This window comes from Vigna radiata, chromosome 7 (genome assembly GCF_000741045.1).
Source record: "Vigna radiata var. radiata cultivar VC1973A chromosome 7, Vradiata_ver6, whole genome shotgun sequence".
NCBI lineage: Eukaryota > Viridiplantae > Streptophyta > Magnoliopsida > Fabales > Fabaceae > Vigna > Vigna radiata.
In genome coordinates, this window is record NC_028357.1 from 1863020 (window position 1) to 1935108 (window position 72089).

The window sequence follows — 72089 nt, forward strand, 5'->3', positions numbered from 1 at the left end:
TGACCGTCGTTGAGGAAGAGAAGAAGATGAGCGAGACTGGGCTGGCTTCAGTGTTTCTGGGCCTCTCAAGAAGACACAAATGAAAATGAAAACGGGTTTGGGTTGCCCATTATGTTGGATCGGGCTGCAACGCGTTCGCGGATTCAATCACCTACGCCGAACCCATGATTTTTAAGACGGGCTGACGCCAGCCCGTGCGACCAGAACCGTTTGACACCCCTAATACCCAATTTTACTGTCCCAGTTCTACTAGATTTACATGTTATGTTTATCTTAGGAAAAAAAATCTATATATCTATGATCTTAAAAAACAAACAGACCATCTTCTTAAAGCAAAATTATATTTATTCAAACCCAACATTACTTTTCTTCTTTTTATTCTTCCGCTTTTCAGAAGTTATCTCACCCAACGTTAAAATAGTCTCACATTTTATTTCCTTTATTTTTTTACAGATAGAGAGAGAATAGATGACATTTCTTTTTTTGTTTTGGCCACACACATATTTTGAAATCAACATTTTTAAAAAATGTTGTCTTTGATAATTTTTAAACGACACTTATGAAACAGTGTTATGACATATTGTCTTATAAAATTATTTTATTGTCTTCTTATATTTCTTTCAAGTTTTATTGTCCAGGCATTTTACCTCTCTTTGAGCATGTGTTAGTGTGAATACCCATCTTTGCCATTGTATCAATTACTTTTGAGCATAATAAATTGTAATTTTATAAAGAAAATTCAGACACAATTCTCTCTTGAAAGTCAGGCTAGAGAATCTAAGAGATTCGTCTCTACCCACCTTCCAAGCATACTCATCCATTTCTCATATTTCATTTTTCCATTTGTGCTTCAACATTCTCTCCTCCACGTTACACATCTTCAGCCACGTCTTCTATTTGTATGCGCATCAGTAGCACGCATCCCTTGCCACATCTCTATTGAGAACCCATAAACCCATGTTGGTATCTCTATTGAGAACACAACCCATCACCAATGCACTTTATTGTCATATTTCACTCATACAACACGTTAACACTTCCTACTCTTATTTACATTCTTAACCTAGTCAACCCACAGCTACCCTCCAAAGATTCACGATATGCACTTATCCCTTATTACAAAACCACATGCATTATAATCCTTCAACCCGTGCATTCATATTCTGGGAATAACATCCGAAACCATTGTTTTTCCTTAGCAACCCACAACCATCCAATTGGGTATACTATCTATCCACACCGTTTCTCAAGATTAACAAGTTTCAAAGGAATGCAGCATGCACTATCTCGAGTTGTTCTGGAATGTAGCTTAGGGTTGCTTCTTATTTCGCACACAAGCCGTTGAAGGCTGTGCGTTCTTCCTTCCCCGCTGTCGTCGTCGTTGAGGATACCTAGCTAGTGGCTCCCCCGCGCCCCCGGGTCTTGTCGGATTCCCTCTAGTACCCACAATGATACATCGATGCGGTTCCCCACCGGTCTCAGTCTGACAGTGGTGGCGACGGCGTGATGAATGCGTTGAGTTATTTAATGAATATTCTCACTTCGAAGGTCTACGACATAGCAATTGAGTCATGTATGCAATTGGCACCAAAGCTTTCGAGGAAACTCAGGGTTAAGGTTTGGCTCAAGAGAGAGGATTTACAACCTGTTTTCTCATTTAAGATTCATGGAGCTTATAATATGATGGCAAAGCTTCCTAGAGAGTTGTTGGAAAAGGGAGTTATCTGCTCTAAGGTGATTGTTATTTGAAGAAGGTTAATCCAAAGGTGAGGATTATTGAGATGGAACCCTCTGATGCAAATGCAATGATGTTGTCATTCCATCATGATCAGAGAAGGATTTTGGACCAAGTTGGAGGATTTGCATATGGCGTTCTCTCTCTACATTTAATTCTTCAAACAGCCATTTACGTTTCTTTCTCTGCATTTACTCAGGTTTTGTCACGGTGACATCTACACCGTTATGTTTTTAACCACGTGAGCGAAAAAGACATGATTGAACATTTTTTAATGAAATATGAGGTCTTAGTGAACTGTTTTAAAAGATAGGATCACTTTGAACTAAATCCCTGAAAATAAGAACCAAATGATGTATTAAATCATTTTTAAATCACACTTCTAAAGTCGTTGTCTTTTATTGTCTTTGCAACACTTTTATACGTGTTTATTGTGTTGTGTTGTCTAAAGTATAAAATAGTATAATGTGATATAATAAGGAAAATAATTATTTGTGGCTTGGATATCTATTAGAGAATAAAAAAGATGGAAATTTAACAAATCATTCTTTATTAACTTGTTTAAAACTATATAAAAGCTTTTGAAATTTGCATACTTGTTCATTGGTATAGTCTCTCTCTAACAATCATGCTTGATGACCTCAAAGTAGGAACTTAATTTAATATATAAAGAAAAAGACATGACAAAAGCTATGTATGTGACAATTATTAGACATGACTGAACATAAAGAATATTTAACAATAGGAGATGTATAAGTCAAATTAAAGTTGAAAATTCTTTAAATACTTAAGTGGTTATGTTGGTCTAGTGCTTATGCAAGTAAACTAAGGGAGATTATGGTTAATGTGATATTATTTTCCGCCCTTGTTATCCATCTCACAGGATCTCATCCTTCAAACATGGGCAGTTATATTCTTCTCGTCCATCCCTGCTGATTCCCTTTTATTTCTTCCTCTGATTCTTCGTCAATCTCATCCATTTTTCCCACTCTATCTCCATTCACAAATCCTTTACTTCCTTCAAAATCTCTTTCCAAATTTTTCATTCTTCGCATCAATTCCTCCATCATTTCACTGAGTCTTTAAAAGTTGGCTCTGGGCTCCTCTCTCATCTCCTTCATTGTCCTCTCCAACATGCTCATTCTAGCCTCCATGACTCTCTCTCTCTCTCTTGATGTTTTTGGATTCGAAAGATCGAATTAGTGTTAGGTTTCTTGGTGTCAAGAAACTTGGATACTATCTTAGAATAAATAATAAAATCAGATTTATGAATCCTGTGAGGAAACAATTTTATTACATGAAAATACACTAAAAACAATCAACAGCAATAAAGGGAATAACATAGGACAGTCCCGGTTTAGAAATAAAACACTCAGCCTCACCAAAATACACCCTCACCTCCTTCAAAGACAAACAAAACATAACTAACAAAAAAACTATCAACAGGCAAGGAAAAACTACACCTAATTGCTATGAAACTCCTCTTAACTACCCGTAACCACTTCTTACTAACTTCTATGTTTTATTTTTCCTAACGTAAACCTTCATACACCTATCAAAACATGTCCTAATTGAAAATGCTAAGAGTTTCAAGGCCATTGTTAGTGAAATTAATAACAGTAGTAGCATATGGAGGTGGTATAACATTGAGCTGATTTTTTTTTATAAGAAATCTTAAGTACATAAAATCAAAGGTAAGATAAATATTTCAAGTTTTAGAATGTGGTGTGATTTAGTTTTTTCCGTCTGTCCTACAACTATTGCTACATGCATGCATTCATACTCACTGTAGTTTAATTACCTCTTTCTGGATTTGATAAAGTTCCAACAATCCTTTTAATGACATGAATATTGAATAAGTCCAAATTCAAGGTCCTTAAATTAAGCTCTTGAAAAAAGAAGATAATATAACACCCTGGAACATTTCATAGAAATGGTTTTAAAGCTAGTCTTAGTCTTTTAGTAGATATTATTTTTAGGTGCAGTTATTTGTTACACTATCCTATCCATGCAAAGCTGAGGGAGGATTTGGAATCCATTTCCATATTTGTGTGTGGATTATGGATTGTATAATACTCCTGAGTCCTGACTCCATGGATAATTTACACTTTTCCTCGAAGAAACCATGAGTGGAGGAAGTAAAAGCCCGTGTTTTATTTGATTATTCTCCTGTTACTTATTTTAATTCACGCTCTGATTCTGAAAACATTTTGCAATTTCTATACACAAATAATGAAAATAATAATAGCAGAAAAATCACCATAAAGTGGGGGTTAAACAGTTTAACCTAAACAATTGTCAGTAAAAAAATTATCAGATAACAAATTAATTAAATATCATTTCAAATTACTCTTAAAAGTAATTATAAAATCAAAGACAGTACAATTCAAAATTAGTGAACAAAAAATAAGGTTTATAATGTTAACACATTCTATTTAAATTCTTACAATTCTAGATAAATGATAAAGTATCATTTTTATAAAAATACTTCAATAAATGTCCTTTGCATATTAACTTCGGTAGCGAAAATATGGCACTGGCATAGTAAAAAGCATACAAGATTTATAAATTGTGCTTATAATATTTTTTACTATTACTTCTAAAATGGTATTAGTGTAGCCAATAACCCTAGTCATTTGATGAATTGTATCATAATCAGGATTTTGATGTTAAACAATTTCCCCTTTGCTCTTCGAACCCCTTTTCCACAAGGACAAATTATCTATCTGATTTGATTTCTTTGACCACAACAGCAGAAACATATAACAGAAAAAACAGAACTTCATAAATTAAATGTTGAAGAACAAAGTAAGAGGTTTTCATAGTAATTTCAAAACAGCTACATTTACACTAAGACATTACTTGAAAGTTAATTACAAAACGCAATCAACTTGCCTCTTGTTGAAATGATGCTTGTATAGTGTAACCATCATCCCTTAACACGCTTCTCCTTCCTCTTGGTCTCCAAGAGTGAAGCAAGAACAGCACATTTCTTCCGGATTTCTTTATATTCCTTCTCCAAGTCCACAACCTATATTACATCAGCAACACTAACAATTAAAACACAACGACTAATTAGAACACAATAATTAAACTTTGTAATCTGTCACTACTATTACCGTCTTTTTCAGTTGTGTCTCCTTTAGCCTGTACTCCTCACACCTACAGAGAAGGGTTTTAGTGAAATTCTATTCGACAATAAAACGAGTAAACAAGAAGCCCGGGCACACCACGGTATGCATACACACCAAAGTGGTTGCCATGTTAACCTTGCATTTGCAAAATTTTTGAAAAAGTGCCTATGTCATGTCATGTCACAGGTATTAATAATTAATTATTTGGAGAGTACATATTATACTAACTTTACAATATCGTGATGAAGTAGAAAATAATGAATTAGTGAGAAATTTCCGGTATAAGATTGTAGGATATAAATATATGATAAGAACTATGGAAGAACCAAACTACAAAAGCTAACTATTGTTGTGGGACAGTACAAAGCATTATACACCCAATACTAGAATCTCAGTCTTCCAGTGTAGGACTCCAAGTTCCGTACATGCATTTAGATCCTAACATCATACCACGTCCAGCGGGCTAGTTGTGACCTGACGTCACCACCAGCACTGCTTGTTTGCAACTGAAACATGGTGGAAAGCTGTAATAACAATTGGAAAAAACCTTGCGAGATCCACACCACAAGCTAGCTATTGTAGTTGGATAGCCCAAGATTTTACACACCAACAAGTAGAATCCCATACTTTCAATGTCGGACCAAGTCCCATACCCTTAAATGGATCCTAAACATTATCTAACCCAACAAAGTATTTTATCAGAATTGTGTATTGCCAGACTACGAAATTAGGAAATGTAAACCATTGCCAATCCTAACCCACAAACATACAAAATGATAGAAGAGAATAATACATGTAGGGTAGTTAAGACTACATCCAAAACGGAAAATATAGAGATATAATAGAGCCAAGCAACTCAAAAAATTACACACCCTTGTCACAGTAGGTGAAGTAACAGAAGTAAAAATGCGTTTGGTTGATGTACAACAAACGGATAAGAGAAAATGGTTGATCAAGCAGTACATAGAAGGAACAAGTATAGCCATTGAAAAAGTATAACCAAGGATGAAAATGATAATTTTTTATTGTCTTCACCCTTGAAGAAAATAAAAAAAAATTAAAAATTACCTCTCATAAAGTTTTATGTTTTCTGCACAGATTTCATCAACAGATACAGACTGTATAGTTCCCATCATTTTACCCTGTGAGAAAAAATACATGTTCGTGAACAACAAAATCTTGCATACTTGCAAAAAAATAAAATAGAAAAAAAATTGTTCAATGGGTGCATATAAACAAATGTAGTTTTTTACACAAATCCTTAATTTTCAATCAATTATTTTATAGATTTATGTCTTCATTTCATACTGTAATAAATCTTTTCAGAATAAGATTTGTATAAAATATTAAATCATGATCAGATCATAGGTAATATGTTATTTACTGATTCCTGATTTTCTGCCACATTGTGGTATAATGGTTTCCTCTATGGAACTATCACTGTCCATATAAATTAGTGACTGTATTATTAAAACATAATTAGAGAAATAAAAGATATTCTTCTCCATTCCAATATGGTATCAAAGCTTTGACTCTAAACCTTGCTTTCTCACGTTGTGAAAATGGCAAAGATCAGTATCGATTCATATCCTTCAACAACTGCAATGTCTTTGGTAACTCTAAACCAATCAAGACCCAAAGGACTTCTAATAGAGAGAAAATACATTCCAAACCACCACTGAAGATACCAAATTGCCACATCTATGAATGGGACAATTCATTTCACAATGGAACATTGCCGATTCTTGCAAGTTGCACTACTATCCCAAGATATAGGCAGGAGAGCCGAATCATAAATGAAAAGTTTGATTTCTAGTGAAACAATTGTTGAGGGGAAGATTGTCGTAGGATGCAACAACTGTCCCATGGCGTAGGCCAAGTGAGCGAACTTACAATTGAATTGTGGTACTTGGACTGTTTACACTCTCTAGTAAAAAGAGTTGCACTTTAACTATCAACTATAATTTTTAGTCTAGTGATAAACATTTGATCCAACAAAAGATTGGATCAAATGTTTATTCGTTTTACTCCTATAAAAAAGGGATACAAGTGCTTTCATTTGATTTCAAAGTTGGATGCTAACATTTTTGTTTCAAAATCCTCTTAAGAGTCATCATAAAAGTTGGATTCTGCACTGTCTCCAAAACTTTTTATATCAGAAAGTGATCGTATTTAAACAATTGAAAATGAAAACAAGTGCTATCCAAGTCGTCACTGTGAAGAAACAATGGTACTTGATACATAACCTTTTAATATCATTTACTCAAGCAAAAAAATATTACAAAATTATGAATCCAAAAATCAGAACTTGCATCGCATAGAGTTCGAGGAACCTGAAGTTAAAAATTTCAAGAACAATACAAACTGCTCATTCAAATAATAAGTTTGTTCGTGAATCTCATAAAGATTATGAAATAGTGGAAAAGATGAGGAGAAATCTCCCTTGTATATCTTTGCATACACATAGGGTATTTTATTTATAATGTAAAATATGGACTAAAACCCTAAATAAAAGATGGGCTGAGCCCAATTAATATAAACACACAACTTAATATCTAACACTCCCTCTCAAGCTGTAGCATATAAATCATATGTTCCAAGCTTGTTACAAAGATAGTCAATTTTAGGTCCTCGCAAGGACTTAGTGAATATGTCAGCTAACTGGTTACTTGAGTTAACGAACTCAGTCTTGATTTCTCCGGATATGATTTTTTTTCTAATAAAATTGCAATCAACTTCAATGTGCTTAGTTCTCTCATGGAAGACAGAGTTAGAGCTAATATGAAGAGCATCTTGATTATCACATATAAGTGTCATGTGAGTGACATCTCCAAATTTAAATTCACTAAGTAATTGTTTAAACCACACAAGCTCACAAGTAGCTAATGCCATAGCTCTATATTCTGCTTCTGCGCTGGACCTAGCCACAACACTTTGCTTCTTACTTTTCCAAGATATCAGGTTGCCACCAATAGAGATACAATATCCAGAAGTAGACCTCCTATCAGAAGGGGAACCAACCCAATCAACATCTGAATAGCAAACGATTTTTGTATCATTGTTAGGACCATATAGCAAACCTTTTCCAAGTGATCCTTTAATATACTTCAGTATGCGAATAACTGCATCCCAATAGTCTTCACATGGGGAGTTAAGGAATTGACTCACCATGCTAACTGCAAAGGAAATGTCAGGACGCGTAACAGTAAGATAGTTTAATTTACCAACTAGTCTTTTGTACCGTTCAGGATCTGAGAAAGGCTCCCCCTAATTTGGTAGGAGTTTGGTATTAGGACTCATAGGTGTCTCAATAGATTTAGAGTTCATTAACCCTGTTTCCTCCAAGATGTCTAACACATACTTCCTCTGAGATATGACAATACCAGTATTGGATTGTGCTAATTCAATACCCAAAAAGTACCAGAGTTTGCCAAGATCTTTGGTTTGAAAATGGTGACAAAGGTGCTGTTTCATCTGAGAGATGCCAAGATAGTCGCTTCCTGTGAGAACAATGTCATCGACATACACTATTAAGTAGATACATCCAACACTTGAGTGGCAATAAAACACTGAATGATTTGCTTCACTACGAGACATACCAAATTGTTGAACAACACAGCTGAATTTACCAAACCAGGCCCGAGGAGACTGTTTTAGGCCATATAAGGATTTGCGAAGACGACATACCAATCCAGATGACTCCCCCTGAGCAACAAAGCCGGAAGATTGCTCCATATAAATTTCTTCATGCAAATCACCATTAAGGAAAGCATTTTTTACATCAAGTTGGTAAAGAGGCCATTGTTGAAGAGCGGCCATGGCAATGAATAGGCGAACAGAGGTCATTTTCGCCATTGGAAAAACAGTATCACCATAATCCAAACCAAAAATTTGTGTTTAGCCTTTGGCAACCAGTCGAGCCTTCAAACGATCAATTGTACCATCAGGGCCAACTTTGATAGCATACACCCACCTGCAACCAACAACAGACTTTCCAAATGGTAATTGGACAAGCTCCCAAGTTTTTGGTCAATTGTACCATCAGGACAAATTTCTGTAAAGCACTTAATTCATCCAGCATGGCTTGACGCCAACCAGGATGAGTTAAGACATCACCCACAGACTTGGGAATTGACACAAAAGAAATGGATGAGAGACATGTGTAAAAAGATGGAGATAATCTGTGGTAACTAAGAACAGTATAATGGAGGGAAGGGTTACGAGTAGAGCGTATACATTTACAGAGGGCAATAAACAGGTCAGACTCATTTGTTAGAGCCGGAGAAGACACAGGAGACGGCACAGGAGGTGAGTCATGAGGGAGACGATTGTGGCCACTATAAACCTGAAGGAGTGGAGTTGAAAGATGACCCTGTGGAGAATGAGAGTCTAAAGGAGGAGAAGGATCACAAAAAATAGGAATATCAACGTAGCAGGTGGAGGTACAGAACTAGAAGATAGATGTGAAAAATAAAACGAAGATTCATCAAAAGTGACATCAGCGAAGATAAAATGACGATGGAGGGAAGGAGAAAAACACTTATAGCCCTTTTGTGACCGTGGAAATCCTACGAAGACACATTTGTGAGATCTAGGAGATAACTTATCAAGACCAAGACTAAAATCATGAACAAAACATGTAGACCCAAAAACTCTAAGAGGTAATGGATGTAAAGGGTCATGAGGAAATAAGACAGAATGAGGGATTTTGTTATCTAGGACAGAAGACGACATGCGGTTTATAAGATAACATGCAGTGAGAACTGCATCACCCCAAAAATGCGAGGGTACTTGGCCATGGATTAGAAGTTTACGAGTTGTTTCAATAAGGTGTCTATCTTACGCTCAGCCACCCCATTTTGTTGAGGAGTATAAGCACATAAGGTCTAGTGAAGAATGCCATGAGAAGCCATAAAATGTTTAAACGGTTGAGAAAGGTATTCACAGCCATTATCACTGCGTAAAGTTTGAATAGAAACCCCAAACTGTGTTTTTATTTCATTGAAAAATGATTGGAAAATAGAAAACAACTCAGACCGATTCTTCATTAAAAACAACCAAGTACATCTGGAATACTCATCAATAAAAGTAACAAAATACTGAAATCCTAAAATGGACTTAACACGACTAGGTCCCCAAATATCAAAATGAACTAATGAAAAAGGGGACGACGCTCGTTGTGAAACACTACGAGGAAAGGAACTACGAGTATGCTTTTCCTAACTGCTGTAGTTTGGCAAGACTAGGATGACCTAACTGAGCATGAAGAAGGGATGGTGACTCCATGATTATGCCAGCATGTGGAGAAGGGCGTAGAAGATAGAGGCCATGAGACTCACATCCTGTGCCAATCATGTGTTTCGAACTCTGGTCCTGCAAACAAACAAAATTTTTGGTAAATGAAATAACACAATTAAAGGAACGAGTTAAACGACTTATGGACAATAAGTTGAAGGGAGACCCAGGGACATAAAGTACATGATCAATAAATATGGACGGAAAAATATGAACAGTACCAATACCATGAGATGAGACTCTAGACCCATCAGTTATCGTTACCGAGGGTAAATTATCCGGACATGACAAGGAAGAAAACAAGGACTTGTTACCAGTTATATGATTGGTGGTGCCTGAGTCAAGGACCCAAGATCCGAGGGAGTGAGTCAGACCAACAAAAGGTGTACCTGTGCGTGCAACAGATGCAGATATAATGGAACTAGAGTGTTGACGATCCTCATACTATCTGAGAAATTCATTGAAGACTGCAGGGTTGTCTACAGTATTTGATGAAGTAGGATGGTCTGCAGATGGTGATCGGGGAGGTCGAGGAGGTGGATCAGAATTAGCCATTGCTATAGATCGAGGAGGACATCCATGAAGCGCATAACATGTATCAATTCTGTGGCCTAGCTTGCCACAGTGGTCACATTTTGGTCGTCCTTTACCAGGTTTGCGAGACTGACTTCGATCATCACGTTGGGCAGCCATAACTGAGGAATAATCAATATGAGATGTCTCAATGACTGGTTTGCTCGGAATACACAAAAGAGCAAAACAAGTAGAAGTAAAGCTGGGTATGACAGGAGAACCCAAAATCTGATCACGAACATAGGAGGAATCATCAGAGAGTCCGTATAATGCCAACAACATGAAGAACTTTGATCGTTGTTCCAGTTCTTCAGCAGGAGTGGAAGCAAGAGGTAATAGCTCATTAAAATCGTGAAGGAGGGCATGAACTTTACCCAAATATTCTGCCATGGGACCAGGACTGTGCGGACTAATAACAGTGAATAGGTCCTGACAAACACCATAAAGACACTGGGTGTCATTTGTGTATAATAGCTTCGCTTGTGCCCATACTTCTGAACATGTTTCATATGATCGAAACATTTGTTTCAAAGAGGAGTGAATGGTGGACTTTATGAAGATGCATAACTGGGCATCAATTTTCATCCAGCAAGAAGTGTCATCTATGGTAGCACTAGTCACATTTTTAGTAAGGTGATTTACATACCCCTGACTCTTCAACCAAAGTTTGATGTCGGAAGCCTGTGTTGCATAATTCGTGCCATCTAACTTGTCAATGGACAAGTGTACATTCACATAATTGGTGTATATTGGGGAATTTGGTGTACATTGGGGAATCAGAAGATGAGGCACCAACAAAAGATGAGGCACCAGCAAAAGAAGATGAGGCACCAACAGAGGTGTTTGTAGACGAGGAAGACGCCATGAAGAGGGAGAAACCCTAAAAATCCAACGTGCTCCGATTGCAACGACCACAGATCAAGAGGGCGAGGAGGCGATTACGACAGTTCTGGTCGGCGGCGGAACCCTCTTACGACGCGCCGACACGCGCAACGGGAAGCGGCGGATCTGGCGACTTTGGTGACGACACGTGGAGGCGCATGAGTGGTCCGTTCGCTGCGATCTTTGCACCACGGTGGTTGCCCAGCCGAGACGATTCGGATGGAGTGGTCGCCGGTCGATTCTGGAACTTCTGCAGCGCGGCTGCGGCGGCGATGATGAGTACCGGAGATAGGCTGGAATAGAACCTAAGCTCTAGATACCATATGATATAGTGGAAAAGATGAGGAGAAATCTCCCTCGTGTATCTTTGCATACACATAGGGTATTTTATTTAGGTTTAATACATCATTTGATCCCTACTTTTATGGGTTTGGTTCAAAATGATCCTACCTTTTAAAAAAGTTCGGTAAGGTCCCATATTTCGTTAAAATATGTTCATTCTGGTCTTTTTCGCTGAAGCCGTTAAAAACTAAACGGTGCTAATGCCACCATGGCCAAACGTGAATGAGCTGGAAACTTTTATAAATACATGTCGTTACACTGTGTAAATATTTAAAAAAAATTAAGATGACGTAAGGTCATCATTTCCCTCTAACTTTTCTTTCTTTTTATTTTCCTCACCACCTACGTCAAACCTGTGTCGTTTTCTCTTTCTCTCTCACAGCGCAGAGCTGTATATTGTAGTAGCAGCATCTGCAAAACTTGACCGTGAAAAAGAGTTACACCAATTTTTATAATACAACCAAAAGTCAAGTCCTGAACCCCTCTTTTTTCTCTGTCATCAGAAGAACAGCCACAACCAGAATAAGAAGAACAAGTCATCTGAAATTAAGTTTTAATAAGAATTTCATAATTTCCTTTTTTTTATGAACCAGGCATGGGAACAATATGATGGGGATAGAATGTTGGTTCGATACAAAAACCTCAACACTTAGCAGTGGCCGGTGGCCCTAGAAATAGAGGTGTAGAAGGTAGTGGCTTTCACGACAACGAGAGAAAATCAGAGGTTGGAGATGGAATGGGCAGCTGGAAACCTTAATTACATCATGGTCAATTGATGAAAATACCTAAATTTAAAACAAAATCAAATTAAACCCTAACCCCCAAATTCACAGATCAAATATCCCAAGCAGACGGCAGTCTTTTGTGAGACTCCTCTCACCTTCGAAAACCTGAATGGAGACAGTGGTCTGCTGGTCCTGGTAGGTGGTAAACACCTGAGATTTCTTTGTTGGGATAAAAATGTTTTTGGGAATCAACTTTGTCATTACTCTACCAATAGTTTCAATTCCAAGGGTAAGGGAAGCCACATCCAGGAGAAGGATATCTTTGATTTCTTCACCCCCTCTCTGCTCAAAATGCTTTCTTGCATTACAGCACCATAGGCAACTGCTTCAACCCAAAAATGGCATAAGGTATTTTACTTTAACCTATTTTTTGTCATTTTATTTTTTCTTAAATATTTACACATTAAAATGACTTCACAACGCCACGTAAGCATCGAAGTAAACAGGTAATTGATGTTTCGCCATGCTAGCATATGCACCGTTATGATTTTAACGGCGTCCGCAAAAGGGACGATATTGAACAATTTTTAATGAAATATGGGACCTTATTAAACTTTTTTCAAAGGTGGGATCATTGTGAACCAAACCCCCAAAAGAAGGGACCAAATGATGTATTAAACCTTTTATTTATAATGTAAGATATGGGCTAAAACCCTAAATACAAGATGGGCTGAGCCCAATTAACATAAACACACAACTTAATATCTAATAAAGACGATGACTCCATCCTTCTCATTACTATTAGAAAAAACACAAGGACATATAGCAAACATCCTTTGTCTAACTTTCATGTAGAAAATTCCCAATAACATTTTATATGACTTATCTTAAAAGAGGAAAACTCTTGCGAAAAATCAAATTGGGATTGATCTTTGTAGAAATGGTAAAGGGGGAAAAATGGTAGGGAACATAGGGGTGTTCGTAATCAAGTACAACTCAGAAAGAAAACTTGGATGACAAAAGGTTATACCCAATCTTATGCATCAACTATTCAAAGATGTTTGCCCTTATAGTTAATCTCAAAATTTTAGTGTACTAATGTCTTTAGATACCAATATTGAAAGACACCAACTAGAAGTTATAAATGCATTTCTCAGTAGACAGAATTGGAAGTTTAAAAGAAAAATAATGTTGGAATATGAAATGAATATCTTTGATTCTTATCCTATTTTATTTTAATTGTTGTAATCTGGGATAATATCTATAGAATCTTCCTAATTAGAGGAAATAGATACATAATATTTTATTTTATTTTATTTTTCCCTAGGTTTCCTAGTTTCCCTATTTCCCTTTTTTAGGAGAACTAGATTATTACAAATAGAAGGTTTGAGAATGTATTTTTCATGCTTTGAGAATATTAATAAGTCTCATTTTCAACAGAAACAGGAAAGTTGGGATGTAGAACCTCAATTGTTCCTATAAAACAGAATCACAGAATTGGAAGTGAAGAAAGTGCTCCTGTAGAGAAGGCCCAATATCAGAGATTGGTGGGAAAATTGATTTATCTATCACACACAAGACCAGACATTGCTTATCCAGTTAGTGTAGTGAGCTAATTTATGCATGATCCAAGAAAGAGACATATGCACGCAGTTGACAAAATTCTCCAATACTTGAAGTCAAGTCCAGGAAAGGGGCTATTATTCAAAAAGGAAGACACATTGAATATGAAAATATATACTGATGCTGACTATGCAGATTCTATTACTGATAGAAAATCTACTTCTGGGTATTGTGTATTTCTTGGAGATAGTTTGGTAACATGGAGAAGCAAAAAGCAAGATAGAGTATCTCGTTCTAGTGCAGAAGCTGAATTTCGAGCCCTTGCTCAAGGAATGTGTGAAGGACTCTGGATGAAAATCATCTTGGATGATCTTAAGGTCAAAGTGGAGCACCCGGTGCAACTTCACTGTCACAATAAGTCTGCTATGAGCATAGCCCATAATCCAGTACAGCATGACAGAACCAAACACATTGAAATTGACAGACATTTCATCAAAGATAATCTTGACAGAGGCTTTGTGATTACAACTCATGTTCCTACAGAACTTCAAATAGCAGATNTTTTNACNAAAGGGCTTCCTCCGGGTAGATTTCAAGATCTTGTAGGCAAGTTGGGATAATATCTGTAGAACCTTCCTAATTAGAGGAAATAGATACATATTTTATTTTATTTTATTTTTCCCTAGGTTTCCTAGTTTCCCTATTTCTCTTTTTTAGGAGAACTAGATTATTACAAATAGAAGGTTTGAGAATGTATTTTTCATGCTTTGAGAATAATAATAAGTCTCATTTTCAACTTTAATATTGAATTTGCCACAAGTAACGTAAAAATTCCAAATGTTGGATGTAACTCTGTCCAAAGGTGGAGATGGAAGAGTCAAGTCAGTAGTAATTTTGAAAGAATTATATGGATCCACTCAAGGTCAACTTGCAGACATACTCATAAAAGGACTTAGCAGCAGTAATTTTGAAAGAATTATATCCAAGCGGAGAATGGAAAACACTTATTCACCAACTTGAGGGGGAGTATCAAAATGTATTGTAGGAAATTTTAGATATTATTCCCATGTATTTATTTTATATTTATTTTCTATCTTTAGTTAGTTTGTTATTATTTCTTATTTGTATTTTGGACTTATCCCATATTTCTTCTATTATAAATAAAGAACCCTATGTGTGTATTCAACACATTAGAGATTAATCTCATATATAGTTTTCACTATATTCAACTTGGTATTAAAGCAAGTTGTCTGAGTCTCTTCCTACTCTGTCTTTCTTGCCGCCAGTGGTTGGTGGCCTTAAAAATCTCATCTTTTCTGAAATACCTCAATGAGTAATCATGTCTTTGTCAGGCTCAAGATTAGGCCTGTAGTGCCTGACCTGGCCCTTTATCAGTATTTCCAACAAGTTTCTTTGGTCTTGTATCATCTGTCAAGTGTCGTTGTCCGCCACCGCCCATCGTTGTTCACCGTCGGCCGTCATTCACCACCAGCCACCGTCCACCGCCGGCCGTCGTCCTCCGCTAGCCACCGTTTGTTGTCGTCTTCGTCAGCATAGTTTAGTTTGACCGACGACCAGCAGATCTAGATCGCCTCCTAGAGCAGCGACCATCCTTGTCGGTGCCAAAGACTAGTTCTCATCCATGCGCCGCCACGAGCACCACATCTGTCAAGTCTCCATTGTCGGCCTCTGTATGCTGCTGGCCACCATCACAGTTTCGACCGGTGACCAGCGGATCTAGATTGTCTCCTTGAGCGACAACCAAACCCGTCGAAGTCAAGACTAGATTCCTCTCAACGTGCCGCCACACGCCACCTTTTTCCAGCTACGCTCGGACGCGTGTTTGTCATGCGCCGCCTTCTTGGTGTCGGAATCACACCGCACCGCGCCAGATCTCTATCTGTCCCTCCATGGCAGCATCTTCGTCTTCTTTCCTTCTCACTAGATTCGCCACAAGCTTCCGCCTCGGGTCGATGACGATCCAGCTCGGCCCCAGATTCTCCTCCAGGTGTGCCAGCCATAAATTCCACCCATTGCACCTCACGTTTCCACTTCGCCGCATTGGCGAGGGAGTAGTGGCAATGGCCAAGCAAGTCGTGTAGTTGTTGTTCAAGCCTCTTTTGAAGGGCTTTTTGCACCAACAATGGTTTCGGTGACTGTGACTCAAACGTAGGGTTTGGATCCTAAGTCCTTTTCTTCCTACTCAAATATAGAATTGTTCACAATAAGCTCGTAGATGACTCTGGAAAGCCATATTTTTTTTCTCAACAGTGATGTTCAGCAGACTGTTCTTGACGCCACTACGTCACTTCTTTCTTCAATCGTTGATCGTTGTTGGTCACTTTCTTCTTGAGCTAGAGTCTAGTTTGTTTAGCCAATAGTTCTTGTGATACAGTGCTAAGTATCACCATTTAGGAGTAGTCAGCAGAACATTTGGACCTGTCTTTGGCATTTTAATGTCATCATAAGTCCCAATCTTTGTTCCTCGAATCTTTCATCCTTACATTGCTCGATTCCTAGCAGTGTTTTGGTTTCTGCCATCACCACGCTCTTTCTTCTCTTTTCTTATGTGCCACAATTATTAAAAGAAAAAAAAAGTGCCTATTCAGCATTGTTCCTTGATTATTTTTGTTTGATTTGTTCTAGCTCTTTGTTAATGGTAACTAGCTCGCTCTAATGACCTTAGTCTCCTTCAATGATGTGTGTTTAGCTTTGTATGTTGTAGCAGCTATGATGCTCTTGTTGGGTGTCATTTATTTACAAGTCTCCAAGGACAGTCGACGGTTAACACCAAGAAATTTCAACATCAAAGTCATGGGTTGAAGGTTTCACGGGGAGTCTATTTGTTGCGAGATTCAAAATCTTAGTCAACAATTTCACCAACCCTAGTCAGATTTGTTTTTGGGTGCTTTGATGAATAAATGAGACTATTATGATCTTCCACTTTCACGATTTGTCATCGGCGCACCATCATTTCCACAGAGATCATGCCAGTAAAGGAAGTGAGTTGAAATATTGCAATACTAATGATTGGGTGACTGATATTTTAACAAAGCCTCTGTTAGTGATTTTATGTTTGCTAGTTACTGAGTTGATAGCAAACTACTTCTAAATATATGTGACTAACAAGTGAAGTGAGAAATAAAAATTTCTATCTAGTACCATATCTCTCATCTTATTCTTTCTTCTTTCCTTCTCTGTTCTTGTGAGTAACTCACTCATTCTATGTCTATGTTCTATTAAAAACAAATAACAGGTATATATCAACCCAAATACAGTAGCAAGTATGATTTCAGGCTGCATACATCAGATAAATACAGTCTTCTGCAGATAATGTCAACAACTTACAACTTGCTCGTGACTTAAATCTTGCACGCCAGTCACATCAAGATCAACAATTGTTTGATTTAATGTCAGGGTGTTTCGATGCTCAGGTACCACACCAGTTAACTGTTTGTCAGAGGGCAATTCATTCTGTGGATTAGTAGAATGCTCAGCTGATTTTCGTATCTGGGCTTCTTTTACAACATTTTGTGATCTGAAATCTAGGGGCTGATATCCAATCAAATGACAGTGGCCTTTCCTGTTTACTCCAGAAAAAAAAAATTGAATAAATCAAATATTGTCAACCCCGTAATGTTGATATTTTGGAAAAGATGTATGACAAAGCTCTAATTAGCTTTTCATTTGAAATAAAAATTACTAGTAATTGCATAAAAATAACACAGCAGAGGATAATGGTTCTGCCGTACTATGATTCTCATTCTAGTAAGTTTTGAGTGCGTCCGTGCTTGAAACTTGCAGCCAATAAGTATAAACAAGGATCTACAACTGCAAATATAATCTACTTTCATGGCCAACTTAAACCAGCACATTCTTTTAATGCACGGGGCCCGTTGTGAAGCAAAAGTAGCTAACCACAATTACAATGTGTATAGCTTCTGGCAACAGTTATTTACTTCCAAGGAAATTACAACTTGAACAAATAGTAAAACCTAAAGGAACATTAACAGAAAATCAAAACTAAAGCATCAACTGCAATCATTTTGTTCAAAGAAAGCTATATTAGCTTGCTAGCTAACACGTGAACAATCATTAAATATACTACATATTAAAGAAGAGAAACCCATATATAGAAGAAAACTGTTCACAATAAACTATGCTATCGAGAGACAAACCAGTAATCCATTGTCATTTGTTTCAGCTTGTTTTCCAACCGAATGAACAGCACTGATCTCTCAAAATCCTGCTTGTCATGCGCTGGTTCTATAAAATTGGCTTCAAGAACTCCTAAATATGTGCCAGTAAATTAAAAAACCTAGGAATTTTGGAGTAAGCACATGCAGAGATATCTCGACAGTGGAGAAGGAAAAAAACATACCAACAACACAGCTCCCTTTTGGTGAACCATCGCCAACAACTTTCCAGAAGGGCTACACCACAAAAAAGTTAATCATGTCAGGATTAGAATTGAGACCAATAATAATATATTCCCAATGAAATTTCTATTGCAGTTGTACTGCTACCAATTGGCATTCTACATGTCAAATTAATTTTTTTAGAGTGGTGGAGGAGAGGAGATCATAGAGATGAACACATCAAGCTTGCGACATGATTTCATGTTTTACATAATGACATAATATACAAAACACTAGCCTTATTTCCATCTTTTTATTAATACTCAATCATATTGCATAATACTAACTAAAAAAGAAATACAGAAACTAATCCTAGCACAACATAAAATACTCTAAATTGTTATAAAATATAAGGGATATAATTACATTTATCTCCATTGAGGTTGGTGCCAAATACCTTTTACACCCTTTGACAGATATATAAAAAATACAGAAAAGTAACAAAAGGGGATCCTTGCATTATTTCTTGAACTAAAAACCAACATAGACAAAGTCGTTTTGATTGCCAAATCCCAGCCCAAAAAACTGTTTTTTGCTACCCAAAAACCAGCCCCTCAAAAGATCACGTAATACTACCCTTATACTCCCTACTCTATCTTCATAACGTAAAAGATTCCTACATTCCCTCCCCCTTTTGAATCTTCCTAATATGCCCTTCCAATTCTTTGTTTGTATCAACACCTTTCCCCTTTAAAATTCACCTTATCCTCAGGGTGAAGTTCAGGAAATGTGTCCATCATCTTACTCAGTGATTCCCATGAATTCTCACAATATGGCATGTTTTTCCACTTTACTAACACAACTAGGAAATTTTTTATTAAATGCCAACCAAATTGGACCAAAAATTGTCAGCTAGGTACTATGGTCCCTTTAAAGTGTCCGACAAGTGGTACCAATGGCTTTTGGATTACAGCTACCCAACTCAGCACACATTCACCCAGTATTCCACGTGTCCCCATTAAAGATAACCGTGGGAACTCAGCAGGTGGAGAAAGAGTTCCCAGAGGACTTTGCAGGGAAGATCTGCAATTTGTTTTCCCCACAAGGTGTTAGAGAGGAGGACGAATCAGCAGCAAGGGGAAGCAGAGCAGCAGGTTCTCATTGAATGGCAGGGACCAGAGGCAGCCACATGGGAGAATGTGGTGACCATACGGGATAAATTTCCAGATTTTAACCTTGAAGACAAGGTTGTTCAGGCTGTGGCATGTAATGATAGGACTATGAACGTCTATGTTAGGAGGAAGGTGGTTAAAAATAAAACATAGGTGGTTAGGTGGTTTGGGTGGTTGTAGTCTTCATAGTGGGAAGACTATATATAGGTAAGGGATGTCTTTCAGAGGGGATGTCTTTTAGAGGGGACGTTTTGTAAATTGAAGAGGCTAGACAAGAGTAGTGACATCCTGTGTGAAGAGAGACAATTTCCCTCGGTTGTAATTGTGTATTGTGTTTGTGTTGGAATAATAAGATTGTTTTCCAGTGCTGAGATTGTCAACACGGGTGGTTGTCAATGGAAAACTGAACGTTTTCGGCTTCTTGTCACCAAGAAATCTAACAAAATGTGTATGAAGGACTTTTTTTGCTACAAATAGGACACAGTGGATGATTTTGTTCAAGAAGGAATTACTTGCTAGGACAGCCAATGTCATTCAGAAGAAGCTGTTGTGTTTTGTGATAATCATTTATCTTGATTAAATAACTTGACTTGTTTAGATAGGTTAAGTAGTCTGTCCTAAAGAGTTGTCTTGGTTATTAGCAAAAACTATCTTGATATAGCCTTTTCCTTGTAAACTCTTGGTATTCTTAATGTAATTTTCTTCTATAAAAAGCATGGATCGGATAAGAGATAATCAACCTCATGCCCTTTTCATCATCTTTTCAATCTTAAGTGGTTTCTTTCTAGGCTTGAAATCAAATATTAAAAGTAGGGCCACAACACATTATCCTGAAGATGTAACTCAGGGTATTAGGTTATGGAAGCGGAGCTACAGATGCAACTAGGGGGAAGAGCACAAGGACACAGAATCAGGAGCATCAAATAGAATAATTTTGGCGGAGGCTCAGTCTTCAAAACTTACATCCCTTTAAATAGTCAATCATGGGAGAAACCTAGTAATAAATAAATAATGGGGTGTAAACCAGCATTAATAGATCTGTGACAGCACCAGAAACTGGTCCACTAATGTGGAACAGCAACACAATAGCAGAAATAGGGTTAAACCTTATGCCATATCAGGAGTGTCTCCAAAAAGAGAGGAAGGTTGAAGCTTTCAGTGTGATCTACCATTTAGATCTACTCATAAATGCCAAGAAAAAAATTGTGGGTATCAATTTGAATACTATTCAACACTTTTCACATATTCAACCACTAAATAATCAAAGTTTATTCAGGAAAAAAAGCTAAAATAGAAAATCAGATTCCATGCACATGGAAATTCAATATTGAATAAGAATATAAAGAAAATGAAGATACTTTAAAAGACAGCTGAAATAAGGCATTTCAATCATTCATAACAAACCTTGATTAGGCGATTTTTGTGGTACACGTTAAATCCATTAACCTTAATAGAAAGTGCCTCCTTTATAAATCCAATGGTTGCCTTTGTCTCTGCTGCGGCCTGAGACAATCCAAACTCATTAATTTGAAAACCTAAAAAGCTAAAATATCCTAGTCAAATACTCATGAGTGATAAAGATAACTGAAATGGTACTAGTTGGAAAACACTGATGATATCTCTTCTTCTAATACTGATATGAAAAAGAAAATCAGTAGAAGAAAGAAAAAGATACACTCAAGAAAATGAATAAAACAAAAAAATAAAGGACAATGCAAGTCTTCAAGGGTCTATCCACCCAATCACCAAATCCCTTCACCCTTCTCTCTATCAACTTACCAAACCATTATGCTCCACTCATGTATGAAACTGCCAATATTCTCCAAAATTCCTGTCTTACCCACCTTGAGAGATTGTGTTTCTTTTGTTTGTCCTTCTCTCGCATACTATAGTATTAGGAGGCTTATAAAGCAAAAATTATGAAAACTATTATCAGGAAAAAGATTGCAAATTTTAGTAACAATAAAAGTTTTTATTTAACTGTTGAGGAATATGTAGCAATGCTTCATGTCAGGAAGACATCTAGTTCAAGTATATTTCTACTGTGAGGAATATGTAGCAAGTTTCATGGTGGTGCCATATTGCTTTAACCAATTTTGAATTCCTACTCCATATCATGGATCCTACCTCATTTGATGCAATGGCTAGCACAGGCCTATATGGAATTACTTTCGAATGTATCAAGTCATCTGCTATGTTGTACTGATCCACAGGTTTACCCCTTAGTATGATTTTGAAGTTAGAAAATTTTCTGAGGTACAACATCGAAACATATGCCTGAAACATTTGAAGTGTCAATCAGAATACCCAACAAAAATAGGAAAGCAACACCAATAAATACAATTGAAGTCTCAAGTATTACCCGTAGAGAATAACGAATACGGTAAGAAATATGAGACTGAAGCTGAACAGTTTTTTTGTTCAATTTTTTCTCAGCTCCATGGCTGGCCTCATCTCTCAGCATAATATCCTATGGAAAAGACCAAAGAAGATTATAATTGCTATCAAAATGATCAACGATGTAAAATAATTGAAAGGTTATAAAAACGCATCCAGCAAGATACACAATGATACTCATACACACCACAAAAGATATGTCAGTAGTACAAATTATATTAACAGCAAGGCTTCTGATTGCACAAGAAAAATTGGCCAAATATGATAGTTGGTAATTCGTACCACAAATTTGTAAGAATTGACATAGGTAATTAAGATGTAGCAGAAAATATTCAAGATAGTGAACAAAAAGGATCATTAATTCATAAAATAATCAAGTTGTTAAGATCAGACCATCTAATGAACCCCATATGACAATCTATATTATATAGTGATATGAAATCATTACATATGAACCCCATACGATTTTTCTAACATTATTGCAATTGAAGGTATTTCGACAAGTATGTTTTTGTCTCGTATTAGACGAACTATAGGACCTCAACAGATGACATGATTTATCAAATTAAGATCTAATAAAATCATTATAGTTGTAATGATAAATGCTTTATAGACCAAAGTTAAAATTAATCTCAAATGGCTAGTTTATCCATGATTAAATTGGTATTATAAATCCAACGTCTCTATGATCAACTCTTTTGGAAACAAATAATCTTATTTGTTCAGGTTTAACTATGATTAATTACACTTAATTCTTATATTCACATATATTGTCTGAATTGTTTTCTCTAGCAAATCCAAAAATACAAACGTTGAGGAGATCAAATTAAATCTTTCCAAAGCAAGCATTCACTGTCATAAAGATGGAAGATACAACTTGAATTCTCTACATCGCAAGATCAAAGTCTACCTTCTATAGAAGCAACAGCCGAATTTTCAGAAGCTGTATACAGAGACCCAGTTGAAAATTGAAAAACTTACATCAGCAATACATCTTTCTAGATCTTATATACATTGTGCATTTTATTGGGTTGTGAAAAGAAATTGTAAATCCTTCCTGAATCTTGTAAATCTTGTTTATATGTGTGGGTTTCTTGCTTTCAATTACAGACACAACATGAGCATAATCTGATGGCACTCCTTCCAGAATAGCATCTACATGTTCTTCATGTCGGACAGGTTCTCCAACTCCAACAAGCTCATCAACATAATTTTATTTCCAGTAAGTGGACTTCAATGGATTTGTTATCAAGTTTTACAGCTCGCATAACAGTACAAAGCTGTCTAGCACGAGACTCGGTTTGAAGACTAAAATACTCATTGATCTTCTCCCAAACATAATCAGGATTAACGATGTCATTAGCAAGGTCAAGTTCATTAAGATACCTAGGTGGAACCACTGGATTAACAACAAGGCATTTCAACTTATGTGACTTAATTACTGGTCCAACATATTGGCACCAATGTAGGTAGTTAGAGTCATCCAATTTTTCAACAATTGATGTAGGAAATGAATTATAACCCATAGTACGTACCAGCAAACAAAACTGCTAAGCAAAGAAGCAAAACGCTGAAGTGAAAAACCAACCAGCCAAAATGACGACATACAATGGAAGTAAGACTTGATTAAGCAAGATGAACTTCGTAAAGTACAAACACCTAACAAACGGCAACTACAAGAACAATTGAGCCAAAAAAAAAAAAGCTGAACAACCTGCAATTCACCGATTAAACAGAAGAGGAAGGTTGACAAACCAGATCTGAGACAAATCACCAATTAAACCTTGAATTAATGAGAATGAAGACAATTCAGGGATTAAAATCTTCAATTAATAGATTTGGACCTATCGCAGATCGAAACTGGAACAATTGACTGATCGTAAACTGAATTGAGAATGAAGTACGAGGCAAACGCACAAACTGAAAACGGTGGTGAATTGGAATATTGCACCAATTCAAACCACCAGAAATTGAAGTGGAAGCAGTTGCAAGGATGAACAAGAACAAAATCAGTGAGAAACTTGAAGAATCTAGATTGGTGAAGAAAAATGCTCTAGGTCATGGTAGTTAGAATTGTGTGAATCGCACGATACGGTTCAAAAATTTTGTTCCACGATACATATCAGTAGGTGAATCGTTTTTTGAGTTAAATCATGACATGAATCAGATGAATTGTATTGGAATAGTATGATTTGGGATTCAGTTCCGTTACATCCGATTCTGCGACACATACACTTCACCAAATACATACTTCACAAAGCGACACACAAAACATATGCTACATGCTACACACTACATATGCTTCACGAGGTGATACACATTGTGATAGGCGAGGGAAAAACTGTAGGAAGAGAAATAAAAATAGAAATAGTTAATTGGTTAACAGTTGGTTGTTATGTGAAATGAGAAGGAGACTTTTTGTAAAAGTCTATAGATTGTCATGTATAGGAGAGGAGAAGGGGGAATGAAAATTTGTAGATTGAGCTTTAACTCTTTGTGAAGGAGGAATCTTTGAAGGATAGAGTGCTCTCCTATTTTTTGTGTTCTTTTTAGTAGTTTCAACAAAGAAATACTACTCTTCTTTCTCTTGTCAGTTTTGGGTTCCTATCAATTTAGTCCAACCTACCGGATCTAGAAAAAAGAGAGCAATGGAGGGGAGAATCAGCACGTTAGAACAGATGGCCAGCGAGCATGGGAGGGCGTTAGATGATCTCAAAGAGATGACCAAGGCTTTATGAAAAATTCCAAGAATTTAGACAGGAGATCGGAGGGTATCGGGGTTCGGTTAACGAAGAAAGAAAAGGAATGAAGGAGGTAATGATGGGTATGGATGTTGAGGAAGGTAATCTACAAGACATCAAGAAAGCAAAGAAACCCTCATATGGAGGGGATAATTCAATCAACAGGGAGAAGAAAATAGAAGAGGATGCCATGGACAATAATTGAAGTAGGAAGGGTGAGGAAGAACCACTGTTCCCATGGATGAAAAGAGTGGAGTTGTCCACATTTGAAGGGAATGGCACCCAAGGTCAAACAACAAGAGCAACATATGTTTTTGAAGCTCAGAACATCAAAGGCTCCACAAAAGTACACCCAACCATCAATAACATGGAAGAAAATGCAGTCCAGGGGTTCAAGACCTGGCAACAAAAATCGAAGAACATTTATTGTCACAACATAATGCTGTCAAAATATGCCTTCATTACCTACTTTTGTCTTGGAACATATTTGTCCTACTCATACTTTGTAATTTCAACAAATACTCACCAACATTTATCTGAATATGTCCTCTACCAATAAAGAATATCTAAAAATGCATTTCCAAAACAAACCTGCAAATGAATAAAGTTCATAAAGTAGTGAAGATATACAACATACCTCCATATCATCATCAAAACTCAGTTCATATATACCTTCATCGTTCAACCACAAATTGTATATTAATACTTTGGTTCCATGTGATCCTATATCATCAAACTGAAAAGTGTAAAATAAATTGGTCAATGAAAGGAGTCTACAATGCATAAACTTCTTCAAATGAAAGAAGAGTCTTCAATGGCTCTCTACAATACACTCAATTTATAATTGCAAACATCAAAAGGAAGTTGTTTACATGCAAGTGTTTTGGATAGTTGCTAGAATTGATGTCAGCAAAATAGAAAAAGTTAAGAAAGTATATAGACACAGAAATGGTAAGGATAAAATTAATCCTCTACTTAAATTGAGAAAAAAAAATCTGGTTTTAACCTTTCACTTCAACTTCAACAAACCTCATGGGCATGCTCAAATATGAATTCCCCAACTAACACACTTAGTGCCAAAATTTTAGAACGTATAACAAAGTTGCACGTGGTTGTCATAGAAACTTAAGTCTTGCAGCAATGTGCAATTTAAAATTGAATTTGTTGCATAAACTTGGAACATAATTAATAAGATTTTTATGGCATGAAAATTTATTTGAGATAACATTAAACATTTCAGCTTCTATTTGGTAAAAAGAATACAATGTACTAAGGGGATTCCTTGACAGCTAAGATGCAGATTGGGAAGCTCATATAAACTGTTTCTTTATTACAAAAAAAAATGCATAGCGACTGATCAACAAAAAGAGTGCAGAAATTCCCAAGATATTCAAGAGATTTAGGACTCTCCCTAACGCCCATACTAACTCCTCCTCTCGACCCCTCTTCCTATTTAGGCATCATGTCCTATTTCTCAACCAATTTACCCAACTAACTCGCTAAACAAGTCTCTCAACTAACAGACCTATCAAAAGCTATGTGATTCATGTTTTCTTTTTCTTAGCTGTTTTGTCTTTGACTATTCAATCCAAATGACATGGACACTCCACTGTAATTTCTGCATCTTATGAAGCTTTCTCATTAGAAGAACAGTTGCACAGCAGTCAAGGGAGCTCAGAGATACACAATAAATGAGTTCATAGACAATGAATCTGAAAACATTACCCAAGGATTATCTATTTTCTGCAGGCAAACAACCACTTGAAATATTACCCAAAATCAAAATAACAGTATACAAAAATATTTACTTCTAATCATTTCCAAATAATAACATTTTTTCAAGATACAATAAAATTGCAATGAACCTGAAGCATGAGCTCCTCCTTTGATGTGAACGGAGACCAATCAAGAATTGTTTTCAAGTTCGCTGTCCATTCATCCTGTGAGCTATATACAATTGGCTCAGGCCAATGGCCAGATGTGTCAAAATCTATCTGCAAGGAAAAGGAAACTAAATAAAGTGAAAGAAGAAAACATTTTCTATTACGTATTTAAACATTAGAGAAAGGAAATATCACCATTGGAACAACTACGTCATCTTGCCCAGTTCTCCGCAAAAAGGTATAGGATAGCAGACCCACACTTTGTGATGCCCGGCTGAAAAATTAGAAGTTTTAGAAATTAAAAGAACAAAATCTTATCCAAGATTAAAAGTTACAAATGTAACTCCAGAAAATGAAGAACTGTACATATGAAACCCAAAAGGACAAGGTCAGCATAGAAAATATAGTATCAACTCTGATGCACCAATATGTTCATCAGGCCAGCGTATGTGTTGAAGACATATCTAACATGGATACGTTTAGATACATTTAACACGAGTCTGCAGAGTTTCAGAAATTAAAAAAAAAATTTACGTAGAATGCGTACTTAGAAGTCAGCACTGTTGCTTGTCGGTGTAGAACTAATAATCCTGTTTTACGAATTCGCATTGCCTTTTTGGGTTAGACTTTGATCCAATTGAAGACTTTATTACCCATGCTAAATAAGATAACTTGTCCCAAGATCCCACACTACCCCATTATTCCTACAATGGCCTCAGATATAACATTCCACTAACATATATAGCAATCACAATTTTTTCTTAGTCATTTTTTTTCCTTTTAGTCTCATTTAAATATTATCATTTTTATTTTTATATTATTCCAAACACTAAATATACATAAAATATACAATTTTTGTGATTTATTCCATTTTGGGATTTGATATTTGAGCACTAGATAGTTGAAAAACAAGTAATGTGACAACACATGTAGATAGATAGAAACAACTCTCACTATTTACATATACATTTAGATAATATTTAATAATGATTTTAAATTTAATATGGTTTTCAAAAAAGTTACAATACAATAATATTTATTTTATTATGTGAATTATGTATATGCATAGATATATATATATATATATATATATATATATATATATATATATATATATATTTTAAATGTATTTGAACATATTGTATGCTATATTTTTAAGAGTCGAATCCCTGTTCCGTATGAATTTTGCATCATAGGACGTCAAAAAGAATACTAACACCAACATGGTAAATGCAGATAACTATAACAGGCATTTCTCCTACATGACTTCGAATATATCAACACCAGGCATTTTGCTTACATCCCTTCAAGTATATAAACATCATCTACGACCAATAGATATTCTAGTACACAAGATCCATCTTTGACAGATAATGGTATGGTGGAGGTCATGCCTTACTTCCTCGAAGCCAACTCTTGCACCAAATTTGGTCCCATCTAAAAATTATTTACCTATTGTTTTTATGAAAGGTATGTTCCACCCGTAACCCTTCTCTCCATTATACGAAAACAAGTTATCATAGGCTTTCTCCAATACAATATACTTGTTTGTCCTCGTTATCATCTACTCGTGCTCTTAAATCTCCAGGTGAAGTTTTATCACACACAAAGTGTCAATATGCAATATGTGTGCTCGTAAAAGTAGTGATTCTTGGGAATAGGTTTCTCTTCCAATTTGCAAATCAATTGTTCGGTGTCAATGGTAGTATACTCTTAAAACAAGACGCAATAGCAACATTGACTGCTATAAAACTCAACTGGTTGCAAAGGTTGCACGCAAATCTAAGGCCAAGATTATAATGACCCTTTCTCTCCTATTGCCAAAATGATATTTATTCGCTCTTTCTTTTCCATTGTAATTATTCCCAAATTAACAGCAAAACTACATTTCTACATGGTGACCTTGATGAAGAAATCTACATAAAGCATCCTTCTACATTTATTGCTCAAGCGGAGTCATCTAATATGGGTATGTCACCTACATAGGTCGCCACATAACCTCAAGCAGTCACCCTGTGCATATTATGGGTGTTTCTGGACTATCATCCAGAAGTTTGGAATGACCCTCGAAGAGAAGTTGATCATTCTTTCTTCTATTGTCATTCTCCCTAAGAATGTATCTAACTCAATGTATATGTGGACGTCACCTTATCAAAGGTAGTGATAAGGAAGGTATTATACAACTAAAACAATATTTTGCTCAAAAGTTCCAAATAAAAGATCTTGAATACCTGAGATTTTTCTTTGGTGTAGAAGTGGCACAATCCAAGAATGGTTTGGTCATATCTTAAAGAAAATATACTCCTGACGTTCTAGAAGGACAACGATGATATATGTTAAGTTTGTAGGCACACCAGTGGATCCAAGTGTCAAACTTATACCTGACCAAGAAGAACCTTATTTCGATTATGGGAGATACTCAGGTTAGTTGGTAAGTTAACTTACTTCATTGTGACCAATCCAAACATCACCTCTATAGTGAGCATAGTAAGTCAATTTTTAAACTCTCCTTGCTCCGGCCATTGGGATGGAGTCGTATGAATCCTAGAATGTAAAGAATGATCTTGGAAAAGGCCTCACTTATGAAGATAAGGGAAATACTCAAATTGTTGGGTATTTTGACGACAACTGGGTTGGGTCACCATAGACACTCCACTTCAAGGTATTGTGTTCTTGTTGGAGATAATTTAATATCACGGAGAAATAAGAAACTTAATGTAGCAGCAAGATAAAGTGCAAAAGCAAAATACAACATCATGATTTTAGTCACTAGTGAGCTCATATGCCTAAAACACATCCTCAAAGAACTTAAACTTGAAGAAAGATCCCAACTGCACCTTGTATGTGACAACCAAGCAGACATTATACATTGTCTCTAATCATGGCTTTCATAAGAGAACTAAACATTGAAGCACATTGTAATTTCACAAGATAAAAACTAGAGTCTAGAAACATCACTGCTAGACTTGTCAACTCTAATGAACAATATAACTAAGAGGAATGAGGATCGCTTACATTTGCAACAAGCTAGGCATATATGACCTATATGCTCCAGTTTATGGGAGAGTGTTAAAAGTATAGAAGGAGTTGATCCTATATAATAAAAAATATCAAGATTATATGTGTGTGTATTAATTATTGGAAATACTTTTATGTTAGGACTTAGAAAGTATAGGAAAGGAGAAAAAGAATAAAGAAATAGGTGTCTATATAAGAGACCTCTTTTGTAGTTTCAAGAGAAGTGATTGCTTTGATTGTGTTGACCGGTGTTATACTTGGTGAAGGACGTTAAGCTCCTAGATTCTAGATTGTATTCTTTGTTCTTCTACTGTGAATAACATACTTTCTTTACTCAATTCTTGTGTTGTGGCTATTGGAGTGTGCTGGAAAGTGAGAGAGTTAGGTTTCTAAACTCATATTCCTAACAAAGTGGTCCAACCTGCCAGATCAAGAAGTTGTCGGATTACTGTACGGGTGAGAACGAAAACGATGGAGGGAAGAATGAACGTAGTCGAGGGACGATTGGAGCACATTGAGATGGCCGTAGACGGGTTGAAGGCGGAATCAGAGGCGAATCGTCAAGACTCTATCGCAATGCGCAAAGACATCCAAGAACTAATGCGGATGATGGGTGCGCGCACCAAACACGCCGATGAGAACTCCGATGGAAGCTAGGGTTATCAATGGCAATCGGAGGGACCGGGGCGACGACGTAGACGGGGAGAGAGATGGGGAGCGATCAGAGAGCCTACCCAATTGGAGGCGAAGGGTGGAATTACCCACCTTTGAAGGACCCGACCCTCTGAACTGCATCAACCGGGCCGAAAAATTCTTTGAAATACAGAAGGTAACGGAGGCGGAGAAGATCGAATTGGCCCATATTAGCATGAAGAGAAGAGTCGGTTATTAGTTTAAGTTTTGGAAAGATAAAGCGAGCGACTGATCGTGGGAGGGGCTTAAGGAGGCTTTGTTGATCAGGTTTGAGAGTCGCCACCGTGGCGGCATTTTTGAGAGGATGGCAACAATAAGGCAAACGGCCACCGTGGAAGAATACGTGCGGGATTTCGAAGCACTGGNCGGACAGACGAAGGCACACGAAATTGTGGTGCCAAATACGGCCACACGAGCCACGAAATTTGATGGTGGCAATGAAAATTGTGCGGGATGTCGAAGAGGCAAACGGCCACCGTGGAAGAATACGTGCGGGATTTCGAAGCACTGGNCGGACAGACGAAGGCACACGAAATTGTGGTGCCAAATACGGCCACACGAGCCACGAAATTTGATGGTGGCAATGAAAATTGTGCGGGATGTCGAAGAGGCAAACGGCCACCGTGGAAGAATACGTGCGGGATTTCGAAGCACTGGNCGGACAGACGAAGGCACACGAAATTGTGGTGCCAAATACGGCCACACGAGCCACGAAATTTGATGGTGGCAATGAAAATTGTGCGGGATGTCGAAGAGGCACTACACGGGTTAGGTCTGAGTGGTTGGGCAGCACCCAAGGATTCCCAGTCGTGGGGTCGAACGACGGAAAGAGGGGCTGTGGTGGCGAGAACCGAAGCGACGAGGAGTAACCCGAGGAGGACTGTCGCAACTGAGAGCGTCGGATCGGTGAGGAGAGACAGCACGGCGAGAATTAGTGTGGCGAGAGAAGAAAATCCCGGGGGAAGTGATGACAGAGGACGAAACTCGCGGAACCTTCCCTACCCAGAATTTCTGAAGCGAAGGGAAGAAGGGAGGTGTTTCAGATGTGGGGGACCTTTCAGGCCAGGGCATCAATGCCCTAAGAGGAATTTACGAATAGTGTTATTGGCTGAGGATGAAGAGGAGGAGGTAGAAGGGGAGGTGGTAAAAGTGGAGCAGAAACAGATGGAGCTCTCGGCCTTCTCGACTAGCGGAATAGGATAACGTTGCATGAGCAGTTTCAGTTCAACCTTGGGGACAAGGTTGATTTTCAAGGGGGGAGTAATGTTAGGACTTAGAGAGTATAGGAAAGGAGAAAAAGAATAGAGAAATAAGGAAGAATACTTAACTGCTGATCGGTTATTGGGGAGGGAACAAGTGTCTATATAAGAGAACTCTTTTGTAGTTTCAGGGGGAGTGACTGCTTTGATTGTGTTGACCAATGTTATACCTGGTGAAGGAGGTTAAGCTCCTGGATTCTAGATTGTATTCTTCGTTCTTTTACTGTGAATAACATACTTTCTTTACTCAATTCTTGTGTTGTGGCTATTGGAGTGTGCTAAGAAGTGAGAGAGTTAGGTTTCTAAACTCATATTCCTAACATTTTATTTATTTTTGAATCATATCTTTATTTTTAGAAGATATTGAATCTCCTTTATTTATTGTATTGATTTCTTTTTCTCAATATAAAAAAAGCATCCATATTGTCTCATAAACACACGGTTTCAAATACTTTAACAAAGAGGAAAATAAAGATGGAAGGCATATTCAAAGAATTTGAAATATGTAAAATGGGGAAACCTCGCATTAGAATCCTTTCTCCTATTCTCAATTGTTCATTTCATAGTATCTCATCAATTTCCATTTCTCTTTCATAGGTTCATGAGAAATCTATTAGAGAGGAATCTAACAAAATTGAGAAATGGTAGCGTTGGAAGTCCCACATCGATTAGAGATAAGGCCAATCTATAGTATATAAGTGAGTGCAGACCTCACCTTATATGTCAGTTTTGTAGGGTTGAGTTAGGCTTAAAGTCACTTCTTAACATGGTATCAAAGCAAGGTTAGAGCCTATTTGATAGGGGTTGGATAGTTTATGAAAGAAGGAAGAAAAGGAAGCCCAAGGCCCAAGTGGCTTAGTGGTGAGGTGGTGAGAAATAGCGGGTAGTATGGGTATATATAGAATAATATAATATACTGTGAGTAGACAGAGAAGAATCATATACTTTGGTATAGTCAGGTTTTAACACCTAGAGAGAGGGGTTAGGCCCTCGTTTACACGTGTTCTTTCTTACTTTTCAGTAAATAATATATACCCATTATTTGATTCTCTCTGTTTTGCAAGAGTGTATCAGTGAGTGAGATATTTGGTTAGGATCTTCTTCTCGGTATTTTTTGACGATATTTTGGTCTATAGTAAGACTTGGAAAGAACATCTGGAGCATGTAGGATGTGTGTTGAATACACTGTTGCAGCATCAGTGGGTGGCGAATCGTAAGAAGTGAGTTTGGGAGAAAACATATCAGGTATTTAGGCCACTTAATATCCAAAAAAGGGGTGGAAATGGATAAAGAAAAAGTGGATATTATAGGATTCGTTCGAGATTATGGTAAGATTGCCCGACCTCTGACTGATATGCTGAAGAAGGGCAGTTTTATTTGGACAGATGTGGCCAGGGAAGCTATGGAGAAATTGAAAACAGCCATGACCACTGCACCGGTCTTGGCATTACCTGATTTTACTCAGGCCTTCCATGTTGAATGTGACGCGTCTGGAGTGGGAGTGGGTGCAGTTTTAACACAAAACAGGCGGCCAATTGCGTTCTTTAGTAAAGCTTTGTCTGAAGGATGCTTGAGCAAGTCAATTTATGAGAAGGAGCTCATGGCCCTTGTGATGGCAATACAGCACTGGCGACCCTACCTTCTAGGCCAGAAGTTTGTGGTCCATACTGACCAAAGAAGCTTGAGATACTTGTTAGAACAGAGAATAACAACCCAGAATCAACAGAACTGGATTGCTAAACTCTTGGGCTATGATTTTGATATAGTCTACAAAGTGGGAGCTATGAATAAGGTAGCGGACGCATTATCCCGGAGGGGAATGGAGGCTATGGAGGAGAAAGAATGGGGTCCAAGAGTGTAGAGGAGGGGGAGACAGAGTTGAACATAATTGTCAGACCTTATTGGAGGTACTTCCAAGAGGTACTAGAAGAGGTGGTGGAAGATGGAGAACTCCAGAAAATAGTGGAAGACATTACCAAAAATCCTGATATGCATCCCGCTTTTACCTTGGAGAATGGGAGGCTACACTACAAGGGTCGATTGGTGTTGTCGGCTAAGTCAAAATGGATCCCAAAAATTTTAGCCGTTCTACCACTGGGGGACATTCGAGGATATACCGCACCTACCGAACAGTGGCCTAATCCTTGTATTGGATAGGGATGAAAAAGGACGTGACAGAATATGTGGCACATTGTTTAGTGTGTCAACAACACAAATATCAGGCGGGATCACCTCAAGGGTTGCTGCAACCCTTTCCAATTCCCCAAGCAATATAGGAAGAGATTAGTATGGATTTCATTGTTAGACTCCCAAAATCCAAAGGATATGATGTTGTCTTGGTAGTGGTAGACCGTCTCAGCAAGTATGGCCATTTCCTCCCTTTGAAGCACCCTTATACAGCTCGCATGGTGGCAGAGACATTTGTGAGAGAGGTGGTTAAGTTGCACGGGGTGCCCAAGTCAATAGTAAGTGATAGGGATCCCTTATTTCTGAGTTTGTTCTGGAAAGAGTTGTTTAAGTTGTAGGGAACAAACCTTCAGATGAGCACCCCTTACCACCCCGAGTCGGATGGGCAGACGGAGGTGTTAAATCGGATCCTGGAAGGTTACCTGCGCTGCTTTTGTTCGGAGTAACCCAAGGGCTGGAGTGTGCTACTACCTTGGGCAAAATACTGGTACAACACCAGCTACCAAGGAGCCGCAAAATGCACGCCTTTTGAAACAGTTTATGGGCGAGCACCCCCAACTTTGATCAGATTTGTTTCCGGGGAGACTTTGGTGGAAGCGGTGGCACATGATTTGAGGACGAGGGATGTGGCACTCCAACAACTAAAGTTCCATTTGAACCGAGCCCAAGAAGCAATGGTAAAACAAGCAAATCATAACAGGAAGTCGGTGACAATTAAGGTGGATGACTGGGTCTATTTGAAGATTAGACCTCACAAACAAACTTCCATGCCAACCAGGATACACCCGAAACTAGCCGCTAGATACTATGGACCATTTAAAGTGGTGCAACAGGTGGGGAAAGTGGCCTTCAGATTATTGTTGTCCGAAACTGCACGAGTACATCCCGTATGCCACGTATCACAGTTGAAGTTGGCTATTGGAGCAAGGAGTATCGAGAAGGAGCTGCCATCTGATCTGCATATGGAGGGCCCTACCAACCATTTGGCCAATACGTATTCTAAATAGAAGACAACAGCAGCTAGAAGAGGAGACAAGAGAGCAAGTGCTAATTGAATGGAATGAAGGAGGGGTGGATGGAGCAACATGGGAAGACAAGATTACTATCCAAGAGCAGGACAAGGTTCATCTTCAGGATGCGGGTAATGATAGGGGTTGGATAGTTTATGAAAGAAGGAAGAAAAAGAAGCCCAAGGCCCAAGTGGCTTAGTGGTGAGGCGGTGAGAAATAGCGGGTAGTATGGGTATATATAGAATAAAATAATATACTGTGAGTAGACAGAGAAAAATCATATACACGTGTTCTTTCTTTCTTTTCAATAAATAATATATACCCATTATTTGATTCTCTCTGTTTTGCAAGAGTGTATCAGTGAATAAGATATTTGGTTAGGATCTTCTTCTCGGTTTCCTAACACAATCCTAACGATGTTTGTTGGGCATGTTGTTCCACCCACTACCGACCACTATCGAACCACCCATTAATGTTAGTCTCACGCTCGAGATGTATATACCTAGCATATTGTTCCACCCGCTATCGGACCACCCATTAATGTCTATTTTCACGCTCGAGATGTATATACCTCGACGTGAAGGGGGTGTGTTGGAAGTCCCACATCGACTAGAGATAAGACCAATTTATAATATATATATATATATATATATATATATATAAGCGGGTGCAAACCTCACTTTATTAGCCGGTTTTGTAGGATTGAGTTAGACTTAAAGTCCATTTCTTCACAAGTAGCATGACACAAGAGCAAGTGGCACGAGTAGCATTAAGATGGAGAGAATGTGACGAATAGGAAAGAGCTAAAATTAAAAAGAGTAATGAATCTATGCAGGTCATTTTTGGTGGTTTACATCAAGGGCAGGGTATCCATCCATACTTGCTATCATCTTTCATATATTTGTTACTCAAATTAGTGCAGTGCTCTACTTTTTTTGTATGTCCCAATGTGCATAACACAGTCTGTCAAAAACAAAAACAATGAGTTGAGAGATGTACAAGTTCTTCTTAAGCCTATATGCAATAGACCTTCTTTGAAAAGATTAAGCCCAATGATTATACCAGGTAAATCTTTCACCAATCACCAAGAAACTTTTCTTTTGCTTAAACATTAAGACACCAAACAATATAAATTTCAACTTAAATAAAATCTTTATTTTAAATCTCCTCTGTGTGTGTCTCCAACTACAGTCAATATTCCTATTACCTATGATCCTCATGTTGTGTCTAGTCCATCTTCAAATTCCCCACCTCCACCAACTCTTCAAATATATAGTCAAGGACAAATTCTCATGATCCACTAAATGACTCACTTCTATTGTCCAATCCTCCATCCCCTCTGGCTCTAACAACTGAGTTTGAACTTCCAATTGCCCTTTGTAAAGGTATACGCTATATCCATAATCCATCTCCTCATTAAACTACTTTGAGTTACCATAGATTATCTCCATCTTTTTATACCTACCTTTTGTCTATTTCTACTATGTCAATTCCAAAATTCGTAAGTGATGCCTTAGCCTATCCTGGTTGGCGTCAAGTCATGCTTGATGAAAACGGTGCTTTTCAAAATAGTGGAACTTAGGAGTTTGTCTCATTACCGTCTGAGGAATTTGTCATTGGTTCTAGGCAAGTCTTTCCTATCAAATATGGTCCTTATGGTATTATTGATCTTCTCAAAACTCATCTTGTGCCCAAAGGTTACACACAAATTTTTTGTTTGGATTATGGTGATACTTTTTCTTCAGTGGCAAAGATGTTTTTGTTCGCTTATTTATAGTCATGGTTGCTCTTCAACAATGGCCTTTTTACCAATTGGATGTCAAAAATACTTCTCTTAATGGAGATTTGCAAGAAGAAACTTCTAGATTGGTGTCGTCTCTGTAAATCTCATAGGACTTGGTTTGGAAAATTTAACAGTGTTGTTCAACAGTTTGGTATGACTCATAGTGAGGCATATCCTTCAATTTTTACCTCACTCAAGTGTTGGATGTATCTAATTTATATGTTGATGATATTGTTCTTATAGGTAGTGATCACCATGGCATCTCCCAAATGAAACAACACCTTTATCACCACTTTTAGACCACAAATCTTGACAAACTCAGATATTTCTTGAGAAATGAGGTAGCACAATCCAACAATGGTATTGTTATATCTCAAAAGAAGTATGCATTGGATATTTTTGAGGAAACTAGGTTGATGAACTCAAAATCTATTGACATATCCATGGATCTCAATACCAAACTCCTACCTAAACAGGGGAGCCTCTCTCTATTCCTGAGAAGTACAGAAGATTAGTTGAGAAATTGAACTATCATTTGCAATCAACGTAGTAAGTCAATTTCTCAATTCCCCATGTGCAAATCATTGGAATGTACTAATTTTTATATTAAAATACATTAAAGGATCTCCTTTATATGGTCACAGTAACCATACTAAAGTTGTCAACTATTCAGATATTGACTGAACAGGATCTCCTTCTAATAGAAGATATACCTCTGAATATTGTGTTTCCATTGGAAATAACTTGATTTCTTGAAAGAACAAGAAACAAAATGTTATGGCAAGATCTGGTGCAAAAGAAGAACATAGAGCTATAGTCTCAACTTGTAAAACTTATTTGGCTTAAACAATTACTTAAAGAGTTGCAATTTTGAGATGTTACTCAAATGATACTTATATGTGACAATTAGAAAGCTTTTCATATTAGCTTTAATCTTGTCTTTCATAAAAAGACCACCACATTGAGATTTATTATAATTTTATTCAAGAAAAGAGTGTATCTACATACATCAAGACTTGCTTTGTTAACTCTAAGTGATCAGTTAATAGATATTTTCACTAAGGTTTTATAAAAACCTAGAATTAATTATATTTGTAACAAGCTTAGTACATAAAATTTATATGCACCAACTTGAGTGGTATATTAGATATTGTTAAGATATTATTAGTTACATAATATATTATGTTAGTTACAATATTATGTATATTTGGGCTTCAGCCATATTTCCTGTATTATTCTTTATTATAAATATATTACCTTACGTGTATTTTCTACATAAGGAGAATTAATCATATACCTAGTTTTCCATATTTTCATAGTTAACATCCAAGGGACAACGAAAAATTCAACAAGAAAAACTGAATTTAAGTTAAAATAGAATAAAATAAACCAATTAAAAATTTGTACCCAGAATGCCTTGCCCTACTGAAAACAATAGCATCAGCACCCAGTCTCATGGTACTAGTCTTGAATCCATTGCCATCTAGCATAAAACAAGATGTTACTTACAAAGAAACAAGTAAAGTGCATCAAAACTAGCAACATTCACCCCAAAATAATGGGTTAATTACATTGTTTTGGCTTTTACAATTTTGGTCTACCAACTTTTCTAAGTCAATTAAGTCTCTCAATTATTAAAATACGTGAGAACGAATAAATTTTGGGTTCAAGTTCTCCCAACTTTTCTAAGTCAATTATGTCTCTCAATTTTTAAAATATGTGAGAATGAATAATTTTTGCGTTCAAGTTCTCCATTACATGATAGTTTTCTTAGTAGTTATGCCAAGCAGTCAGTTCTAGGGGGCACCAACACCTCTGTAAACATCATCTCCCGCACTTTTCAAACACAAAACTTGTCAAACAGGCTTGTCATGTGCTGGATACTCCTGAACTGTGTTGTAATTAGTGAATATCTTTTTTCAGCTTAAATACTTTTCAACATAATTTGGACACCTACCCAATAAGTGGTGTGGGACGACATCAATTATTAGTTAAACACTTCATAGACACTCCTATTATGAAAACAAATATAAAAACAGTTCATACCATTTAGCTAATTGTTTTAACTATTAACAAATATATTTTTAGTTTTCTATCCTTGAGGGTCCTTTATTACATGAAAACTATATAAAGCTTGCAATTTTTATTTTAGAATGTGAATTATACAAATCTTAATTCACAATTTAGATTTTTGTTATGTTGATTTATACGTGTGTGTATATATAGACACAAACACATATACATAGAAGCAGTTTCCTATTGCCCCATATTTTGGAGACTAGCCGTATTTTGATGTCAGTATTGGGCCATGTCTAGTGTGCATGTTAGAGTCGGTGCCTTATAGGTCAGTTGTTCTGCTAAGCAATCTAGACTTCAATTGTTTGTTGGACTAAGCAGTCAAGTGTTCAATTGACCGTTACACTGAGCCATCAGTTTCTATGTTGGGCAGTCAAGGGTTTACACATGCATACTAAATTTCAAAGAGATTTCATGCTCACTTTCAACATCTGTGAGAAAGTGCAACATGTGAGATTGAAGCTTTTCAACACTTCTTTTGGAGGTTGATATTTTACTAAATTTTTTCTATAAAAGCTTTCATCGAGGATTGTTATGTTGTTGTTGATTCTATATCATGTCAAGAATAGCTGCATATAATTCTTGAAGGTCTTTCTAAAGAATATGCTCCCGTAATTTCTATAGATGAGAGTATCATTGTAGGTTGAGAAAGTTTAAGCTTTGATTCTTACCCAAGAATTGCAAAAGAACAAGTCCTTAGAAAAAACTGTCAAATTAATGTCAATGAAATCACTACTCAATCTTCTTGTCAATCACAAGGTGAATCTGTACATCAAGCTTATTGACGATAGATGTTCTTGCAATCACTATAACTCTAGATGTTCTCAAAGAACATAGTGGTTGTTATGGCCTTCGACACAAACATGATGATCAATCATCTATTCAATGTTGATGTGCTTCAATTTTGGGCACACACTACTACCACTATTTATGATCTACCAGCCAGTTCTCCCTCATCCCAATTATTGTCAACTCTAACAATACTCTTTGTTGTTAGATGGTGCACAACTATGTGTGAGCTATAAATACAGTTGTGTGAGTTGCAAGCATAAGTGGTGTGAGTTGTATTTGTGAGGTGTTTTCCACTTCGATATTAGTTGTCCTCCACCTTTGTACTCTTTGTATTGCTATAAATAAGAGATGAAGGTGAAGGATGTTTTCAAGCCCTCTAAAACATACATTCATCTCTTTTCTTATGTCAAGTTGCTATCCAGGAGCCCTGCATCCACATTTTTTTTATGTTCCTTTTCTATCTAGTCTTCATAGTTGGGTGTTTGAATGTGTTGTGTATGTCCATATTCATAGTCAATTCCATGGAAAGTTAGACCTTAGAGTTGTTAAATGCATATTCATTGGTTATGCATCTAATGAAAAGGGATATTGTTGTTGCCATTATCCAAGTCAAAAGTTTTTTACCTCCATGGATGTTACTTTCGATGAAACTAAATCTTTTTACACAGGTCCCCAGCTTCAGGAGGAGAGTTCTTTTGAAGTTGGGTCTTTTGAATCTCGAGTCATCTTTTGTACGTGTCATACAAGAACCATCTTATTCTCCAGAAACATCTCCTATGGATGTCTCTAAAGTTGCTCCTAACAATCCCGAGTCAAGGTCAACAACTATAGAAACTAGTCGTCCAAAAAGTTGTTTCCATATACAATACCAAAGGCGACAAAAGCAACCTAACTTGATCCAACAACAAATCCAATCATTTGAGCCAAGGGTAAGTACTCCTACTGATGCCATTGAACCTTTGGAAATTTCTTTGAATGGTAAATGTGAACATGACCTTAATGACTTGCGGATTGCCTTGAGAAAAGGAACTCAGTCTCTTGCCAAGTATCCTATTTATCATTTTGTGACCACTAAACACCTTTCTATGCAACACCAAGTTTTCTCTCTGCCATTGATGTAATTAGAGTCCTAACATTAGTTCAAGAAGCATTGAAGGATGAGAATTGGATTCAAGCCATGAATGAAGAGACAAGTGCCTTAGAAAGGAACCAGGCATGGGAAATTGTTGAAGGCACTAAATAAAAAGCTAGTAGGTGGGTTTACAATCTAAAGTATAAATCCAGTGGCACATTAGACTGTTACAAAGCAAGGTTAGTTGCCAAAGGATATACTCAAACTTATGGTGATGATTATGAGGAAACATTTGCTCCAATTGCAAAAATGAATACAGTTAGAATCATTCTCTCGTGTAGGATGTATGACTAAGGTTTAGAAAGGGAAATTTTGAGTTTTTATTTTATTTTGGATATTATATTATGTTTTGCTTTGGGAGTTATGGGCCCAAAAAGGTGTAAACCATCTAAATGGTTCAATTCATAAAAGTTCTTGGAAAATGAGAATCTTAGGGAAAATGAAAGAAAATTGCCAAAGGGATATAAAATTTGCTTAGTTTGAGTCCCTATTTAAATATTTCCATTGTTTTCTCCCTAGAAATATAACATAGTGCATGTATCAACAAAAAAATTAAACAGAAAACAAATTGAACACCATTTGAAAAGGATATATTAACATTAGTAGAGTTCTTTAAGTCAGGTGAAGAAAAAGTTAAAGAAATGAATAAAATAATTTCAGATACATTGTCCTATTGTTGTCTTTGACTTCTTTGATGAATAACCCAAGCTCATGCATTTTCGAATTGAGCTAGGGTCCATTCCACCACCATCATCTGCATAGGAAACAAGTGCTCGATTAAAACTTTGTTGACAATAACTAACATCAAACCATAAAACATTACTATCGACAAAGTAAAGAAAATACATGTTTAGAATTGGATAGCATACCTACGAAACATAATGCAGGTGAATTATCCTTCTTGACACGAAACTTGTCAATCTTTACAAAAGTTGCACCATTTTGAATCTTAAAGTACAAAGAAAAATTCAGTATTCAGTAATACTCGTGTTCTATAACAGTTCCTCATAGACAGGAGTTTTTAGGAGGAAAGTTTTGCAAGCGTGCAAGTGATTTTCCAGTTCCACAGCCAAACAAATAGGACTAATATTTGTTAATTCAAACTCAAAATATGTGTGATCCTTTTAAACCTAATACATAGGTTACATTTAAACTAAAATATTTTCATTTGAGAAATAGTGATCCAAGACAGTGACTCGAGGCACTACAGGCACGTCTAAGAGAATAGGATAGTAGGACAAGAAAGGAGAAGGTAGAAACCTACTCATAGGATTACCTAAAAAATCCTACTCCAAATATTTCTTGTTCCAAGGAGGCTATTCAACTAACCCTGGGCATCAATGGATTTCCCAAGGAGGAATTGTCACCCAGCATGAATACTAGTCAAAGGGGTTTCAAACCAATGCACATGGAGAATAAAATTTTGTATCCCCATCAACCAGGTGAGCCAACCCCTGTCAGTAGACCAACTATGAAATGCTATAATATAAACTCGATCAAAAGTGCATTTAAACCATAGTAGCTTATCATAAAGCTAAAAGTCCTCAACAATATTTTTGTCACCCTGACTAACTGATTATCTTACTGCCTAGAAAAGAGTAAAATACTTTTTACTGGAATCATACCTCATCCACAGCATTATCCACTAGCTCAGCAATCGCTGCCAATTAAGAAAGGCATATATTATGAATAAACAAACAATCCATCATATATGAAAAATATTTAAAGCAATAAGTCTTCATTCAACATTTAAAAGAAACATTTAGCTATTCCAAACACCATCCTTGCTATCCAAAATTATCTTAGAAACATATCAGTTTTATTACTAAATAAAACCATCGTAAGTTATAGAAACAAACACAGACAGCAATTTGAAAAGGAAACTCAATAAGAAACAAGCCTTTAAACATATCGGATCCACACAAAGACAGTCTACAAATGTTTTCTATTTGCCCAGTTAACTCTTCACAAAGCCTGAGAGCAAAAGTTGCATCAGGCTCTAGCTTTGTCAAACAACCAAATTCACAAGTGGTAGAAACTTGCAGCAGTTGCATGAAAGATCCAATGCCACTATATTCCAACCTCATTGAACCTATAATTTGCTTCACGTATCCAAAACCAACACCCTAAGATACATCTCATATACACATTAGTATCTGAAAAAAAATATGTCCGCTACAACTACATGTGAGACATAGAAACGTGTATATTGTAGAAACATAGAGGCATTGTCCCTTGATGGACCAAAAAGGGAAATTGCCGTTCTTCACAGTTGATATCAAGAAAAATTGAGATTGGTATGATTCCTACATGTAGTGTAGACAATGACAACAGGAAATTATTAATGATGATAATAATGTATAAATTTTTATTTTTAGTATGTTAATGTAGATTTTCAAATTGCAATTTTGTATGAGTTATGTTTTATGAAAATTATACCTATCTAGACAAGTTTCTTACACATGCTGTATCCTATATCTTCATAATACATATTGTTGTATCAGACATATCAAATCTGCACATCATAGATTCCAATTAAACAAAACTACAAAAGGGACAAAATGCATCTTGGGAAACAGACAATTACATTCCAAACCAGGAAAAAAGTAGTATCATAGCAAGAACATTATCTAGCCACTCAATAGAAGTAAATTTTACACACAAACCAAGCCAAAAAAGGTAACGTTTTTGGAGTGCAGTTATAAAAAATTGAACTATAAATTGGAGGGATTTTGCATATCAAATTTGATGCGTGGAACAATTTGAATGAAGTAATTTGCTTTAATACATTTACTTGGAATATTTACGAGAGTTAAACTAATAAGAGAGAAAATAAATATCAAAATTATTAAAACTAAAATCAAACCAAATCTATACAAACAAATTGAACTAAAAGGATTTCAAGAATAAATTAATTCTTATCTTAATTTTTCAAACAACGAATTTATTCTAAAAATCAAACCAACTCCCAAAATTTGTTCAAATACAAGAGAGGCAAAGAAAGCACACCTCCAAAAGCCCATTTATGGGAAGTCGCATTAGAATGCAGAAACTTGGGGTGCACCCGGGCATGCTCTAAGTGACCTGAAATTGGAGGGTAACAGTTAAGGGTATGCCTGAATGGCAGGCTTTAGAGGATAAAGAGAAATAAGGGTTAACTTTTGAACCTGAATCAATAACTTAATAGTAAAGTCTTCACTCATCACAACATTACGAAGGAATAAGATGACCCTTAATGTATGGCAACTTTTTCTTTTTAAGTTGTTTTTATTATTATGGTCGTTCTACAATTATATCATCAAGCGTGGATGTTTTAATTCAGTAATGAACACTCAACAGAGATCCGGACATTAGTCTCTTCCACATCTCTCTCTATTTGATTCTTCACAACTTATACAGGTAAACACTTCTCAAAATGAAAGAAATAAAAGAAAAACCCTGGTTTTAAAAAAATGATCAAGGACCGCAATTTTGGCCGCAATTTCAAGGTTCATGGAGTGTCCGCGACTGCAATTGTGGTCCGCTGCATTTGTCTGAAATTTTCCACAATAATTGCGACAAAATCACGATCAAGGTCACAGTTTAAAACCTTGTACGAAAGGTTAGCGAGTAACTATCCGACCATCAATCATTCAATTTTTAAAATATCATACACACACATGTAACTCTATCAACCCTTTCCCTCCACACACCTTCGTCAAAATATAACCTAAGAGAACGGTGTGAGTGATGAAATATATTTTGGAGGAATTAAAAAAATTAAAATGACAAAGGGCAATGTGCAAAACCTTGAAAGGGAGCGGGCTTCGAAGAGGGACCAACAGCGTAATCCCCGGCTTTCCAGAAACTTCTGAACCGGCCGTCAGAGACAGAAAGAGTGGAACTCGAGACAGGGGTTTCTTGCTGCACAAGCTCGGATTGAGACGATGGAATCTTCTGCGATAACTTATCTTTAATGGCGGAAGCTACGGTGACGCCGTCGTCGCCGTCGCTATCAATGTCGACGACAGGGGCGTCGTTTTTCTCAGTTTTGGGAACCAAGGACATGGAGGAATCGAGAACACTCGGAAACGAACCGCTGTGCCCGGGTTTTCGATAGTGAAATACGTGTTTTCCTCGTGAGAAATACGTTTGAAGATAATAAATTAAGATAAACAGTAAATTTGGTCGCGTGAAGAAATGTCAATTTAATAATTTAATAAAACAAATCATAAAACATGTTTATTTAGAAGTAAAATAATATGTTTACCGTTAAATGGAATGCTTTGAAATCAATGCCTGTGTTTAAGAGGCACACTGTTCCGTTCGCACTTTTGTCGTACAAGTGAATGATAACCTTGTGTTATTTTTAATTTAGTGTCTCGTAATTAATATTTAAATAGACTTAGGTTAGGTCATTTAATGAAAATTTTATTTAAAAAAGAAAAAAAAAACATGAACCACATCTATAATAAAATTATATTGTATCCATAAGCAAAAAATATGAAAAGTTAAGCAATAAATCAATGCAACATACTCAATAATTAAATTGATCAACATAATATTCAGAATTCAACCCTGAGTCTAATTCATAAAAATGAAAATATTGAATATTATATAAGGATCAAGATGAATAAATTTAATAGTGTTATGTCTCTTTAATAGACATGCAACCTCTTTAATAACTTATCAGTGATGATAATGGTGTCAAACTCTTGTGTAGTTTTGCACATGCATGTCTCATTGATATGGTATCTTTTGAATAAAACTCTTCCTCAAATCTCATTGGTGTGGTGTCTCTCCAATAAACCTCTCCCTCTTTAAAAAAAAACTCATTATTGTTGTGTAAAAATCCTTGATTTGGTAGATTTAAGAGAAACAAACGATACCACAAGAAAGTGCACCAATAGGTTGAACTATAGGCTTCAGCACAAGCTCCCCCTAGGATCCATTACAAGGTCTATCCCAAGCTCTACCATAGGCTCTACCACAAGCTATAAAACAACCTCTACAAGCTTTAAAATCAAACCTAGAGAGTCTTTATTCCCATCTTGCACACCTACCACTTTAAGACAATAAAGTTGTATTTTTGTGCCAATTTTTTTCCCCTGACTAGGAATTACATTGGCATCTTATTGCAATCATCTACACTCAGATAAATCATTATAAATCATTTTAAAATTTGAACAAAAAAAAGATAGATGCAATACAGGAGGATATTTCACTTCGTTTTTCTTTTTCAACTCTTCCTCCAACTTCTTATTGTGTTTTATTTTTCTTTCCTTGCTTTTTATGTACATCTTCTCTCCACTTCGTTTATTTTTTCTCCTCATTATTTACATTCTCCTTTTCACCGATCACATCTCCTCATCTTCTAATTTTTTGTTTTCCTCTTCATTCTCTTTTTCCTCCTCACCACTTCTTATTTTCTCTTTTTCTTAGTTTCAATCATCATCAATTCCCTTGCCAATCACAACCCTTGTCTTTTTGTTACAGACTGACATTGTTTCCTGGGATTTACTGTTGTATTGGAAGAGAATTGACTGTTTTTTGGTTAGTCAATTGTTTGGGAAGTTGTCCTACCTACATTTCCAAATTTCTGATGGGAGTTTTAATGTTCTTTTCACAGGTTGTGGAGACCTACATGAGTTGAATGGGTTTATCATTTAATTTGGATAATTTATGATGTTGATGATTTTGGTAGGAGCTTGCCTTTGTGAAAAGCCAACATGTTAATTTTAGTTGCTTCTCCAGTTGGAGTTGTTTGAGTAATTTTTGGCCTTCTAGAATTTTTCATGTAATTAGCTTACTTGGCCTGAGCTAATTTTGTCACAGTGTAATAGACATTAAGATGGTCTCCAACATAAAAATCACATCTTAATATTTGGTAAGATGAATTTTGTGCAGAAGTTCTTAATTGCATCTTGATTATCTATTATTTTTTTAGCTCCTTCATTTGTTGCGTGATGATCTTGTTTTATGCCAAAATAACATTTTGAGTGTCCAACTCCATGATTCCTCTTTTGGCAAGTTGAATTCTATCATGATGAACTTAGTGATCACTGGCTGCCAAGGCATCGATGATAGTTATAGCTTCATCAACATCCTTGGTCATCATAGATCCTCTAGTTGAGGCATCCAATAACATCCTTGTTTGAGGTCTCAACCCACTACAGAACATGTACAATTAAGCCAGCTCATCAAAGCCATGGTTTTAGCATTTGTTTAAGAGTGATTTATATCTTTCCCAGGCTTCACAAATGGGCTCATCTACACCTTGAGAGTATGATGTTGTAGTTGATCTAGCACTTATGTACTCAGATCGAGGGAAAAATTTGGTCAAAAGTTTTTTTCCACATCCTCCCATCTAATCAGGCTCTAATTTAGGATATGATTGCAGTCATGTCTTAGCTTTCACTCCAACAAAAATGGGAAGAGTCTAAGATAGGTTACATATTCGTTCTTATCATCCATTCCCATAATGCCAATAAGTTCATAGAAGGTACTCAAGTGGTTATATGGATCTTCATTGTCTAACCCAAAAAATTCGTTCATTATGATCCATTAAAATAGTCATGGCTTCATTTCAATTGATTTTGTTGGTTTGACTATGCTGGAGAAATGTCTTGTCTAAGATTATGAGCATAGTCTCCCAACCTTCATCTTGGTCCAATATTTTCTCCCATGATTTCCTTTTGAGGTTGATGAATTGTTTCTAAAGTGGAAGGTTCTTCTAGTTGTTTTCCCTGTCTCAATTGTTTGTTGTGTTTTTTGGTCCTGTTGTTTGTTATCGCAGTTCTTTCTAGCCCAAGATCAAACAACAAATCTCCAACCTTGGATTTCTTCTTTGCATACACAAGAACTCCAAGAACAAGTGAAGGCAGTAAAATAATTTTTAAACTAGAATTAACTTTACAAATATTAATATATTTACAACAAATTTGAATTAATCACATTTTTGAAAAAAAATTAGAATCAAAATCCCCCACAACAAGACAAAAAACTCGATGACGTCCTAGTTCGAGATCAATTACATCAACAAGTGTACTGGTTCAATTGTGGTACCAAGTGTCATATCCACAAAGATTTGATAAACTTTTATGGAAACTCGTGATGTTATTTGGATTTATGATTTTAAACGTTTAGTTGTCAAGTGATAATGATCTAGAACTCAAAGTTAAAATCGAATAATTCAGTAGCATAAAGTATGTTATGATTGGATTTTACTACTTTGTTCTTATACACAGTTAGTATTTCATTAGACTAAAATTCATTTTTTGTTCTTGAAAATACATTAATGTACTCTTAGGCTCATGTATGCAACACTAGGATCTAAAGACATTCAAACTCGGTGTGATTTCTCTACTCCTAATGAATGAACTCTTTTCATTAATGATTAAGACTCTTTACACCAACTAAGTCATATAGGGACAGTTTTACCACCTAACGACCTTAGATGATTCAATTGGATCTATAAGATTAATTAGCTTTCACCAAACTCAAGTTATGTTGCAACATATAAATGATCAGTTCATCACACATAAAAAGTGAATTGAATTATTAACATAAGAAAGCACACTTGAATAAAATAGTAAAATAGTACCAAGTATAAATTCAGAGTTATATCCAATTCCTAGCACTTAGAAGTTCAACAACACATAATAATCTTAACATTCAATCTTAGGACTTCTTGTCCATTCTTTACGTCTTCTCTCAATCGTAAAAAAAATATTACAAGTTAAGAGAAAGAGTCTAAAGAGAGACTAAGAACCTCTAATGGAATTCTAGATATAAAATAGGAATTTATAGAAAATTGGGAAGTTGGTTGCAACTCTAAACGTGGTGGCCAAACTTGTTAGCTTTTCTTCAATGAAGGGTTTCTTGTAGCTTATACCTTTGCTCTTGTTGTTCAATCACAAAGCTTTTTTCGATAATGGGATTCCTTCATGGTTGAGCTCCAAAATTTGGTGTTTGAAATTGTTTCATCATGTAGTTTTTCTTGCATAGCTCAGGCACCATCTTCTTTGCTTGAGTTGTGGAAGCAAAATTTACATCTTTTTTAAACCATTTTTCAATTTCTCAAATTGTAATTTTGGACCTCAAGATGTTATCCTCTATTTCTTATAATTATGTAAAATTTAATCACAAATACATTAATTTTACCACACATGTTCATATCCTCATGCTTTTGTTGAATTCTTTAAATATTAGAGAATAAAATCTAAATTATGCAATAAAATGAATAAGATAAATACTAAAATGCATGTGAAATACAAGTAAAATAAGCACTTATGACAAAAGGTAAAAAAAAAGTGTATGCTTCCTAAAATAACACCATGTGTATTTATGATTTTTGAACTCTATGAAACACAATAACCATATATTAATTATATTTTATTAATTGTATAAAAAAATATTTATAATATGATCATTGAGATTTGACTAAAAAATATTCATAATATAATCAAACTATTGACTATATATTTTATTCTTGTATGTCAATAATGTTGAATGAATCATGTTGAACCCTTTTTTTAGTATATTTATTGGACACCTGATTGAGTATTTTTTTCAAAACAAAAAAAAATGAAACAACAAAAATAGAGACTTGCAACTTTTCAACCAACCACGGAAGGAGAGCAATTAAGCCAAGAAAACTAACATACAACTCTAGCAACTAAAATGAAAACACACTTTCTATAAATATTGAACTTTTATAAATCTCATCCGACAATCGTTACAGTAAGATCCACTCTCACGTTGAACCTGGTTCGTGTGGCATGACTGACCTCATTAATTTAATACAAAGTTACCCAAAAAAAAAAAACAAATCACACCAACATATAAATGCCTCGCTTCCCAGTGCCCATATCCGGTTAAAAGGTCGGGGACTGGTACACTCTAAATTCACACATACGAGGGTCCAAATTTCAGACCATTGTTTTTCACATTCACCTATCTAACTAACAAAAAAATTTCCTCTTTAACCCCACCAAATAAAATTATAAACGACGTGCCTTAGAACCACTTTATAGAGTTTCACACTATGCCACTTTAACTACTCTACAGCTACACAACTACCTTTAACTTTATCTATGCTCCTTTTATTATTCTTCATCCCTTTTCCTTGCGCTTTATGTCACTGCACACTAAACGTAAAAGGGTGCTTCCTTGTCCAATCAACCCCTCCAATTTGTAGCACTTGGACCGCAAACCGCTTCCACTGATAACCGTTTCATTACGTTTGGACATGGGTCTTGCCCGAAGTTGCTGTTTGACACACTGATTGTGCATCTTGATTTTCCTACACATCTCTGAAACATGAAACACAAAGATACGAGGAAATTTATCAGAAACTAATGTATTATGCGGGTAAAGTCTATCAGAAAGGACTAGTCTCTTATAACATTCCGTGTCTGAAGGAGTATCATACATCACCTTTTCTAATATGGCATAGGATGCTGGAGAATGGCAAGCTCCTTGTACGTAGCTCCCACAAGTACCCAAAGGAGTACCAAAGCTGGCAAATTTAATGGAAGAGATGATCTGGCCAGGGCTGCAGTGCAAGTGAACCTTTGGTGGACGGAACTCTTCTGACTTACCATAGCTCTCGATGTGCCAGTTCTTAATATTTGGGTGGTACTCAGACACATCAGCACACACACTGCTCACTGATCTCTTCACTAGCGAGATTTTTGAAGGATCTCCCCCGAGTTCCTCGAAAATAACCAAAAGATTTTGAGTTGGCTTCAACCAAGATCGAGGGACGTGGTACCTGAAACATTTTGCATGAAATGAAATGTAACATAAGATTTCCATTGCCTCATACTATGTCCACCGATATAATAACGTTGCAGAAGCTACAATGTCATTGTTAGTAATACTCACCATCGCTGGGTTGGTTGGCCACAACCAAGTTGGCACTTTGGAGGTCTAAATGAACCAGCATAGTTACACTCATTACAATTACCAGTAGCAAAGGCAGTCCAGTATCTTCCAATACTCTGGCCATTAATCCATATCTGACCTTTACCCATTCCCTCCATGTCCAATGCCAATGGTTCGTCTCCTTCCGGAGCATCAAAAGAAGTCTGCACAGTTCACAGGTTAAGCTTATCAGTTTTGAAGCTAGTGTTACATTTTCAGTCAAACTTAGTCCATTTTGTCTTTTATTTTATACCCTGTGCCATGTCAATGGCTGGTTTTTTTGTACAACTATTGCTGACTGCATCCATGCAACAGTAGAGATACCATTTGGAGAAGCAAGATTCATGGACTCTCCTTTCAACCCAACCTGTTTAAAAGCGTGTTAATGAAATTTTCTACAAGGAAAGTGAGGCAACTTAAGTTTCTAAAGTAAGGGTATGCAACCTGATAAGTCCACTTCTGCCCTGACAAGATCCATTTTCCCTGATCAAGTCCATGGAGCGCAACTGGACCTAGGATTCCGGTGCTCCATGACTCAAAATGTTCTCCTACATTCTTTGACAACAAAATACAGAAAGCATTTGGTCAATAATACGAGTTATTCGGAGGAAAAAAATTGAGCCATTGTTGATATTTTTATTTCTTGTCAAATGAGCTGACATTTAGTAGGCTTTTGTAACCATAGAAAGATGGAAGTGGTAAATGAACTTGAGCACAAACCAATAACCGCTATTTATGGAAACTAAACATTTACTGACAGTAGGATTTGGAAAGTAAAAGAGGAAAGAGACTTACGGGAAGTCCAATGGCAACACTGAGCAGAGCTATTCTGTTTGTTCCAGCACGAAGGTTTACCTTGCCGGTGTATGTGAATCTTCTATATTCCCTCGTTCCAAAGGCAGAACCTGGGTTCAAACATATATTATGTTTACTTATACCGATAAGCTAAAATGGGGTGTTATGGGCAAGCAAGAAAATTTACATACCAGAAAGTTGACCATTGATGAAAACATGCACAGCATGGCCTGTAGATTGAACGAGGAGAGTGGGTAGCTCACCTCCATGTAGAAAGGATTCGGATGGACCTATATCAACGCTGGAAACATAGATATAAAATGAGTTACAGATTAAGTACATTCAGTATGGTTTCTATACCTCTTCACTTAGTAGCTGGAACGAGGGATAAACTTAAAGAATCTGAAAAGTAAGGTGTTGTGAAAAGCTTATGCAAGGACAATATTTGGAATGCCTAAAAATCAGTCTTTACCTAGTTATATACCAAAGATAATCACTTTCATCCTTTGTTACATTTATCTGTTCCAGGAGACCTGGAGCAGAGATTGCCGAGCTGTCTTCTACAGAATAAATATCTTCATCAAAACTTTCCCATGAGAACATTTGAGTATTTGTCGGCAACATTTGCATCTGAGATGTTTGCACTCCAACCTAAATCATGTTGAATAGACACGTTGAAGGTGAAAAAGTTGCCATCAGAAGTAAGGATAGAATAACTAAATACAATACAGGATACCAAATATGTCAAACTTTTGTTACATACTTTTGCCGTATTGAAGACAACATTTCTACAATCTGGGAGGATGCTGACGGACCAAGGAGGCAAGTTATAGTGCATATTATTGAACATCACTCTAACAGAGGATTTTGAATCATAGTTTGAGAGAAAAGCAGCACACTCTCCAGTTTCCGTAGTGTATACATGTGCCTGAAAAAGGAGCATGTTGGCTAGGATCAATAAACAAAGCTTTACTCGTGAAAAACAAAATAACATTGACTTGAGTCAACACCTGTTGGGATTCCCCTAATGAAGTAACAATGGGGTCAGTCGAAACTAAAGCTCGCTCACACATCTTGATGGCCCTATGAAGCTCCTTCAGATGACCATATTTTGGTTGTCTAATCAAACCTTCAATGTTTTATTGCAGAAATAGTCAGGTAAGAGGCAAAAAAGGGTTATGGGGTACTGTTCTGAGATAAACACACCCCAAACTGTAAGCACTAGAGGAAAGTATTTGTGGCTTTCAAAGTAGTGAAGAGTAAAAAGTTTATGGACATAAAAATTGACAAAAAATTCATGCATATGAGGTTACAAAGAAAAAGAACGGTACTGACATGTAGTTACAAAATTTGCACAGTACTATCTGCCAGAATTCTTGAAGAACTTTGGTTTCATTATTATGGGGTATATAAACACTATAAATAACATAGAAGGCATAGAATTTTCAGCTCTCACCATATTCATCCAGTGGAGCATCATAGTCATAGCTGGTAGCGATGAAAGGGCCTCCAGCTGTTCGTCCAAAATTGGTTCCTCCATGATACTACAGGTAAATGCAAGAGAACATAGGTTGGTTACCAGAGTAGGTTGCATCATGATCAATTTATAAATCATCTTAAGCCAACAAAACTAACCATGTAGTAATTTACAAAGGACCCTCCTCTTATTATAAATCGAGCAGCTGCAAATGCCAAATCCTGGACAGGCCTTTTGTGGATTGGACCTCCAAATTCTGTAAACCTTCACATTTAACAGAAAGTTATGCCTGATATTTCATTTCTCCATTTTTAACTTTTAATATCGCAGTGAAGAAGAAAAGCTTACCAGCCACTCCATGCCTCTGTCCAAATCAGAGGCTTATAAGGTCTGTTTGGAGTAAACTTATCACAATAGAAGCCATTACACGTGTTTATCTGTTACCCCACAGACGAAACAGATTAGTTTAATCAAATAAATGAAGTAAACGCAACTGTCTGAGTGCTGCATTTAATTTTCTAATTTTTTTAAGGTTACTAGTATCTGAAAGTTAAAATAATCATAGAATAACCAAAAAGAAAACCTAGGCATGTTAATGGTGTATCAGAAGATTGCATTTTATATTATACAGTTTTCAAAGAGGAAGAGTAAGAATGCTTACCACTGGATCTGGCGCATCATCTTCCTTGCACATCACCCAAGGAACTCCAGTTCCCATCTCCACAGCCATTTTGGCTGCCCAATTCACATAGTTTTGACCAGCAGCCCCTTGCAACTTACTCTGTGCACCGTACTCATTCTCAATCTAAAACAGCACACAGTAAATGTTTCATTATTCAAACCAGATCTAGAGTGAAAAGTTCATAGCCACTGGTGCTTTGAAATGAAAGACCTTGATGTTTACCTGAGAGAGTATAATGGGGCCACCCTGAGACTCAAATAGCTGCTCACTCTTCATCATTCCCACGATCTTCTCGGTGAATCCTTGCATCGCCCTCTGCAACACAGTTTATGTCTCATAAGTAAAGTTCAAAGCACCCAATAGTCTTATCATAAAACATTTTTCGAAAAAAAATAAAAATGAAAGACCTTGAAAGGTTCATTGTCGGTTCTAAAGCTTATCCCGGGAACATACTTAAGCCAAACAGGAAATCCCCTGCACATAAAACGATATAAGATAAAAGAACTTAAGATGCTAAGCAATGAGAAGATTGAATTTAAAAGACAACTGATAAACAAGCTTTGAAATTGTGGCCGCAGCAACACAAGGTTTCTAGAGTCTCTACGACCAGAATTATGGCCGCATTGACCACAAATGCAATGAAACTGTGACTGCAAGTGAATTCCATTGCCATGTTAGAAAAAGAGAAGTTACCCGAAATTCCATTCTGCACAGACATAAGGTCCAATGCGGAGATGAGCGTAAAGCCCTGCTTTTTGTATAGTCTTCACGAATCTCACCAGATCATACCTCCCTTCGAAATTGTACTGAATTGAGTTCCATGCAGAAACAAGCACATTCGACCAGAAGCTCAAATTAGAGGTCGAAAAATGAAAACAGCGAAACCAAAAAAAAAAAAAAAGAAGGAGAGAGTGAAGAATCACATTGCCAGGAGAAGGTTCATGAACATTCCAGAAGACGTAGGTTTCAACCACATCAAGCCCTCCCTCTTTGGCCTTAAAAATCAGATCTTCCCACATCTGCGCCGACACCATTTCACAACAAAATCAGAAAAAACGAGAGGAAAGTAAAGAAAGCTGGTAAAGTGGAAGGATGTTCTTTTTTGGTGCTTACATCAGGGGTGCTTCTGGGGTAATGTATGGAGCCGGAGAAGAGGATTCTCCTTTGCCCATTAATGAGAATAGCCTTTCTGTCGTAGGAGACAGTGGCGTGAGAAGAGAAAGTGGAAGAGGCGAAGAGAAAGAAGAACAGTAAGATGGAAAACGAGGTGGTTTCCATGGTGTAATGGGAAGGAAGTGCAAGAAGAGAGAAAGTAAAAATGTAATGAAATTATTGTTCTAAGAATGGGGTGACGGTGGAACGGTGAGAGTAGGAGAGGGAAGAGGGTCCATTCCTTAATAACAAGCAGTGTGGTGTTGTTCGGTTGCAGCTGGGAGAGGATGGCAAATTATTTATAACTAGTGTGAACTGTCATACTGCCACACTAAGAAGTACACTGATACATGACAGAGAGTAACGGTGAGAGACACGGTGAGAAAGAAAGACAGTATCAGTAAACCAGTAAATGGTGGAAACCTTTTCTGGAGTTGTCTTCCAGCACCACAATTTCATCGTATCCAAACAATAGAAAACTAAGACAGTTCCAAAGTCATAGTTTATAGGTAAAGAACAAACATAAGAGCATTCAGAATTTGCAAATTATAAAAAAATAAATAAAAAGTAAGAGAGAATAAGATGATTATCTAAAGGGAACTATATATACTTCCTTTTTTTTTAAAATATCTAAATGTAATAATATTTGAATTATATTTATATTATTAAAATGCTTTATATATATATATATATATATATATATATATATATATATATATATATATATATATATTTTAAGCATGTCAAATTATATATATTTTTTCATCTGAAAAGTATATTATCATTTCTGTATTAAAAGAAGGTGTCATGTGATATTTAATTTTGTTTAATCAATGTATACTGTTTTATATAAAAATCAATAACATTAAGTAAGGAACTTGTGAGGTTGGATTAACTATTCAAAATAAGTGTTTTGTTGAAATACTTTATAGTTTCTTTTACATTTTTATTGATTTGAAATAAGTGTTTTATTATTTCTCCTATAAAAACATTTTTTTATTAAATGTTATGTACCACGATTAAATCAGAGATGTGAAACATCTACTAAATATTATTATATTACTAATTTTATATATAAAAAAAGTAATTTTTATTATGTAATCATTAAATTATAATTTTATATCGTCATAATTATTTATATTAAGACTTTGAAATTTACTTATAACAACTTAATCAAACAAAATGCGTGGAATAGTTTTGTTGAGCTATATAATAATAACTTTTTCTGATAACTTTTAGCATGTACTTTTTTTTATAAATTTCAATATTTTTTTCTAGTTTCTTAATAGTTGTTCTAAAAGTAGTGCTTACTATGATATAAACATATATGACATCAATTTTTGTGTCTATTTCTTTAGTCTGTGTAACAATTTATGTGTAGTTATACAAATAAAATTTCTAATACAATTGAGTAGTTTTTAGTTTTTTGTATTTTTTATATTTCTATAGTATTTACTTTTTCTTCTTTTGTTATTAATTTCTTTAAGAAAAACATTTAGGTGCCTTTATTTGCTGTCGCCACGTAAGTTCTTTTAGTGATATATCGGCATGATAATATATACTTATAAAGTCATACTAATTAAAGAACAAATACTTGAATAAAACGAGCATTGTAGCTAACATTGCAAAGAAGCAATTTTTCATCTGTCGTTATTATTATTTATATCACCAATGCAACTAACACATTTTACAACTCTTTGGTATCTTTTTTATTTGATTAAAGTAATACAGGAGAGGATCAGAAATGGTGAGTTATTTTTTATTGTTCTTAGAAGTTTCACGTCGATTAGAGATAAAGTCAATTTATAATATATAAATGAAATGAAATGCAAATTTTATCTTATATATTAATTTTATAAGAATGAGTTAAGCTTAAAATTTATTACTTAACATAATAAGAGAGTTTAATTAAAACTTAACCTAACGAATTCTTTGTGAGAATAATTTAGTATCATATTTGCAAAATTTTAAAAAATATATGCATATTACCAGTTTTACTCACCGCAATCACATTTTCGTTTATTAAAAATAATATTTATCTTCTACATAAAACAATTAATATAGTTATTATAAGTAAAGTAAGATATGAGTATAATTTGTGTATATACAAAAATAATAATAATAATAGATTATTATAAATCATACATCATATATTCCCATCTAGATTTGGTGATATATAAACAACTTGATGAAGTGCATAAATGCCCGTAAAGATAATTATTAAAAGCATTACGCCAATAAGAATATGTGTCTTTAAGTTGGTACAAAAATTCAATTGGAACATACCTTGGTCATTATAAAATTCATATTGCTGGGAAATTTGCATTAAAACAAAGTATTAAATAAAGAGGGATGAAATAGTGTAAAGAACCCCAACACAAACCTAACTTTATTGTGCTTTAAATAACATCACTCTTGCCTCCGTTTTTCTTTTCTGTTTATAATTTATTTACACCCATAATAATAACAAATGCAACATGTATAGTATGATCGATCAGTCTTTAATTATCGTACGATTAACATTTTCAGAAGAATGTTAAAGAAAAATCATCTTTAATTTTAAGTTTCTATAAACTGAACGATTTTTTAACAAGTTAATCGGTGATACATTTATTAAATATCGTGTTTTGATTGTAGTTCTTGATCTTACATTCGAAACACAAATCTTGTAGAAAATGTTAAGTGATGTAATATCATTTATATTAGCGTTTTGTTTTTAGTGTTGAATTAAGTTTCGGAACCAAATTTTATGTATAAGTATATTACTTGTGACCTATTTTGTCCTTTGTGTCGTTGTCTTGATATGTGTAATCAATCTATTCATATTTTTATAGTGTAGTATTACTTAAGTCATCGATTATTATTGGGTAATTAACGACTTGTTACAATTAATTCAGTGCAGTGATGGTATATGATATTGATTTCAAAATCGTAGTTGTCATTTTATTCTTCTACGCATGTTATTGAGTACTGAGGATCTTGGCTCGAGGTAACTATAAACGAATCTTAACTTTTTCAAAAACAGTGAAAAGCGAAAACTAACAAAAGCTAAAGTGATGGTAAAGATAAAAGTATTCCTGATAATAGATATAACAATAAGTAGATATAAATTTGATCTTCATAATTTTTTAGACTTAAACTAAAAAAGTATTATATATATAAAATATAAGGATCGAAGTTAATGGTCATTTATGAACAATTATCAAGTATTAATGGATCAAATTATTTTACACTTTATAAATATACCGTATTGATTATTATTTATTGAATTTGACTGTTTAAAAATATATATTGTACTACTGGTTAATAAATGGACTTGACTATCATGAGTTATATAAATATAGAATTGATGTTCAAGTACAATGATCTTTTCCTATAATAATAGAATAGTGACTATTTTATGAATATATTTAATTTGAGTGTCAGAGTGTCTTTTATAAGTCAATCATCCATAAAAAAATTGCATTCTCAACAAAAAAGTTCGACTGATCCTCAAACTAATTCAACCGAAACATAATAAAAGATGGTTGAATTTAATAGCATAGTGTGGTTATTTGGTTGGTGATGGTGCCCATGAAGAAGCCCCCACTTGGGACCATGTTTGTTTGTCTGGTGGAAACCACCGAGTTAGTTCGGCTCCATTAATGGTGTTCTGAATTCTATTTAGTACATTTTTTTAACTACGTTTTTGTGTCTCTTAATTTCAACTTTGTGCAGTGTTTGACGGCGGGAACAACGGAAGAAGATTAGAATTTGGATCCGAAATGAAGTTTAGTCTTTCACACTCCAACTCACCCACCTCATGTCTAGCTATCAATGTCTCATTTCCATGCATCCATATGCTGATTTTGTCTATTTTAGCACTTTGCACCAAACTTTTTCCCATAATTCTCGTCGCTTTTAACTTAATTGGATGAAGTGTTTTTCTTATGTATCATTTCACCTATAGAATAAGATCGGTCCCTTCACGGTCAACTAAAAACAATTACGTACCTTAGTACCTATTTTCTTCCTTCGGTTTTATAGAATGTGATAAAATTCACACTGTCATTCAATTCAAGAGTTAAGATTTTTGTACCAAACTATTTCTTAGAGCAAGGGAATCACTGCTTTATAGCTTTAATTCCCACTAGTTTCCATTTTGCAGGGTGCAGGCTTCTTACTCATTGGAGTGTTTTCATGAAAAATTTAAGTGAATCCAAGTGGTAATAAATAGAGACAACAAAGTTGAGCATTAGATATATAAAAAAATATATTAATTATTATCTTAAAGTTTTAAATCAGAAGTGATGAAAATAGCTTATGTCAGTTGGTCTCATATATTAATGGTTTTTCGATAAATTTCTTCAAAAGGCCAATCAGTATTATTAGAATTAAAGATTAATATAAATCTAAATCTTATATATTAAAAGTATGAAAAAGTTTTATAATCTATTATCTTAACATAAGTATGTAACCAGTTATAATAATCAAAAGAAGATGATCACTTTGGATAATAGTACTTTAGATAATGGTTCAGTGAGTGTTAAATTATCAAAATCCAAAGTAATGGTAAAATGTACTTCTTCCTTTTTTTTTTTTTGTTATGAAAGTTTTGGAAGTTAAAATTATTGTGATTTTATTTTTGGTTGGTTAAATCAGTTCACCCTAATTGTTAACGGTGTTAGTCAATGTTAAATAAATAGTGACTAGGAATGCATATGTACTGTTTTTAAATTATGTGACTTAATAAATAATTTGTAATGTGAAATTTTATTTTTTTAAATGAACATGGGAAATATTTGATTAAAGAGAGTCAATGACCAAATTAGGGATTGAAGTTGTGCGTTCATTCACCAAAATTAGGAATTGAATTCACAATTAGCAAAATTAGGGTTCACTCGGTGAAATAATTTCTTGTCGTTGGGAGTTGGTTAGTTGGAATATTGGAATGGTAGAGTATTAAAGGTTAGTAAATATTTTTCTATTATAGTTTACAATTTTTTTTTTATTGATTTTTGTCCTGATATGTTGAAGTATTTATGTTTTGGGAACCCAAATTATTAATTTTAGGGTATGAGGTGTTTAAATGTTGAAGAATGACGTTTTAAATATGGATGTGTTATCCAATGTTGAAATGTGTTTTCATTGTGGTCCTTTATTTCTAAAGTCACGTTGAAGTGTCTGTTTAAGTGTGGTACGTGTTTAATATATCTTTTATTTTGTCAACATATGAATATTCTATAAGTGTATATATGTGTATCTATATACTTGTATGCAATATGGATAGAGATTTTGAGGTGGTCTTCCACCATGAAGGAAAGTTTGTAAGTGACGCGAAGTTGAAGTATGAAGGAGAAACTTCTACCTTGCTCTTTGACCTAGATATATGAAGCTACTTTGTGGTTTTAAGTGTACTAAAAATGATGTGGTATATTGGAGCGAAAGAGTTGTAGTATTGTGTACGAGGAGGTTCAATGTTTAAAGACAGGTTGGAGTTTTTGTCTAAAGACATCGGTGCGATGCATATGGTTAACATAAAGAGGTCAAATGGTCAAGTTCATCTATTTCTGGTACACATAAGGTTTGAACCCCAAGTAATATATATGTTGAAATATTTGCTTCATGGTGCAGTTGAAGTTAGTGTCTATCAGAAAGGTGAGGATGGCTGTGAGGGTGAGTGTGACGGTGAAGGTGAATGTGGAGTTGTGTTAGACAAGGGGGGGTAAGTGTGAAGGTGAAGGTGAGGTTGAGATACATCATATTGGTTCTTGCATATGTTGTTGTTGAGGTTGAGAACAAGGATTCATGGAGCTAGTTTTTTTGGAGTAATCGATTGACGATCTTGGTGCGGTAGCATTATGTGCATCATGTACTTTTATATCAGATCAACCTATAATTTATATCTAGTGTACATTAATTTCTATATCACAACATAGGGTATAATTACATTGTATTCAATTGAAACCACAATACCTACTACTAGCTATACAAGAACTTCTACTTGGAGTTGATCAAAGATTCTTTGTAAGACACTTCTATTCTAATTTTAAAAAAAAGATTCCTTAGTAAAATTTTGAAGCGTCTAATATGGAGGGCATCAACAATGGCACACCTTCAATCATGGGAGATGGAGATGAGAAACATAAAAGAGGTAAACGAGGAGGCATTTAAATTGATAACTATTCCCCCAAGGTTTGTATTTAGAACTTAACACTGAATTTATATTATCATGAATGTTAATATTTCATAACCTCTTTTATAATACGTCGCTTATTACTTGAAATGGATATTGGTCAAGATCAAGGTTCACCATAATAACTCGATCTAATATGTTGATTAACAACATGTTCGAGGCCTTCAACAATGTACTACTTCATACAAGGACTAAGCCTATCATCAACACGTTGGAGGACATTCTAGTTTACATTATGAAGACTTTGAAAGGAGTCAAACTTAACCAAATATCGGATTCTTAAGTATTGTCTTAATTTATTATTGGTTTGTTATGGTACTGTTTTTTATTAGTTTTTTGTATCTCGTAGTTGGTCAACAAAGAAGTTATTTGAAGTTAAACACATCTCACACCTTAGGGAAAAGTTTGTGGTCTATATAGACGAAACATCAAGCACATGCAAAAAATGGACTATAAGTAGAATTCCATGTCGTCACCGCCTGGCTGCAATGAAGTTTCTAAATATAAATGTAGAAAACTTCATCTCTAATTAGTTAAGAAGTCCACATATGAAGAAATTTACACTTCAATAATATATCCTATGAATGGTCAGAAAGTATAGGAGATTACTACATTTCCTTATGTGTTACCCCAGTTAAAAGAATATTGTCGGAAAGATCAAAGAAGAAAAGAAGATTGGAATAGTTAGAGTTAAAATGAAACACGACTACGAAAAGCGGGGTTACGCAAAAGATGTCACATTATTAACCCCAAGCATATCAGGCACACCTAAACTCAATGATATCATCCTAACAAACTCTTCAATCTCAAGTTGCTGAATATTCCCAGCAACCACACCAAGGTATTGAATCATCCTAACCAATTGTGACACCAACATAAGCAATATAGGTTACCAAATCATCCCAGCAATCACACTAACCTATTGAATCATCCCAACCAGTTGCCACCAACAAAAGAAACACAGGTTACCCAACCATCTATGGCATCAGTTTAGTAAAGTATCACAACCTTATGTCACAATTCTTCCACCACATAACCCATCACGAGGTAGACCAAACATGAGGCTCAATCTGAATCCTAAGAAGGCATAAATTTGGAAACCATGACCCTTCAATGACATGTTTTGAAGTTGTAAATGTTTTTTTATCATGTACTTTTGTAAAAGTTGTGTGAGCCTTGAAGGACATATAGCAACTTTTTAAATTTTTTTCTTTTGAAGACATATCATAATATTTCTTCCTAAGTGGTGGACTACACCTTTTGTCATGTACTTATGAAATGTTGTTTCACATGATTACTTCTTATTATCAATGAGGTTTTTGGAACTTTACTATACCAAAATTTATTGATATTGTTTCTTTCATCAATACCATTTTCATTATTTTTGTCATGATTGAACCAACATCACAAATGGTTTCAAAGTTCTCAAATTGTTTAATTTATTTAAAAACATTACATAAAACAAGACATCAACATTACAGAATAAAATTTTATATCCTAAACATTACATACTAACTACAACCAATTTAACTTAACTAAGTACAATCAATATCATTGTTACAACACATCACGGATTTGCCATCAATATTGAAAGTACAATTTATGTTATGACACAAATAACATAATCAATACCTTAACCCATTTTTCAAAAATCTTAACAAGATTCTCCAAATTACATATAATCTTCCTATCACCATCCCTTTATTCACTCTTCATGAAAGTATTATCCTTCCTTCGCATTTCACAATGGTACTCATTTCTCCAATCCCATCTTCACTACACCATTTAAAGTAATAGCAACCGACATCTTCACTTACACTCTAGGCAAAAAACGACAACAACGATACCTTTAATATACCAACAATGACTTGTTTTCAGAAATAAAACATAAATAACATAGTTTCCATGTATCTTACCTTGTATTAGGACCACTCCAAAATTATTTCCTCTTGTTTTTAGTAGTTTTCATAGTTCTCAGAACTGATTTCTTTCCATAATGAAAAATGAGTCACACACCTAAATTCCTCAATATTCCATCACCATGAGAAAAGACATTAAGATTTTGCATCTCAACCCATTACATGTGCAAGATGAACATGAATGGCATGGCACAACAACATAGCTCACCTACTCCAATCACAACGTGGAAGAAAAACTAGAATAAAAAATCTCTAATTTAGAACTTCAAAAAAAAGAAGAATTAATTAACACTTATTAACACATATGATGAATTGCATTTAAAAATCAAATGACATATATGTATTATAAATGTTGACCATGTCATCTCCAAATGTCATTTTAGTAAATTTAACAAAAATAAAGTCCAATTACAATAATTTTCTCATAATTAAGATATATAAAAGAGAACATATTCTAAATTTTCCTAAAAGAATGATTTAGTTTTTTTGTTTTCACACTAACAATAAATATATCAAGATTCTTCTACAATGATAGATCTTCGATTTTTACTCACTACGCATAACTTTAATTTTGGCTTAAATTTCAGTGTATTTTTATACCAATGTAATAGTTATTAGGTTTAATATGTTTTTAATTTTCCGTAAATATCATAAATTTTTATTTTTATTTTTCTTTTAGCTTTTGTTCTAGTTAACTTTGGTTTTTTTATAAATTTTAACTCTCTTTTTTTGTAATTGTCATTCATGTGTATATATATATACTTTAAAGTGCGTAAAAATATTCCGAACTTAGTTTCTTGTTGATAAAATGTAATATAAACAATCAAAATAATAAGAAATAAATAAATGATTACTTGATATAATAAATCCAAAGAATTGACATGGGCCATGGTTCTACGGAGGTACGGTCAATATATTTAATGTTGTCATACACGAGTTTTAAATATCAGTGCTAGCTGTCTTATTGTACATATTTCTTTAAAGAAGAACTTTTAAAATGTGAAATAAACTGTCCTGTCATATTAAAAATATAATTTTTTTAGAAACTATTTTAAAAAAGAAAATAATTATAAGAATCCAAATGTTTTAATTAATACGTGATTTTACGATACAAAAACATCCAAAAGACGTATGGGTCATGATTCGGAGAAGTACGACCTATAGATTTGCAGTTGTCGTACACGAGTTTTCAAGATCAATTTACTAACATGCATTTTTATCGTTTTTAAGAAACAAATATAATTTGAAAAGAGGTTGCTCAAAATTAAAATTGTTATTTGAATATTATTGTCATAAATTAGTGGATCAAAATTAAAGAAAATTATTATTTACAATATGAAAAGGAAACAATTCTCATATAAATGGATGACAGTTACTTTTATAAATAATTTTTATTGATTTTAAATAATCAAATGTCTGAAAATTATATTAGAATTTTTTAAAATAATTTTTTTCTGATAATCTTTTATTTTATAATTCAAATTTAAACAATAAATGTTCTTATTTACAGGAATATTTCGAATGATAATTGCTTATAGTATTCATATTAATCAGATTGAGTAAACATTGAGAATCCTTTATTATCTACTGATTTTTAAGGAGAAAACTTCTGAAAAAAATTCTAATGTATAAAAAAGAATGTCTTACGAGTGATTATCTAGTGTGGTATAAATTACGAGTAACAAATTATAACTCGTGATAGTATTTCATATTTTCATTTTCTATATTCATTTTTCATTAAACTTTTCAACATTATAATTACATTATTTATTTCAATAAATTCATACATATCTAATATTGTAATATATAATATAACCATAATAATCTCAACACATATAATATGTTACAATATTACTTAAGAAAATATTGTTATGAATAAAAGTATTTTAAAAGAAAATATGTGCATCCATAAATACTCTCTTAAAAGGTTTAGCTCATTGATTTGCAATTGTATCTCTTCATGTACTAAGCATAATAACAGCACATTTAGAAAATAATAAGAGTAAATATAATATAATTGTACATAAAACAATCACATAAACAAATCATGAATCTAAATATCAAATGAATAAGTATCAAAGGGAAAATAGACTGTTAATTTTTAAAAGACTTATATTAAATATCTTTTTATATTAAATATTTTGGTTAACTAATATCCAAACACATGTGTAGGGATGGAAAAAAAATCCGCGGGTACAGGTATCCGCGGGTAAAACCCGTGGCGGGTAGTTACTATCCGCGGATATTTATTACCCGCGGGTAACGGGTAGCGGGTATTTTAATACCCGTTTCTAAACGGGTAGGGTACGGATAGTATACTATCCGACCCGCGGGTACCCGCTACCCGCAAAAAATAAATAAAAAAATTAATTTATATATTTTTTAATTAAATTTAATTAAAAAAAAATAAAATTATATTTTATTAGATTAAAATTAATTAAAATTAAATTTTAATTTATATTTAATTTAATTTATATTATATTATATATATATTTTTGTTATTTTATTTAAATTTTATTTTAAAAAATATAAAACATATATTTTTTTTATTTTTTGCAAATATCCGCGGGTACCCGCGGATTTTTAAAATACCCGCGGGTATTTTTTAAGCGGGTACCCGGCGGGTAGCGGGTCGGGTGGCGGGTACACTTTTATCCGGCAGGTCGGGTTGCGGGTAGACACTATCCGTGCCCGACCCGACCCGTTGCCATCTCTACACATGTGTATATTTATAGAGGGTAATAAATTTTTTATCAACTCCTTACTACCTAATATCTAATCTACATGATTAAGACATTTGATAAAAATATAAAATCTCTATTAGTTATATTTCGGTTTAATTGCTTTTATTTCCCTAGTTTGGTTGAAGTGTGTTAAATTCGTCCCCTTTTTAGAAAAATGTCAATTTCGTCCCCATATAGAAAAAATTTGTGTCAATCAAGTCATCTTCATTAAATACAAACTAATGGTATTAAAAACTTAAAGTGAGTTTTGAATAATAACCACTTCATGGATCTGATTCCTGATATTGCAGTGGATAAAGTGAGTTTTGAAAGTAATGATTTTTAACGGAGATGACTTGATGGACACAAATTTTTTCTATATGGGGACGAAATTGACATTTTTCCAAAAGAGGGACGAATTTGACACACTTCAACCAAACTGGGGACAAAAGAAGCAATTAAACCTTATATTTCTTTACTTAATTCATTTACCATACAAAGAATTCGCATACAATTTTAAGTAGGTATAACTTTAACTGTTATCATATTAAGAATTTCATATAATATATTATCCACAAAAATTCGAATACAATTCTAGGTAAGTAACCTTAACAAGGCTTGCTCTTATATACCTTTCACTCAAGCTGTATCTTTAACATGAAATTTAGAATGAAGATGTTGTTTGACAAAATCTATTTGGTGATACTATTACCATTGAGAATAATGTCCTCAACATAAACACAATGATCATGGTTGTAATTTATTTCATAAAGAGAGATTGAACGTTGTTTGTAACTCTGAGAGAAAAAAGTTTAAAGGTCAACTTTTGATTCCAATTTCGTTAAGCTTATTTTAAGTCATAAAGAGACTCGTAGAGTTTGCAAACCAATTGTGAATGAGAAATAGAAAAGTCATGAGGAAGCTAACTTCCACTGAGAATATATATATATATATATATATATATATATATATATATATATATATATATATATATATATATATATATATATATATATTGTACAGTATATCATGGTCGAGCGGTTACGATATATCTTATTAAAGATATAGATAAGCAACTAACAAGATATTCAGGTAAGTCTGTTTATATTATATTCTGTTTATATTTTATTCTGTTTATATTTTATTGGGCTTATATCAGTTTAAGGTCCATAAGACAAATTATAAATAGAGAAGCAGGATCATAGTATAGCTGGCCAAGCATGGAACGATCAAAGAGCCTGGTTGAGAAAGGGCCTAAGGGGAATCATGCGTTTGAGTACAGTGTAGTTGGCCAAGCGTGGAACAATCAAAGAAAGAAGTTCTTGAGCATAAAAGAAGGTGGATCATCGTTGATTTCTCAACGACAAACTTCCCTGTTCTCCTAAATAAAAACTAGAGCAGGTGGAGAACACGGATGTGAGTTTGTTTCGCATTCAAGATGTCAACAGTGTGGTGGAAGAAGTGGATTTTGTGTCTGATTTCTACGACACAGAGGATCAGAAGGAGGTGCTAAAAAAGAACGAGGATAAAGCTTTGCTGATTATCCATCAATGCGTGGACGATATGCATTTTGAGAAGATACAAAATGCGGCTACAGCTCGAGAAACATGGAACATCATGGTGCACAGCCATGTTAGAGGGGAGAAGATTAAGAAAATAAAGCTTCAATCATTGAGGAGACAATACAAGCTATTGCAAATGGAGGATAACGATAAGGTCAGTGATTATTTCAATAGAATCTTGTCTCTTACCAATCAAATGAAAGGTTGTGGAGAGAAGGTCAGCGATTTAATGATAATGGAGAAGATAATGAGATCATTACCTCGACAGTTCGATTTTATTGTTGTTGTAATCGAAGAATCCAAAGACTTTGAGAAGTTAAAGATTGAGGAACTTTAAAGCTCCTTGAAGGCTCATGAGATGAGACTTTTGGATAGAGATCCTATCAGACACGATGAGCAGGCATTGAAGGTTCAACACATCAGAAGTAAAGGGAAGAAGAAGTTCAAGAATTGGAAAGGTAAGTTTACTACAAAAGAAAGATGGAAGAATAATAATATTGTAGATGATCAAGAAGAGAGGACTCATTCACAGAGAGAAAAGGCAGTTTGAACAAGAATTATAAGAATAAAGATAGGAGAAACATAGAATGTTTCACGTGTCACAAGATGAGACATTTCTCCTATGAATTCTACTCGAATAAGGGAAGGAAAAACAAGAAAGATCAGAATAAGGAGGCTCATCTTGTCAAGGAAGAGTCTGATTCAGAGCCGTTAGTTCTCATGTAACATCTTTTCCTGAGAGCCCCGCGTCTTTCAACAAATCGTGGTACTTAGATTCAAGGTGCTCAAACCACATGACGTGTAATAGAGAATGGTTGATCAATTTGGTTGAATCAAAGAAAAGCAAGGTTAGATTAGCAGATGACAGCACGTTAAGAGTAGAAGGAATGGGAAATGTTGTCATAAAGAAGAAGGATGGACTGAATACAACTACAGAAAAAATTCTTCTTATGCCAGAAATGAAATGCAATCTGTTGAGTCTTGGTCAATTGGTAGAGAAAGGTTTCACGGTAATCATGGGAAACAATGATCAAGCAGAAGTGTTTGACATAAGTAAGAAGTTGATCTTGAGAAGTAAGATCTCTAACAATCGCACTTTTCAAGTTTGTATGGATAAAAACTTGTGTTGCTTGTCCACTGTGAAAGAAGATGAGAATTGGAAATGGCATCTAAGGTTCGGGCATTTAAATTTTTGAGATTTATAGCAGTTGAGCAAGAAGACGATGGTCTCTAGACTACCAGGTATCATCATACCACAGAAATTGTGTGAATCTTGCATTGTTGGGAAGCAAGCCAGAAGACCGTTTCAAGCACGATTGGAGATGAGATCCAAAGAGCAACTTGAAGTAGTACAGTCGGACATATGTGGCCCTCTGGAAGTTCCAACGCTGGCTGGAAATAGGTATTTTATCATCTTCATTGACGAGTTTAACAGAATGGTATGGGTGTATCTCATAAAGTTGAAAAGTAAAGCTCTTGAGATGTTCAAAAGATTCATGGCTAGCGTGGAAAGAGAAACTGGAAGGCAGGTTAAAGTCTTTAGGATTAATGGAGGGGATGAATACACCTCCTTTCATTTTGAAAGTTTTTGTCAAAATTGTGGAATAACTCACGAGGTGATCGCACCATACACGCCTCAACACAATGGTTTGGTAGAGAGAAGAAATAAGATCGTAATGAATATGGCCAGGTGTCTGCTGAGAGAGAAGATAGTGCCACGCGAGTTGTGGGGAGAAGTTGTGTCAACAGCTGTCTACGTGCTCAACAGGTGTCCAATGAAGAGACTGACAAGCAAGGTGTCGCATGCAATCTGGACAGGTATGAAACCTTTTGTGAAACATTTTAAGATATTTAGGTCTTTGGCATTTTGTCACATTGTAGATCAGAAGAGATCAAAGCTTGAAGACAAAGGAGAAGCTATGGTGTTTGTTGGTTATCATCCAACCGACGCATACAAGCTTTATGACCCTGTTAGAGAGATGTCGATCAATAGGTATATGTTGGTTCTTGAAGATGAAAGTTGGGACTGGAAATGCAACCAAACCAGCTTGAAGAGAACAAAAGTTGTGATACATGGTCTTTCTAATGAGTCGATACATAATAGAGTAGAAACAACAGAAATTATTGAAAACAGTGCTAAAAATACAGATTCAGCAAAAGCTTCAAAAAGACTGAGAAGACAAGTTGCAAGACCCTCTAGGTTATCTGAGTACGAGATGTATTCTGATGTTGGAGTAGATGAAGAGGGTGATATAACTCACTTGGCAATGATGGCTGGAAGTGAACCATTGGATATAAACGACGCTCTTTCACAACCAATCTGGAAGGAGGCCATGATTGAAGAGCTTAGAGAGAAGAATAATATGTGGAAGTTGGTTGATCTGCCACCTGGGAAGCAATGCATTGGAGTGAAGTGGGTCTTCAAGAGAAAGTTGAATCGAGATGGCACAATATCGAAGCACAAGGCTAGACTTGTGGCAAGAGGTTTTCTGCAGAAGCGAGGAGTAGATTTCACAGAAGTCTATGCACCTGTGGCAAGGTTAGAAATTATACGATTAGTAGTTGCTATTACTTGTGCTAAGAAATGGTTATTATTTGCACTTGACGTTAAATCTGCGTTTTTGTGTGGTTTTTTGGAGGAGGAAGTATATGTTCAACAGCCTCTAGGATTCAGCAAAAAGGATAAGAAACATCAGGTGTACAAACTGCATAAAGCACTCTATGGGTTGAGACAAGCTCTCAGGGCTTGGAACAATAGGATTGACGCATTCTTTCTCAGCCACGGGTTCGAGCGATGTGTTGTAGAGCATAGTCTGTGCATGAAGAAGAGTGTTAGTGGTGACATAATGATCCTTTGTCTCTACGTTGATGATTTGCTTGTGAGTGGTTCTAGCTTGAAGGAAATTGATGAGTTTAAACAGATGATGAAAGCTAAGTTTGAGATGACAGATCTTGGAAGACTCAATTACTTTCTAAGGATGGAATCTACGCATACAACTGCAGGTTTACTAATGCAAACCTTTAGTCATACAATAAACTAGTTTATAATCCTTTAGAATAAAAGCACATTTCCTCTAAATAGAAATTGGTTAAAAAAATTATTAAGATAAATCAGCCACTAGACAATTGGATTTAATTTCGAAAGAAATGATAATTGAAATTAGAAATTGACATAAAATGATTGTGGGAAAAAAGAATTAGAAGATGTGTAAAGAAGAAAAGAAAAAGGAGAAAAGATGTTTCAAATATTGTTCTTTGACCATATGTAAAGCTAAATTGATATACACAAATTTAGATATTGGAATTAACTTATATTTTACTTTGATCTGTGTTAAAGTTTAAGAAAATCTAATCATTATCTGAATTAAATGTAATACTAAATATGAGTAATAAGTCAAAGGTCAAACCGTTTAGAAATAAAAATGATGACTAAACATGAATCATAAAAAGATGTTTAATGAAGCATAAATATATATTAGTGAAGTTCGAATATATTAATTAGAATGTGGAACGATTGAGAGGAGTGCGATAACTAACCGGAAGTTACGAGGAGGCATGCTTGTCTGGCTGGTCCATGTGGAACAGAGCGGTGGCGCGTGCTCCTTCCTCGTGGGCTGCCCCACTAATACCGTCGGTGCACGTGCCCTCCATGATTGCTCCCGTGACGGAAACTGCTACTGGTAACTTACACCCTACACAAACAAAAATATATTTTCCATTACAAAGTATGTAATTAAAATGATAATTTTAAAATATACTTAAGGACTAAAATATGTCATGTAATTAAACTTAAATATTTATTTGATATTATAGTAATTATAAAATTTTTTCTTAATTTTAAATATTAATATCACTTATTTATTTTAAATAAAATAATCCTTACTTTAAGTACTTTTACTGCAAGGTTATTAGGAATCATAAGCATAAAATTTAAATTTTAGATTTTAAATAAAATGTTAACTTATAATAACAAAAAGAATTATTTCAAGAGATTTCCAAAACATAATGTGACAAACTCTTGCATTTGAAATGGTATATTATTTATTAATATAACATTTTTACATTACTAATTAACTAAATTTAATTTAAAAATAACAATTATTATGGTAATCTTATTTTATATAGTAGCATATTATACTATTTACTATATTATAGATAAACTTATAAATTTTTTTGAATAATTTAAGGTTAAAATATTGGTTTTGTTGAACTTATTTAATTTAATTTTATACGTTTTTTTCTATTTGATCATAATATTCGTTAAGTTGACCGTTTTAGTCCTTTTTATTAATGTTATGTATTTATTATATGTGAATGTGAGTTTATGATTTTTTTTGTTATTTTTAATATATTTTTAACTAAAAAATGTTCGTATGTTGTGCAACGTGTCAAAATTAATGAAATGTGCCATCGTGAATGTTTTATATTTACTTTGATTTTTATATATATTTTTTTAATTTAGTTTCAATATTTTTAAAAATAAAAATTTTTGTTCTTCTCTAAATTCAAACTAAATTTAATTTTAATATAAATGTTATACTAATATTTTTATTAAAAGAATTTATTAAATATTTTTAATTTAAGGTTAGAGTTTATTTAAAATTTGAATGAAAATTTTAAAAGTGGTGAGTAACACCGTTGGTTTAAAATTCCACTTACCATGGCAAAGATTGAAAACACTAATATGCGAATGTGTTTTTTTTCTTTGTTACTTTTTTTGGCTATGGGAGCAATGACGTGGTCGTAGATGGGGACTGTAAGGAAAATAAGAAGACAATGTGAGTGATGTCACATGTATTTGGAAGGAGTTTCTCATGTTCTAGTCCATGGTGGTTGCCTCTGATGTGTCCAAAACATGATGGTGCTGGCCTGGCTAAAGGGAATGGAAAAAATAAGGTTTAAACCCTTATTTGATCCCTAAATTAAGTTCCAATGTTCAGTTTAGTCC

The 72089-nt window shown here is 35.0% G+C and overlaps 2 protein-coding genes across 3 annotated transcripts; both read right to left on the reverse strand.

Annotated features, from left to right (window-relative positions):
• Positions 1-4496: 4496 nt before the first annotated feature.
• LOC106768383 (protein MICRORCHIDIA 1) lies at positions 4497-44877 on the reverse strand. Of its 2 annotated transcripts, none has more exons than XM_014653517.2 (18): positions 44539-44876; positions 43760-43834; positions 42376-42410; positions 41620-41698; positions 41415-41504; positions 38158-38233; positions 26996-27074; positions 26783-26911; positions 25555-25653; positions 22142-22249; positions 21907-22056; positions 21184-21282; positions 18631-18682; positions 18428-18539; positions 17598-17832; positions 5938-6011; positions 4855-4897; positions 4497-4766 (listed from the first exon to the last, which is right to left on the reverse strand). In XM_014653517.2, exons 1-18 carry the CDS (start codon positions 44795-44797, stop codon positions 4665-4667), a joined length of 1896 nt encoding a protein of 631 aa, XP_014509003.1. In that variant the 5' UTR covers positions 44798-44876; the 3' UTR covers positions 4497-4664. The 2 variants fall into 2 exon arrangements, 1 of the variants encoding a protein (XP_014509003.1); XR_002668383.1 differs by lacking the exon at positions 4497-4766 and adding an exon at positions 10127-10242 and having other exon boundaries at positions 44539-44877.
• A 4530-nt stretch (positions 44878-49407) lies between these two features.
• On the reverse strand, positions 49408-55222 carry LOC106768494 (beta-galactosidase 3). Its single transcript, XM_014653677.2, has 19 exons — positions 54724-55222; positions 54534-54629; positions 54304-54416; positions 54018-54084; positions 53833-53925; positions 53590-53733; positions 53277-53365; positions 53087-53192; positions 52908-52995; positions 52462-52580; positions 52215-52379; positions 51924-52102; positions 51643-51752; positions 51452-51561; positions 51101-51211; positions 50910-51023; positions 50618-50820; positions 50168-50504; positions 49408-50043 (listed from the first exon to the last, which is right to left on the reverse strand). Exons 1-19 carry the CDS (start codon positions 54886-54888, stop codon positions 49909-49911), a joined length of 2544 nt encoding a protein of 847 aa, XP_014509163.1. The 5' UTR covers positions 54889-55222; the 3' UTR covers positions 49408-49908.
• Positions 55223-72089: the final 16867 nt, after the last annotated feature.

Bases quoted from the DNA above. Each gene is read 5' to 3' on its own strand.
- LOC106768494 (XM_014653677.2), bottom strand. From the start codon at position 54,888: ATGGAAACCACCTCGTTTTCCATCTTACTGTTCTTCTTTCTCTTCGCC. The intron at 53,734-53,832 runs GTAAACATCAAG...GTGCTGTTTTAG, and splicing joins GCCCCATTATACTCTCTCAG to ATTGAGAATGAGTACGGTGC. The intron at 50,044-50,167 runs GTGATGTATGAT...TTCATGTTTCAG, and splicing joins CCTATGCCATATTAGAAAAG to AGATGTGTAGGAAAATCAAG.
- LOC106768383 (XM_014653517.2), bottom strand. From the start codon at position 44,797: ATGTCCTTGGTTCCCAAAACTGAGAAAAACGACGCCCCTGTCGTCGAC. The intron at 26,912-26,995 runs GTGATATTTCCT...TTTTCCTTGCAG, and splicing joins ATGACGTAGTTGTTCCAATG to ATAGATTTTGACACATCTGG. The intron at 6,012-17,597 runs GTAAGTTGTTGA...TTTTTCTCACAG, and splicing joins ATTTAAGTCACGAGCAAGTT to GGTAAAATGATGGGAACTAT.